This window comes from Saccostrea cucullata, unplaced genomic scaffold (assembly GCF_032062105.1).
Source record: "Saccostrea cucullata isolate Sc308-1 unplaced genomic scaffold, CSIRO_AGI_Scuc_v1 ctg9374, whole genome shotgun sequence".
Lineage (NCBI taxonomy): Eukaryota > Metazoa > Mollusca > Bivalvia > Ostreida > Ostreidae > Saccostrea > Saccostrea cuccullata.
In genome coordinates this window covers 17,207-89,295 of record NW_026919223.1, presented here as the reverse complement: position 1 = coordinate 89,295, position 72,089 = coordinate 17,207, and the positions used below count along the sequence as shown (strand labels likewise).

Genomic DNA, 72,089 nt, shown 5'->3' with positions numbered 1-72,089 from the left:
TGGGTCATTATTAGGATAACAGGATATTGTAAGATTGATGTTATAAACATTTTTTGTTGGACTTTTTATTAGTTATAGATAAATAGACATATATTTAAAAGGTATAAAAAAAATTTTGATTGTAGACCTTTACTTACAAGTTACTCAGAATTTTGTTTTAAAAATCACCATTTTCTGAATATACCTCCTTGTGAAAATTAAATGATCCATTAAAGCCTCACACGTCCTAAATGGGCTTCCGTATCACTTTGAGAAACTATATTTAAAATTTTACTCAAGCGTTCATTCTCCACCTGTTTAAATATTCTACCTTATAAGAGTTAATACTGTATAGGACACTCAATGATAGCTGATCCATGGATGAACATAAGGACAGGGTGTTTCTTATCACAGGTGAGTAATTCTAGTATTAAAATCAATGTATTAAAATACTTCTTATGACAAATATACATATATCATAATATTAACGTGCCACAAGACAGAAATCAATGTATGAAATATTCGAATACTTCTCATTACGGAGGTGCATTTATCATAATATTAACGTGCTGTAGGTTCCAGCTCCGGTATTGGGGAAGGCATTGCTGTCCATCTCGCCAAGACCGGAGCAAGGTTGTCCTTGACCGGAAGAAATAATGGTAATCTAGAGGCGGTGAAAGAGAAATGTGTGAAGGAGGGTTTATCGCCTGACAAGGTTAGTTGCTGAATATTCATAAGATTCTCACCAATGATCTAGGGTAACTTTTTTTAATGAATAAAATGTATGTTTTTTTGATTTAGAATGGTAAGCGGAACTTCACATGTACATTAAATGCAAAATCCACGACAAAACAACATGAATTCTTTCATGTTTTACGGTTAAGTTTACATGAAAGGTTTGATTGAAGCTTTTTTAATCTATTCGTAGAATACTTTCGAAAATACAGATATTTTGCCAATATATGCCAAACTTACTAAAAGTGTTTCAGTGACCATTGTTAACAAGCATTTTAAAATTAATGTGTGATTCACACCTAACTTGGTAAGTGGAGTTATTTCACTGTGCCTTCTTGTGCAATCCATTGCGATTACTTTACAATATCTTGACTTTTTTAGCGAGGCAGCTTTTTAAAAATGTTAATGTTTTCTAAGGAATTCTTAGCGATTTTATATTTTACTGCTTATTATACCAAACAGTCTGCTTTACCATGCAAGGCGAAATAAAACTCGCCCATTAAACCAAAAGGTTGAAATTAAAATTCCGCTTTTATGCTCTACTTACCTATTTTACTCAGGTTCTCCTCTGCGCGGGTGACTTAACTTCCAGAGATTTTAGAAAGTCGCTCGTGGAACAAACAATTGGACATTTTGGAAGATTGGATGTTCTTGTAAGTAATTCATTAAATATTTCTTAGACTGTAACAATTTGAATGTTAAAACAATCACTGCGTTGTAAACGCGAAATTAAATAGATCTTAAAAACTGCCGCAAACATACATATTTGTATGTTTTTTTGGCAATAGACGATAAGAACCAAAAATCTAGTGTTTTGGAGATCGAATCAATTTCTGTCCCCTGCTTTCACAAAATGGGGAATATTAATTTCTGTCCGTCCGTCCGTTTGTATTTCTGTCTGTCTGAAACTCTTTCGTATCCAAACGATATATGTTTTTTGTAATGATACACCATTTGGCCTAAAAAGGCACCTCGATCTATTTTCAGAGAAAAACATGCAAAATGTGGGAGGGTACAAAACGTTTCATTTTATCATAGATTTTTAAGGTCTATATATATGTGCCACGTGTTTCTATTTTTAGTTTTTTATATTTAGCAAAAATTTGCATAAAATAGTAGGTGCAAATATGAAAGTTTGAGACCTTGCAAAATCAATTGAAAAATTTTTGCAATGCAGATATTTATTACATCATCAACACATATATGTCACAGATGAAAAATATTTATTATTCACAATGATTGCATCTATATGTATTCTATGATCGAGCCACGAGTAAGGCTAAATTTAGAACTTTAGATTTATTATCCTTGTTTAGTGCAATGGTACAGCTTAAATGGAGAAAATAATTTGATCTAATAATGTGCTTTATAATAATTTATTTATGTTCTATCAAATATAAAAAATTCACTGATGGCTTTTAGGACATATAACAAATAATTGGTGGAAATGATGACCTTGCGATGTTAGGCAAGCTCTCCATTTGTATCTTAAAATTGTTCAAATGTAATGAATATTTCTTCAATTGACGATTAATAATTTTATTTTAGTGTAAATAAATGCTGAGAAAGACAATCAAAATTAAAACCTTCATGAAAGTTTAAAATATTCACCAAAATTGATAAAGAAAGATAATAACATGAGTGTTATTTGTGTGTTGAAGAGTTATCTCCCGAGAACTCTCCATTAATTATTTGGCAGGGGCAGAAGAACAATGTGATTTCAGCAATTTTTCAAACATTTCAAGCAGTGATGGCCCAATAAATTTATTTATAAGAATATACTAAGGATCTTTCAAACAATTTGCGTTTACTCAAATCTCTGAACATACCCTAGCTGGGTTGTATGGAAAATTTATGAACCAGAGGCGATCGTTTTGCTGCATTCTGTAGGCCTAAAGAAATGGTATTCCATTGACACTACTAGCACATTAAAATTATAAGTATGTCAAAGACAATTAAGGATTAAAATGGCAAAAAAGTAAGTCAAAGTGCTGCCGTCCTGATCAAATGGAAGAAAGCAAAAGCAGACCTATGGGCTACCCCTACCTTTTGTAAAGAATACTGGTTGAAAATGATACCAGTTGGATCAGGATACAAAGAATTTTCAGTTGGAAGTTAAAATAATAAATGTATGAGTTTGGACCAAGTATTTTTTAGAAGAGGAAATAGGTATTTTTTAATACATGCAAGGACAATTTTTCAAATTTAGTTGTTCACACAAATATTTCATCACCATAATTACATAAAGATTTATACAAAATTAAACTGAGTGCCTATAGATTCTTCAAATTGATGATATTTTGAAAATCAAGAACATTGATAAAAAATCATAAAAATATACTGCCACTCATAAAGTTTATACTGAAAATTTTAGCATGTACTAGACAGTATATGATTGCTAGTACACCTGATAGAGGTTTTAATCATCTCCCATATATTTTATAATTCCTCTCTTGAATTATACATTATTTACAATTGATTAAAATTCTTTCTTATAGCAACAGTTGTCCATGTGCTGCAGTATTTATTGGATCCAACCAAATCAGAAGAGAAACAGAAAACCCTGAAGCAAATTCATATGGTAAAGTGTAGGGCTAGAAAATTAATAATTATATTTTTCACTTGTCACTTAGGCTATCACCTTGATTTTTTAATAACTCAATACTCTTGTTATCCCACTGGGCCAGTTGATTTTAAAAGAACTGGCCAAAATGCATAACTATAATTTATAGTACATGTAATACCTGTTTATATTATGATACTTTGTAATAGTGCAACATACATGTAACAAAACAAACCAAAAATCTCTGTTGAGACTGTAGCTCTTTTGGTTTGTACTTATAACAAACAAAGGAAGAAAAAAGTAGCAGCTGGGTCTTGAAACTTTACAAGTGCAATAAATAGAATAATGAATCTTGATAAAGCCTCTTTTTGTGGCAAGATTGCAATAAAACCACACCTGTAGGAGCTGCTTTTATAAAATTTTACAAAATTTTCAATTTTAGTTACTGTGACAAAATCATTCATCAATATAAAAAAACAAAAACAACAATTATGTTTCTCTGTGTAGTCTATTTGCATGCCACATTATATTATAATCAGACTAAAACTGTATTTAGAATAGCCTTTTGAAAGTATTTCACAGAAATTTCTATTTTTTATTAACCATGGCAACACTGTTCATAAAAATTAAAAAAAACCCATACATTATCTTCTAATTTGTAATTTGACCATTTACAAAAGTCACATGTCATGACATATGATATATTTGGATTGTGGTAGGTAAACATGGTTAAGTCAAAGTAAAGTTTTTTTTTTCAAAAGAGGTCAGTTATCAAATTATTCTAAAAGCACTGGGGCACTTTTTTCATGATGCAGTACAAGATCAATGAAGTACTTAAAGTGGTTTGTTTTCTAACAACATATTTATTCATCCTATCATTATGATTGATTGAATGTATATATTGTTTATCGTCTTTCTCGAGAATTTTTCTCTCATATGGAGACATCACCGTTAGCCGGTGAAGGGCTTCAAATTTAGACCTATACTCGGCACTCAGGGCCATTGAGCAGTGAGGGTTCTTTATCGTGCCAGTGCCTACCGTGACACGGGACCTACGTTTTTAAGGTCATATCCGAAAGACCCATGACTTTCACTTCTGATGCCGAGCGCTTGGTGAAGGAACAGTCACTACCTATTTTTACGTCTTAGGTTTGACGTGGTGCCGGGAACGAGAATCGAACCCGGACCTCCCGATCACGAAGGGAACGCTCTACCACTAGGCTACCGTAAACGGTCCTATTATGAAAAGTACACTTTTTTCTTTGAATAAATCACCAAAAGTAAATTGCTTATGTTTTTTTGATATTATAGGTAATACAGGGTTTTCTAAGAGAGGATGATCACAGGAAACTGTTTCACATTGTACATATAAATTTACAAAATACACGAGATTAATACAAAACAACATGAATTCTTTTTCAAAATGTTTTACGGTTAAGTTTACATGAAAGCAGCAAATTTATATGCTACAAAATGTGAAAGCATTAGAGAGTCTCAAAATTTATTGATACAAGCAGTCAAATCAGGTAGAGTTGATGATGGAGTCCAGAGAGAGCCAACCGGAGAAAGCATGGGTTTGGCACTGGAGAGCAGAAGAAAGCAATACATTCTCCAAACTTGTGCATGATATGCGAAGAATGTGACAAAGTGTTTTGGCAGTGACCTGATAAAAATGTTTTTTAACAAATGCATTTTAAAATTATATGTGTGTCATTCACACCTAAAAAATCAATTGTTGTCTGAAAGGTGTTTTAAAGATGTTATTTCACTGTGCCTTCTTGTATGCAGATCCATTGAATGATGTGTTTACATCTGTAAATATTCAGTAAGTTTATAACGATAATAAATTTTGAACTTGACTTCAGAAAAAAAATATTGATATGTGGGGACCTTTTATTTTGCAGTTGTTGAAGTGTTGAGTAGTAATTAAGCATATAAATTTTATATTTCATGATAGAAATAAATTTGTGGGTTTCTCCATGCCCCAAATACATTGAATTCCCCCCCCCCCCCACCACAAAAATTAGAACATTGGAAATTAAAGGTTATATTTTATTTTGACATGCTTATTATGACCAAAAGTTTCATGTTCATTAAATGCTTTGTTACAGTATTTTCAGTTTGATGGGATATCAAAATAAGTTGTTTTTATTTATACATCACAATATGACTTCTATCAAAGAGTGTATGAATCATTATAAAAGTAATTAGTTCCAAAAGTGTAACATGTTTTGGAATCATTAAAATTCCATGAATTCATTTTAAGTGTGTTTACTGTAAACAACATTATTATATGAAGTTCATGTATTACATACCATATATTGTAGAATAAGAGATCACAATGCTAATTTTGACCTTTATGCACTTGTTTGCTGAATTCTATTTTAGGAGAGCTATATTCAAAAGATGTTGAAAAATAATCAAACTTATTAATTTTTACAGAAGTTTGGTTTTGTTGACTTAAAACATTTTCAATATTGTTTTACTTACATTTTAAGTTTAAGAGATAAAGGGGATTCATTAAATATTTTCCAATGGATTATTTTGATTTATAGAGGTGTTATCTATTTGTAATGTTAATTTTTAAAATACAATCACTGTTACGTTTTTTTTAATGTTTTGAAAAGTTTTGAAGTATTTTATGTATAACACTTTAAAAACTTGCCGTGAAAAATACATATTTGTATGTTTTTTTTGCCATCAGCAATTTTTTCATATTATGTTCACATAATCATCCTTAACAATAAGCAGTAAAATTTACTAGATTAAAATTTCCATTTTTGCAGTGTTATTTCAATTTATTAGAAAATTGACATTTTTTCAAAAATTTGGAACATTGCCAATTTTATGACCTTTTTGCACAAACAAAATGGATGTCAGTGATTTTTACTATGCACTTAAGAAGTACTAACCTGTGTTGTTTTATTTCAAAATTAAATATTTTGATAATAATGAGAGTCTGAGTTTTAATTCTTCTCCAAATATGACAAAAAGTATAAATGGTTTTCATTGCAAGCCTTTTAGTAACAGGTCATATAAGGTATACTGTATGATTGGCACAATAAAAATTTGTCCAATTTCCATTTGGCTTGCAAAATTTGAAAATTGGAGAACCTTGCTACTGGACCATTTTGCATGTTTTTCTCTGATCTATCTTAAGTTGAAATTGTCAAACTTCAAGTTGTAAATCCATAAATTCTGTGAGTGTATATACCTTTCATTTTCTGGAGATATCTCAAGAAGTTTATGCAATAAATTTTATACTATTATTCCATATGGCCCCTTTTAACCTTATAAACAGATATTTATCAAACAATAGAAGATGAGTTAGGTGTCATGGAGGAAAAAGCATCTCTTGTCGATCAGTCACTTCCACCTTGAGCTTTTGTCAGCATCTGATAAACGGAAAAATCTACAGACAATTCAATATGTAAAGGATGGCCCGACAATGAGCATGAAAAAAACTTTTCATTTTCTTTGAAGTTAAAAGATATAATTATTTAAATTAAATTTATGGAGATCATGAACAGTATTTAAGCTTTAAAGTCCATGAAACAATATACACTTTGGATTAGAACAAACATGGACCTCCTAAACATGAAACATATGGAGATAACGAACAATATTATATAAGATGATATTTTCGTAGTTTTCATTGGCTGAAAGTACGTCACATGATATTCCTCCTTTTGTGATATTGATGCGAAAGCGCGTTCGCGGAAAATGATATGGCACGACACGCCGTTTGGTTGCACTAAAGTAAAAGATACAATATAGTACGTGACGTCATAATATAAGAAGCGTGAATTTGACCATTGTGACGTAATGACAGCGAAGTCCGTTCAGTTAGGGCTGTGTCAGTGCAATAAATTTGAGTGATTATATAATATAACCATTATGGACTTCAGTGAACCTCGCAGGCTCGGTCAATATCAATTGCCATGAGTCCTTATAATCACATATCGACCTACACTGAAGTCCATAATTGTATATCATTCAAGATCAAAAGTCCATTAAATATGCAAAACAGGAGCAGAGCAAACACGGACCTCCAAAATATCAGAGGTGGGATCAGGTGCCATGGAAGAGTGAGGACCCCTGCCGACCGGTCACATCCACCGTGTGCTCCTTGCCATGATCGGAAAATAACGGAAAAATCCGTCGTCAAATCAGTGTATAAATAATGGACTAACAATTAATATGAAAAAGGTCAGTCAGCATTTGACTCAATGATAAACTGTATTTGACGACAAGTTCATTGTATCGACCATAGAACTTACGAAATGATGATTTGAAAGAGACTGTTGATATTCTTGTTTCATCAACTTGTTTGTCAATAATTTACCTCGTTTTAGAAATTGTTCATATGTAGAGCATGCTCTTGCGTATAAAATTAACCGAGATACATAAACTCCGTATGCTGGTGATGAAGGTATAACATCTCAGGGGTGGGATCATGGAAGTTTGAGCATCTTCTGCCGCTTACACTCGTCGTGTGCTCCTTGTCATGATCGGAATTGACAGAAGAAAATCTATGGACAATTCAGTGTTTAAATAATGAACTTAACAATAATTATGATGTATTTAGTCAAAATTGAAAAGTTCAAGTCATCAAGTTTATCAAAAAAAAAGCTTGATTGTTAGATTGCTATTAACGTGTTTTAAAATTTCTAATAAAATATCCAAATACGAAACATATGTATCAGACTTTGTGATAACATTTATTTATACAAGGTAAATAATGCTGGTATGGGGAAACATATGCCAATTTCAACGGAAACAGAGGAAAACTTTGACGAAACCATGAACGTCAACATCAAAGTCAGCGTATTTTCTCACACAGCTGGTGATACCATATCTCAAGGCAACGAAAGGTGTGTATTGTGTTCATGAAATATATACAGATAACGAACGGTATTCAAGCTCAAAATTCCATTTAAAATACAAATCTTGAAGCAGAGCAACCTTTTTATCAAGAATCAATGGAACAGGAAGGATAAAATTGATGTGGAATCATTGTCAGATAGAGTAGATTAAAATTGGTTCAAAGCATGACCCCCAGGGGTAGGGCGGGACCACAAAGTTTTACATTACATAGGAATATGTAAGAAAACCTTTAACAATCTTCTTTTCACGAAAGAAAAGCTATGATGTGTCATATATATTTATATGGAAATATCCTCAAATAGTGTAGATTCAAGTTTGTTCAAATCATGCCTCAGTAGTAGGGTGTGGCCAAAATGAACGTTAATATTTTAAGGAAATATGCACATTTAGTAAAAAAAAATAGGTAAGCATCCTTATTTAGTTAGTATAGGTTTAACTTCGTTCAAATCCTACCCCTTTCCCCGTTAGGGGTACGTCGGGACCACTTATGCATTTAAGTTTTTTTTATACTAAACTGTTTTGTGCCTATATCCTAGCCACAGTGCTCTTTTTTCACTCATTTTAACTAGACAAACTAGACTGTCTTCATCTACTCTGAACGAGTCACTTCATGCGTGATGTGCCATTGCTGAAAGATATTCCATTTTTTTCATTCTTTTCAGGTTGCATCATCAGTATATCAAGTACACTGTCTACTTGCACATTGAAGGAATTCTTAAAGTCAACGATTTTTTTAATGGACAAAACGTTTATATTCATAATAAAGCATGCACTTTTTTCTGAGGACCCTTTTCTTTCATGTACTTTTAGATCCCTGGAAATTGTTCTTATTCCATGTCCAAAGCAGCCATGGATGCCTTCACTAGAGGATTAGCACTGGGTATGAATTAACTCATCTCTTCACTTTTGGAGCCGTTACGGTGTTTAGAGTGTGATGTTTTGGTATCAAGCAAAGCAAAACTGCTTGAAATTATTCATACTTATCCTTGAAATCAATCTACAATTTTGACTATGCTAATCTTATGTATGGGTAAACGAGTTGTTGCACTCGCTAATATCAATACAAAGTAGTTCAATTACATAACAATATTAACAGCACAAGTGACACTTTTACTCTCCTGTTTCAGAGTTAGCGCCCTTTGGAGTTCGAGCAAACACCGTAAGGTATTGTTTAAACAAATGAACATATTCCAGTAAGAAAATTTGAAACCTCTTTTATGTGAAATGAGGTAACAAACAAATTGAACTATGCTTTTCTTAAGAATTTATTTGCTCTGTCTATTCAGTTTTTCTTTTTAATTATCATCAACAGGCCTGGACCGATTCGAAGCAATTTTCATAGACGTGATAATTTTCCTGGTTTGGGGGATGAAGAATCGTACAGTAAGGTTATATAATGAGACGAATCATGTATCTCAAAATCTTTAATTTTAAAATGTCATTATCAATTGGAATTATGACTTTAAATCGTAATAAAAATAAGAAAAAAATATGGAGATAACAAACAGTAATCAGGTTCAAAATTCAATTGACATAGTACAAATCGAGAGCAGAGCAAACTGCTAAAATATTAGAGGTGGGATCAGGTGCCATACAGGAGAAAGCATCCTGTGTCGACCAGGCACACCCTCCTTTGTCATGATCGGTCAAACAGAATTCATTTTCTCTTTTAAAGTTAACAATGCCTTCTTTCACCCTGCTATTCCGGATATAATAAACCTTATTTAAAAATATGTTACTGTAAAGAAAATAAAATTAATGAAATGATTGAATACATCGATCATATACATTAAAAATTTTACAGATCAGTGCTTTTGCAGTTATCATAAATATAAAAGTATAAAATTATATTTTAAGAAAGATTCATTAATTTGAAATTTCTAAATACGAGTTATAGGAAATGCCAACATTATAAAAATTAATACACATTCCTCATGATGAAGAAAGTATTTGGTAAGATATTAATATGAATTATTTTTATATTATACAATTATATCAATTTGTTTTACTGAGGACTAACACTGAAATACATGGAATACTTTACTGCATGCATTTTCAAATATCCTGTGTTCCAGTTTCTTGATATGAATACAAAATCCCTCTGGTCGGGTAGGTGAGCAGGAAGACGTAGCCACGGTGGTCTCTTTCCTGGCCTCTGATAAAGCAACGTACATTAATGGAGGAGATATAGTCGTGGATGGTGGACGTTATGTCCAATACTAGAAAGGACTGTCACTGCAGCATGCAAAAAACTTTGTAGAAGTCAATATCATTGTCATGATGATATTCTTTTGGAATTGAGACAAACAGAATACACAGGAACAAAATGTACATTTAAACTATTCTGATGTAATGTAAAATAAATGTATGTTCGTTACAAGTTTTTTTAATGAAACCAGAAGAACTCTTTTAAACAGTTAGAGATAAAATTTATCGCAAGTTGTGCCCTGTTAATCAGTTTATCTATCGGATCGATGACACCTGTAATCGATAAGAACATACGAAGTTTACCAGTATGTAATGTGTTAATCGAATAAATAGAATATTTGTAAATTTGAATACTCAAACACACTTTTTAAAATGAACCATCTGTATTAAAGTTAGCGTTTTCGAATATCTATTCAAGCTGATTTGGAGGTAGAAAATGGTTTCCTGATTGATATAGCGGAATTATTGGTCAGTTTGTGAAGTGTTTTAAAATTACTGATATATCATATTGTTACTCAATTGTCTTCAATGATACATGTACAAAATAAGTTGCCCTTGGGCGCTGTGAATCATTGTCTATCGTTTGTAGTTATCTATCACATTATATCATTAAACATTGTTATTCAACTTTGAAAGTATATCGAAAGAAATTTAAACTAAAAAAACGATGCTTATGTGTTTAGTGAAGGGACAAAACAAGTTAAATAATGGAAACATAATTTATCAGAATGTCATTGTTATACTATTATTTGATACTCATGTCAGAAAGGTAGTTATGTTACTTGGGTTGTCCAAAAAGGCATAGACAATGTTTTTAATCTTGTAAACATTCAACTAATACATTGTGCTTACCAAATTTTGTATAACCATAATTGATTCAAATCTCTCCCTTAAAATTGCTAATTCTAAAAAAAAAAATCTGTCATAGTAATGTTGATAATATCTTGACGATTTTTAGGAAGGCCAAGATGGTCTGTCGGCTCACGAACAAGATCCGGAGCAAATTACAAACACTGTACGTAACTATTCCTATTGCATTTATTTCTCTGGTAATATGTAAACCACCAAAAACAAATTTTTATTAGTGAAACAAAAATCTAATTTACATATAAATAGTGTTACATTATGTATAGACAGAAAATTGGTATAATATTTTTCTCAGTGTTTTTGTGATAGAATTTGCTTTTCTACTCCTCAACTTCAAGCTGTCAAACAGTTGGCAAGATTTTAATATGCATTGAGCCCTGTACCAAAAATTTTGAACTTCATGACCCAGGGTCAGGGGTTCTAGAGTTAAGGAAGGACTTTAATGAAAATAAAGTGAAAATGAATAATTTTTTGAAAAAAAATTTCTTTTCCCAGTATGTAATTTAATTTTGCTTGTAACTGGTCATTTGATGGGATAAAAAATTAGTTTATGTCGTATAGCCTGGAAGGCATACGTCACATTAATTTACGTCAAAATCGTTTCATTCTGTTTCACGTTATATTTAAAATATGTTCAAAATGAAGTGGCATTTTTGAAGAAGAAAATGACTTATTTTCTAAAATGGCGGTTCGCACCAATGATGAGCACGCGTCTATACAGAACATCGAGAAACAGGGTGAGCAGAAAGATACGAGAAGCCAAATAAGAATTTCTTGAAGAAGCTATTTACAATGCTGAAAACAAGCACAATGACATGTGGGATAAACGTCAGCAATTTTTACCATCTAAGAAAACTAGCACAACATGTACATTTCTTAAAGACAAACATTTCTTAAAGATTCAAAGGACATTGCTGAATGTTTTAATATTTTTTTCGTAACATTCGTTTGGAAAACATTTTGATAACACTATAATTTTAAGAAGGATTCGATATTTCATGTCAGATGATGAATTAATTGCTAATGATTTTTAATTCTATGAATTTTCCATACTTTATATATTGTTGTACTATAAGAATTTTTCAAACATTATACTCTGTCATGTTTACTAAACTTAAATTGATGTCTCTCTAAGATTATTTTATCTATAGAAAAGTCATTTTAGTGTAGTATTGCCTGGATTAATCTCAGATTACTTTTTAAAAATGCTTTTAATTAAGGAATAACTGTCTTATTTTTCGATTTCATGATGTGATCAATCGATTTGCTTGCGTGATAATTTGCATAAACGTCTTATGCATAAAATTATCACGCAAGCCAGTCGATTGATCATCGTCATGAAATTGAAAAATAAACAGTTATTCCTTATATTTACATGACATTGATTATGCCAATCCAGATGTTACAAGCCCCGCTTCTTGTCTCTATTTGTCCCGCTCTGCACGTGATTTTTTTAACCGCGAATATCGATGAAAAGTGCATTCATGAAGAAATAAAGTACATTGACTATTTGTAATTTTATCTCGAACGAAGACATTGGAAATGTAAATATATATGAATCAAGCATGATATTTTGGATCATTACTTTTTGATTTGTAAAATTTTGCGTCGAGATAAAGCAAAGGACAAGTACGCAAAATAACACACTTTTTGATTAGTCAGGCTGAGAATGATTTTTAGTTGAGTTCTGGATGAAGTTAAGAAACGGAAAGAATGGAAGAAGAATGGAAGAGTGCGCATGCCCAACATGTAGGACGTAAGTTTTTATGGAGAGCAAAGTCCAAAAACCTGGAAATTTATGATTTTTAGATCTTGAAAAATGAATTGCTGATATTCAATGTGTTTTAAAGAGTGTTGAAGTGTGTTTTGATAAATTTTTACTTTATTACTCAACACAGAGAAGAGTCTGTATACATAATTTCAATTTAAATATAGTGCAAAGTATGACATTTTGAGATAGATAAATTTGTGTTGTAATTACGTTCCAGATATATTTCTTTAATAGAAAAAAAAACAAATATGGTAACTACAACAAACTGTATATAGAAAAAAAAGGAACTGAATAGAATAGAAATTGAATCAGGGTTCTCCATCATTTGAAATTTTTCTGTGTTGCCGAGTTTACTCGAAGCACTAAAATTTCGCCGTATTTTCGCGATCAAATTCACAACTGAATCACTATTCATTATAATTCCTAAAGGATACATGCACACACTTATTAAAAAATCGTTAATTCGTTACACAAATGGTATGGTCGTACATACACATTCTGAAAAGCCAAGGAAATTCTGACCGAAACATTCTTAACATTTTCGAAAGTAAATTTGCCATGATTACTTATCAGTTTTCTTGATCGAGTTATTGCATTACAAAAAAACCCTTCAGAACAGTAAAAATAGTTTTATGATTTCCTTGAGCATGTTGAAAATTTTAAGCAGTTTATTTACATCAATGAAATGACTTCGGTACGATGTTATGTTTGACTTACAGTGCTTACATAATTCTAGAGCCGAAAAAGACATATTTAACTATTTTTTTAATAATACAATGCTTTTTTATTGCGACTACTAATAAACCGTTAGATGGAGGTGTGAAAACAAATTATTTGTCTTTGTTCCGACATGCGTAAAGTCCAGGCGAGGGTCTACATGTTCTAGGAGATAATTGATTATGCAAGGTGAAGCCCTAGCAATTAAGTGCTTTTAGAAATGAAAGACGGTAGAATTGTTTGATTAAAGTTTCAGTTTGTTTAGATTTTCTAATTATCACAGATCTTACTGTGTCGGCAAAATTTTTACTGTGTCGCATGCATAAAATTTGAATTGTTACTGTGTCGGAGAAAATTTTACTGTGTCGGGAGCAACACAGTAAAACAGCTCATGGAGAACCCTGATTGAATATATAGAGTTCCTCTCAACTGAAACTTATTTTCTATAGTTTTCTCTCTCTCTCTCTGGATTGTTTCTGCATGCCCATAGAAATACAATCATGATTACCCCACATCATCCTTGCGTCTCCTCGCCTGATACACATACACACACACCCTCTCTCGCCGTCACACACACACACACACACACCGATACACTTCTAAATTGTTATTCAATGTACGTCGTACATGCATATCAAGCTCTTTTAAAATAATGAACCCATGGTCAATCTCTAGTATTTAAGATTGTCATTGATTGGATGTTTAATATAACTATATAGACTTATTTATAAACAGACATAACAGTCAATGTTAAGTTTATAAGTATCTAATAAAAATATCAGAAAGAGAGTAAGGAAAAAGATACATTAGGATTAATGTAATGTCCATTAAAGACGTAACGTCATGGTTCCGTCAGTCTATTGTGTATTTCCCAATGGTTTTATGTTAAATCAATTTTGGGATATTTTGCCTTGATCACAATCCATAGAATAACGCAAAATGTTATAAAAAACATATATATATATATATATATATATATATATATATATATATATATATATATATATATATATATATATATATATATATATATATATATATTATTTTTTTTTTTATAACATTTTGCGTTGTACTAAACTCAAAAATTAAATTACGCAAAACGGAATATATGGAGATAAAGAACAGTATTCAAACTCAAATCGATTACATGATTAAAAAAATAGGAACAGAGCAAGCACAGACCTCCAAAATATCAAAGGTGGGATCAGATGACATGGAGGAGTGAGCATTCCCATGCCTTCCAGCCACATCCGCTATGTGTTCCTTGTCATAATCGGAATTTAGTGGAAAAATTCTTTAACAATTCAGTGTGTATAAAATGCTTTAAAAATTAATATGAAAATTATCAGTCAGCATTTGACTTGCATTTGTAAATTGTATTTGTTGATAAGGTCAAAGTATTGACCAAAGAACATACGATATGATGAATTTAAACGAGACTGTTGATATTTTTTAGTAACTTACCTCGTTTGAATTGTTCTTACGTAGAGCATACTCTTGCGTATCGAAACAGCTGTGAGATATAAACCCTGAATATAAGTAATGAAAGTATTCTGCTGCTTACGTAAGGGGAGTTGACGATTGGAAAGTTAAAGTCATCTCTTTTGGCATAAAGCTTTGTTGTTAGATTACTATTTACGTCTTTTTCAAGGAAAGTGAATTATTACATTTAGCCTGAATCACAACGCAAAATTTAATATATGTCACTAAATTTCTAATGGTACTGCAAGTCAAAGACTTAGCACATGTACATGTATGTTGTTATCGTGTATTTTTGAAACGTTAACAATACAAGTAGATCAAAACATAATTTTATGACTTTTAACTGTTTAGAATTTTGTATCCACAACTTTGAAGAACCCTCAGTCTTTATACAAATTATTGTTCATATATATTGTAGATGTAAGCGTGATTTAGTGAGCTACATGTGTCAGAATTCCCTCTGTGCTTTAATGAACACTGTAGATGTATTATCTATCTTTCGAAATCAAATCTATTTTTAATCAATCAGTGTTAAATGCTTTAAACGTGTTACTTCTGGTACTATCTCGTTTTCATATTCATATGGTAAAATTTGTAAATGTATTGGGGTGGGTTCATAGTGTATATATAATTTGGAAACATCCTTACTTTTGTTTTACACTGTGCTTAACCGATATTGATTAATTGTTTTTAGTATTAAATTTTATAAACAATTTGTAAAATAAGAAATATGGAAATACCGTACATATTCAAGATCAAAATTCAATTAGACAATGCAAATCAGGAATAAGCATTAAAATGAGGGTTTTTTTTATAGCATTATAAAAAATTTTCGAGAAAACCACACATATATAAATTTCTTAAAGTTTAATGACGAATAATGGCCATGGCAGCACTACAATTTTCAGGAAATTACATTTAGTTACTGGTTACAATCGTAACCAAGGTTACCGACCCAAATACATTGGGCGATTTTGGCAACCCAAATGGCAAATGGCAAATACATGTAAATGAAAATCATCATGAAATAGGCAAATATAGAATGAAAATCATCATGAAATATATAGAAATAGAAATAGCAAATATACAAATGAAGCTGTTAAGCAACCTACTGGCAAATAATACATTGCAAATGTTTCATCCAGTCTGACACAAATAAGCAAATTGAAATTTCACACATATTGAAAATAATTATGTACAGTTGTAGCGAGCCCTGGGAACAGATGCTCACTAAATATAACCCTATTTAAGTTCAGCTAAAGATTGCATAGTCTTATTCCATCCGTTATACATACAAATCGGGAATCGTATGAAAATCAGTCACATGTAAGACAATAGTGAGTGGGGCAAGATACTCACTACACATATAAATCAGTATTCAAGTCCACCGACAGATTGTGGAACGCATCTAGAGAATTGTAACTTCATTGATGCGGGTACAGTAACAGTTGGTTACATCAACAGCCATCGGAGGTTACAGCCATGCAGTGCGCCATGACGAAGTAAGGTGTTGAACTAAGAGATGTACAACGTACACTTACAAATCACTATTCAAGTCCAACGACAGATTGTGGAACGCATCTAGAGAGTTGTAACTTCATTGGTGCGGGTACAATAACGGTTACATCAACAGCCAACGGAGGTTACAGCCATGCAGTGCGCCATGACGTAGTTAGGTGTTGAACTAAGAGATGTACAAGGCTGAAAATAGAAAATATCAAGCAGCAGAAAATTGACACCAAACAGACAATTTATCTTATATATTCAAACATTACATACAGGGTGTTGGTGGGTGGGAATTTTTTAACACAATATGAAATAAATAAACAAATTTTTATCTTGAGATGCAGGATATGTCTGCTCCCCTTCATTCTCTAACGGAAAAGGAAGTCCTAAGGATTCGACTAAAATACCAAAAGTTGAAAGAACGGGGAAATACTAATGACCCGATAACCCCGAATATGGGCCTCTCTAATAACGCGATTTAATTTTCAGCAATTAAATCGAATTATTAGAGAAAACCACACATATATAAATTTCTTAAAGTTTAATGGCGAATAATGGCCATGGCAGCACTACAATTTTCAGGAAATTACATTTAGTTACTGGTTACAATCGTAACCAAGGTTACCGACCCAAATACATTGGGCGATTTTGGCAACCCAAATGGCAAATGGCAAATACATGTAAATGAAAATCATCATGAAATGGGCAAATACATTGGGCGATTTTGACAACCCAAATGGCAAATGGCAAATACATGTAAATGAAAATCATCATGAAATAGGCAAATATAGAAATGAATATGAAATAGGCAAATATACAAATGAAGCTGTTAAGCAACCTACTGGCAAATAATACATTGCAAATGTTTCATCCAGTCTGACACAAATAAGCAAATTGAAATTTCACACATATTGAAAATAATTATGTACAGTTGTAGCGAGCCCTGGGAACAGATGCTCACTAAATATAACCCTATTTAAGTTCAGCTAAAGATTGCGCCAATGGACACTATGTGTCCACCGCCACAATGGCGGTAGCTGAACGCTTATGATTAACCCCCCCCCCCCCAAAACCCCCAACCCCCTCCTTTTTAAAGAAAGGCAAAGCAAATAAATTAACATTGCATACCAAGACAAATGAGTATAAAACAATTGCATTAGCTACATCTATTGTGTGTCTATTTTAGTGTGCTCTACATTATTTAGTCAGTGAAATAGAGTGCCATGGCCATTAAAGCCCACCCTTGACATTATAAAATTATGCAATGCTTTCCTCAAAGTTTCAACAAATATCTCATTGCCTTGCTCTGACAAGTGCACCCCATCCTCTTAAAGTAGAGTATGATCAACTAATGTGAACTCTGGGCAACAAATATATCCCCCTTGATGTGCCAGAAGTTTCATTGCAACAAAGCTATAAACTTGAAACCCGACTTAAGTAAGAGCATGGTTGTCCCTAGCATTATGCCAAATCAATCTAGGTAATATCTGAGACCAAATAACTTTCAATAATTGGTGTTTGGTAATAGAACTAAAATTGAATCAAAAGAATTATCTATGCTATAATGCAAAACACATGATGGAATTTGACCAATGTCGTTGCCATCGCAATGTAGAACCAGATTATAATTGTGGGGTATCTTCATACCTCAACATTTATTTGATTTTTTGGGAGGAGATGTCACCATCTCATGCCGCCTTTCCCTGCCACCAGATATTAGCTTTCAATGTGGATAGCCCAAAATTTTACCCCCCATTTTGTCTAGCATAACCAAAACCAGAAGTCTCTGTTGAGACTGTAGCTCTACTGGTTTATACTTAAAACAAAGGAAGAGAAAAGTAGCAGTTGGGACTTGAAACTTTAAAACTGCAATAATGCCGCTCGTCAGAATAAAAACCGATGCACAGAATTATGTATCTTAGTATAGTCTACTTGTGTGCCAAGTTATACTGAAATTGAACCAAAACTGTAGGAGGAGTAGCATTTTGAAAGAATTTCACAGAAATTTCTGTTCTTAGTAACCATGGCAGCACCATTCATCGAAATCCCAAAATCATGCCATAATATTGACGATCCAAAGATACATTCTTACATCCTCTGAAATATTTGTAAACAAAAATGATCATAATTAAAATAAGATTTTGCATATAGGTATTAGAAAACCTATCAAACTATATTGCTTGAGGTGCTTAAGAAGTAATTAACAACCAATTGAGTCTTTAGCCATCAATAAATTTGAGGTTGGTATTCTTATTTATCTCTTGTAAGCTTTTGATCCCCAACGACCTAATTCTTGATATAATTGGCAATCTAGCATCTACAGAACTTTGCAGTCTTGACATGCCTACCACCATCTTTTTCATAACAAAGTCTCAAGTACCATCAAGTTTACATTTAAAGCTTGTACCTGACAGATATGTTCTTACCGTAGCAGATGACAGATACTTTAATGAACAACTAGCCATAAAATCTATTATCTATTTTTCAATGGGATGCCAAATCGGATGTGACTCACAAGATAATAAGACAGGCCTTGAACTGTATATTGTTTAAACTGGAACAAGCTAAAAAAAATGTGATGTCCCTTTTTACTTCAGTACCAACCCATTCACTTGGCCTCTTAAAAAACAACCAATGATTCTTAAAGAAAGCACCACAACCTTATTCTGAATTCCATGCACTATCAGTAAATAATTGGAGTTGATCATCATCTACTCAGCCAATTTGTGGAAAGTAACAGCAGCCATTGAACAAATCTAAAAAAAAAAAAGCCACACTTCCAAGTCCTCCTTAACCACCACAGAAACCCTGATAAAGTGATGTGGTTTACAGAACCCTTGCATGATGTCATAAATTATGCCTAGTGAATGCCCGGGGTGACAGAGTGACACACAAACAAAAATTCAACAAACCTGCAAGAGCCTTAAATTCCTTTAGAGTAGCCTTCTTTCTTGACATAAAACTGTTGATCAAATCCTTTAAACTATTCTACTTATCAACTGGGATTCTTAACATCATTTCAACCGAATCTAACTCAAAACCCAAAAAGGTCAGGAAAGTGGAAGGCCACACTGTTTTATCATCACTATTGAGGGGACACCTAACTGCTCGCATGGCCCCACAAAGAATGACATGAGTTCATCACATGTATTCGTACCTGCCCTACCAGGAAACAAAAAATCATCTGAGTAATGCACAATAGATTTCTGTCCAGACTTTTGCTTCAATATCCATTCCAAATGTGGTGAAAATTCCTCAAAAAGACTACAAGACACCACAAAATATTTATTAAAACCTAAAAGCTCAAAGATCTGCAGGGTGAACAGGAAGCAACCTAAATGCAGACTTGAGGTCCATTTTACCCATCAAGGCCCCCTTACCTAACAAACTTAGTAACCTAACCGCATCATCTTATGAGGAGTAATTGACTGAGGAGAAAGATGGCTCAATAAAGGAATTGACAAATAACACTCGAGTTTTCCAGTTGAGATAAATGATGAATCAACTTAAATGATCAATCTTTTTTCGGTACTAAACCTACAGGTGAATTAAAGCCCAAGCCTGGAAAGGGTCTTGAATGGAATGAGCCAGTAACTCTTCCAGCATTAATTTTTTTAGAATTCCAAGCTCATTATCTCTAGCTGACTTTAAATCAAAACAATTAGTAGCTACCCTTTGGACCATTGTAATTTAGAAATCTTCATAAAACCCCTTTGGCAAAATTCCTGAACTCTTCCTATTATAATCAGAGTTTTGTAAATAAGCTGCAAGAACTTCTACTTTAACTGGGGAATAACCTAGGTCCTGCAGATTGTGGTGCACTGGGGAATCATGCTCAAGGCTGGGGTGGTCTTGATGAAGGTCCCTGGTTCCTGTATTATAATGGGTATCTTTGACCTGAAAAATCTCTAGAAGCATATTGATATTTAGCAGACGGGGCTTTTACATGGATGAGGCCCACTACAGTTCACACTTTTATATAATTCATGGCACTGCTGTTTTACACAAACCTGAGAATTGTTATAGTCATAGCATTTAACACCCCCCACCCCCCCACCCCCCTGAAGGTTTTCGTACCGGACCAATAAACGATGGTACCATGTACAGTAGCTAAAGCTCCTGATCAACTATTCTTCATGAAACACTTGAATTCCTTGCCATTCTCATTTGAAATTACTCATTATAAAACTTCCACCTTATATATGACAGCCTACCTGCTAGCCTTTAGACAAACAGTGTGGATGTATTTAAACAAGCCAAAAAAGAAATTCTGTAGGGTGTACTGTGGTATATACTGAAGAGAAAATCAAAAATTCATCAGTCCGCTGCTGTACATTTGTAATTTTAACTGTAACCCATTTCGGTTCAATTACTACTTGACCGTTAGAGACTGTTAGTGTTTGCTTATCAACCATCGGGACCGGATTGGATAGAAGCTGACCTAAATCAATGTATTCGCCCTTAACATTTTTGTTTGATTTATTCTGTAGCATTTCCCCAAAACTACCGCATATACCATCGTTCTCATTACCTGTTGTATCAACATGATTGGCAGTCTGTACATTGACATCAGATTCATTGCTGGAACTAGTGGAAAAAGTAACCACACTTGTAGTAACCATGGTAACAATAATGTCTGTACAGGGTATGTTTTCCTCTGACGAAATTTCTGTAGATTCGACTGATCCCACTTTTTGGTTTAGGCCCACTCGTAGGTGCTGATTTTCGCTTCGCCGGCTTGGCAGCGGGTTTAACTCTAGGCGTTTTCTGAAACTACCGACTTTGGAATAAGAAATACAATATAGAAATAGACCTAATAATAAAGTTATTATTAATATTATTTTTAATATTGACTCATCGTTACGACTTAGACGATTTTGTTAATAAAATCATTATTATTATATTTTGCTCAAATATTGACTAAGCGTTACGACTTCTCTGTTTTATATTACGCATGTGGTTTTTCAAAATCGAAAAACATCCAAAAAGTCATGTACATAATGATGCAAATACACACGAAAATAAAAATTGCTAGAAACATTCTCCTTAAATTTCATGCATAACATGAATCTTTTAACACAATATAAAATAAATAAACAAATTTTTATCTTGAGATGCAGGATATGTCTGCTCCCCTTCATTCTCTAACGGAAAAGGGAGTCCTAAGGATTTGACTAAAATACCAAAAGTTGAAAGAACGGGGAAATACTAACGACCCGATAACCCCGAATATGGGCCTCTCTAATAACGCGATTTAATTTTCAGCAATTAAATCGAAATATTTCGGGTGGCGCAAGGAAATGCTTTTAAGCCTTTCCTTTTTTGGCCTAATTTGGAGGCCACCTATTTCGCAATTCATATATGTTATGTAATAGTCACATACTGGGAGGCCAATTTGTCATTGCATTATTGTTTAATATTTTTTCTCAGTAATTGTGTTTTAATGTTACATTGTCTCCCAGTCTTTTTTTTATTCAAGTTTATGTATTGTATTATATGTTGTCATTTCATAATAAATCACATTTTTTGGAACAAATATGTCTTGTGTTATTAGCAAAAAACAAACTCAATGTTTTCAGAGGAGTGTTTAAATCAAGAAATGATAGTGTTTTGTTTGTTTTGAACATATTTTATTGACAACATGTCAAAGGGATTAGACTTAAGTTCCAAAAACTTAGATAGTTCTCTTCCATTTTATTGTGTATAATATAGGTGTATCTGTAGAACGACTATGTCTATCCATGGCTGACGCGTGTGTTTCCATAGGACGCCTGTGGTAGGAGCAATCTTTTTCGATCGAGAAATGAGAGTTAATTATTTTTTAAAAAGTAGCCCAGTTCAAATTTAATTAAAAAGCTTATACGGATTAGTGCTGTCATGAGAGGTCGTGACTTATATATTAACTTTATAGACCTTTAGTTGAATTAGGTTAAACAATTTCCTTTCCTTACATAAGACATTTTAAGTCTTTTGACGTCCACCCGTCAATATTATGTTTGTTACACTAGGGATATGGAACGGGCTAGGAGGTAAAATAATTCAATATCTTAATTAATTTTTTAAAACTTTTTCTTTAACATCTAGTATACATGTATAAGTCAGAGGACCCGATTGGAAATAACCTCCTGGCTTTCATGGGTTATCCTTACATATAACTTAATATTATCTGGTCAAAGTTTTATTGTAACAACGCATATAGTATTTATTTTTTTAAAAAGCGGTAAAAAAAAAGGACTGATAAAGTCAGCCGTCATAATGACAAAAATTAATGTATGACGTCAGTGAGGAAGTTGAAGATAACGAGCAGTGATCAATCTCAAAAAATATATACAAAATAAAAATATGTGAAGAGGACACAAAACAAGGATCTTTATAAATTTCAGAGGCGGATCAAGTGTCTAGATGCCTCCACTGTTGACCGGTGTCAGATACCTATGTATTAATCAGGTGGACGGAACTCTCCGTAGTCAAATTCAGTTTTAAAACAATGATGGAAAAGCTGGAAATTTCGAACAGAAGTCCATAACAAGTGTGTTCCTCTTCTTATGTAGAATGTCTTGAATAAATTCTGTTTCATAGGAATATAAAAATAGGCCAGTAAATAAAGGCAAGCAAATAGTGAGCATCGGATCTCCAACAGTTTGTTGGAAAACATGGCCTACAAAAGCTTCATAAATGAGAAATGAGAAACTCCAGCTTTTTTTACTGCTTGTCAATTTCAGAGTACTTTTGTGAACAATGAGAGTTGGTTCATGTAGAAATCATGATGACCAATCACTAGATGTTTCAGTTTTCTAGTTCCCTACTTTTGTTCTTTATTTTTATCTTTGAAGAAACAGTTGTGTATGATATCAAAAATCTATAGCTAGATTTTAATTTATCGAAATTTTGTAAACAGTATAGAAAAGTCGTTTTGATGTAATATACTTTTGAAACATTTTGTGATTTGAAGTTTCCAAAAATTCCATAGAGTTTAAGAGGATCCACATATGATTTACACCATTTCAAGAATATCCTGTAGCACATTACGTATGAAGTTTCTACTGAAGTAGTTAAATTAATACATTTGTAGGGAGTAAAGAAAAGAGCTAACGGAAGATTTGCTTGATCCATTTATTTCAGGAATCACTGTCTAGTTAGTGTAGTATGCCAGGGCATCAACGATAGTGGGAAACATGGGATAATTTGCATAACGGGCGAAGCCCGTTATGCATAAATTATCCCATGTTTCCCACTATCGTTGATGTCCCTGGCATACTACACTAACTAGACAGTGATTCCTTATATTTCCATTTCATTGTGAAATAAAATTGTAGATTTAGACTTTAAAAATGTAGACTAATAGATTTAAATAACACGAGGACTTCCATGCCAATCTCAATCGTCCTCGCCCACTGACGTCAAACAGAAAGGCAGCTGCACGAGATTTACATGCATATTTGGTCTCCTTAGCTTCAGACACAGAGACAGATGCGCACGAGATTTGCAAGCGTATTAGGCCTCCTTTGCTCCTGACCTATCGACCTGCCTAATTTACATTCCGGCAGAATTATCAAGAAATAAACTCCCCAAACTTTCAAAGAGTTATCACAGAGAAAAAAATTAGAAATGAATATATATATAATATTATATCAACGACGTATTGTCAGTTAGAAATGATTATTTCTATTCTAATACAGAAATGATTATTTCTATTCTAATACCGATACGATATATCCCAATGAGCTTGAAATAAAAGATTAAACTGAGTCTGAACATCTGTTTCATATTTGGATCGCTTACTAAAAAGACGTTAATGGTAATCAAACAACAAACGTTCATAATCAACGTATTAACTTTAACTTTTCAATCGTCAACTTTCCTTAAGGTGGGATTCTTCTCATATTTCTAATATTTAAAAATTAATGAAATTTTCACAGAATCAAGAAGACAATATCAGTAAGTGATAGTATCAGTGAAATTAAATTTGACCGTTTTATATTAGAGGCAAGGTCAGGTCAAGGTCATTATCTTTTTCCTTGACATTAAGAATAAAAAAAAATACTGTTGCCAATCATGTGATACCTAATTCTATTTCAAAAGTTTAAAATTTGTTCTTTTTGCATAAAAACATATTACTATATCGGGTCTATAGCATGATATCACCAAATTTACAAAAATAATTTAACTTAACTGGATATTGGCTAATCCGAATTTTCTCTGTTTTTCTTAATTTTTCAGGATATATTAGTTATTTTCATATGCTTCCTATATTTAACTTTTTCTTATTTTCACATATAATAAAGTAGTCTTATGAATGTACAAAATGATACAAAAACAAAAAGTTTTGATCGTTCACTAAGAGAGAAAAAAATATTTTTTATAATTTTTTGGCTCAAATCTGCACTTTGATAGGAAGCGTTTAAAAGCTAACAAAGTTCTAGTTTGTTTGGAAAATCATATTTATTTGATTTATTTTGAAAGTTTAGTCCCTCATTATTAATTCAACTTACATTTGAAAATTTCTCCAAGTCTTCGATTGTGTAAAAATTATAACTAAATTCATTGTTCTAGTATAATTTTGAGAGGCAGAAAAGAAGATATTTTCATATGCCACCATTCCGCCAAAAATATAGTCCCTACTAGTTTTCAAACGCAGTTTACCATTTCTATTTAAAGTTGTACAGTTGTGATGAGGAAAGAAAAATATGGTCTTTTAAATTCCTTACACCTCAATATATAAGACATATAAGCAAATATACTTTGAATGTTTCATCTAGTCAGACACCAGAGAAGAATCCTACCTTAATTATCCAGCTAAGTACTTTTTCACCTGCATACGAAATTAACATTTTTCAGTTGATTCTATGCGCTGGAGCATGCTCTACGTATGGACAATTTCTAAAACGAGGTCATTATTGATAAACAAGCTGGTGAAGCAAGAATATCAGCAGTCTTGTTTATAGTAACAATTTCGTTAGTTCTATGGTCGATACAAAGACCTTATCATCGAATACAGTCTATCATTAAGCCAAATGGTGACAGAGGATTTTCATACTAAGTCTTAATTATTGTTAAGTCATTCTCTACATATTGAATTGTCTACGAATTTTCCCGTTTATTCCCAATTATGACAATAATAATGGTTAGGGAATGCTAATTTCCTCATTACACCTGATCCCATCTTAGATGTTTTAGAAGTCTGTGTTTGCACTGTTCTAATTTTTTTTATTGTTTCATGGAATTTTGAGCTTGGATATTGTTCGTTATCTCCATATATTTCATGTAGCCATGTATCAAACATTGTAACATTCTATCTGTTTCATTTGTGTTGTATAATCTTTCCATTTGCATTGTACAATTTTTTATTATATGATATTAACTTTTCTGTTTTTTTTAAAATTTTTTATTCTGTTTTAGTTATATATTCTAAAATTATCTATTGTTTTGTAAAAATTAATTATTTGAAATTACAATATGTACATTTACATTTTTATTTTATTCTATAATTTTATGCGCATTTTACTAACTCTTATTTGTACTTAACAATTTTTTATTTGTTTGCGACGATTTCTTATTTTTTATTGTATTTGAGAAAGTTAAGTTGTTTTAAAAGAAATGATTTTGTTGATGAGGTCAGGATTAAGTCTGCATAATCGTGTAAAAAACGAACGAAATGTTCTTAAAGATTGAAAAAAATAGATAATCGAGATGTTTTAACCAGGGATTTTATATGTATAAGTCAAAAAAGATTTCATTTAAATACAGTGTATAGGGACAACAATTTGGTTACAATATTGATAACACATAGTGCATATTAGAATACAAAAAGGGAAAGGATTTTAAAAATGAAAAGGGGGTTCCATTCTCCATTTGCAGGCGCTTGTGATCAAAATGTGTAATTACGGTGTTTTTTCACCATAGAATTAGTCGTAATGTGCTTTCATAACACGATTTCTTATGATTACTCTTGACCCTTGGTTCATTTAAACTTCAGAGTCTTAAGTATGAATATGGTTACACAACCTCGTTATGTCTACAAAAAAAAAATCTTATTTTGTAAACCAAAATACCCTATATTATCGTACCTATAACACTGGAAAAAGGAACTGATCACTGTGGGATAAAATAGTTCTCAAAGCGAAGGACCAAAGGTACTGGATATTTGTTTTAAAAAACTTTATTGTTTTCTCTTACATTTTTATGCAATGATTTTTAAAAATCATTTTATTCGTAAAAAATTTATAAAAGCTTGAAAGAAAAAGATTAAACAAAACAGAATTTCAATTTGACAAGTATATTTAAAAGAAATAAGATATCAATGCCATTCGGCGTTATCGCATGTATCAGAGTATCATTGAACCTTAATTGGACATTTTAAAGTACAATGATATGCGATACTTTTAATGACTTTAAAGGTTTTCAATTTTACTTTTTATCATCAAATTCAGAGAAGTGTAAAAATGAAAGTATACTTAATAAAACAGCCTCTGCGTTTCTATCAAGTCTTTGATACTAGCATTTTAAAGTTCTTTGAAACTGTGTTCTTGTATAACAATTCTGGTCTTTTTTCATTCAGAAATATTTGCCATTAGTAGAGAAAATCCGGAATAAACACAAAGTAGGCTGCATTTTGACCAGCCTTTGTATATGGGGGTAGTGGGAGACATTGAACTCCGCTTTTTGTTAGCGCCCTTGTCTGTCAAACAGTAAAAAAAGTCCTACTGAGATTTATAATTGAAGCATTCACGCGTGTACTTGCTAGGTGAAAGGATATTGGGTTTAGGGAAGCGTCAACCAAACCAATTAAAGGTGTCCTTTGGATCTTTGGGGGAGATTGTAACGCTATCCTCATAATACCGTGCAAATCTGTTTCTCAAGGGTGAAAACTGTGCCCACCAAAGGTATGTAAAATTTTGTTAAACATTGATAATAGCAAATAACACTAAGTCAAACGTACCGAACTCTACAGTACATATGTTATGAAATATTATTTTGTTGATAACAGTAAACCCTCGTTTTGCAATTTCTCTTCACAAATCTTTAATAATAATGCCTCCTATGGTCTGGTTATGCATTTTTGAATAGAAATAGTCGAAGCACAAAAAACTTAGAATTTTTGAAAAACTTTGACAGAAGGCAATTTTGGATTTTGCAAGATTACGTTTTCTTTTTAACTTGCACATTTTCATTATTTCACTATTTCAATGTATACTAATACTTACTGATATTTTATTGAAAAGATGAAATTAAAACAAAATAACCTATCGTTTTTTTCTCACTTAGAACACTGGATAATGTTTTCTCCGTAATCATTTTCTGTTTCAATGCATACGATCTAATACGCAAACTAAAATCTGTCCATAACCTGACAAACAGTGCATGTACATGTACATCCGTATTTCACCAGATTACATAAAAACGAATGATGAAATTCTAACATTAATCCAGCTGCGTTTAGTTTATTTAGTCGAGTTTACTATATATATGAAAATATATCAGACAGGTTTGGCATAACTCATGAGTGTCAAAATTTTCATTCCACATGCTCAATATACAAACTTATTTATACAGATATAGAGATCTAAAGAACACACAGTGCCCATGTTTTATCTATGTCAAAACATGTCAGACCAACAAAATGTATTCCATTTTTGATCAGTTTCATAAAAAAAAAATATTAAATTAAAAAAAGGGTCGTTGTTTGTTTCATAAGAAGATAGATCTCATTCTTTAGAACTCATGGAGAGGTACCGGGATAAGTCAGTTTAACTATCCGTTTATTATATAGTTTCTTGGCACTTCATTTCTCATTCCTTGTAAATCTGATGGACCTGAGAGGCTGACATGTGTTGGGGAGTGGAGATGTTACCCAACCTGTATAAAATGCAACCAAGACATTCAAGATTCAGCTTTCCACTCTTTATTAAAGTAAACAATCCATGTTAATATCTATAATTACAATGAAAAAGTTTACAAAAGATACTAAACATTATTATAAATATAACTACTAATAATATAAAAAGTTGAACCCATAAATAAAAACGCACGCATGTTTACAAAATAATCTTACCTGTATAAATGCAACCAAAGAGAGACAACTGAACTGTCTTCTGTCTACTGACCTTCAGTCCTTTTTAAATTTCTGATGCACTTTTAAAATAATTACCAATCTTCTGCATAATCTTTAAACATTTTCTGTAGATAATTTATACAAACACCTGAACTCTGATCACCCCAATATCCTTGGTTGCTTCTTCCTCCTAACCAAATACATCTTTCGATAAACAAGTAATCAACCGCATTCTAATGAATCGTATATTCTGGGAATGGGTCAGGTTAAAAGGTCACCCTAGTGGCCAGCATCTATGTTTATTTTTGTTTATTTTTAGCCCGCTGACTAGTTATTATGATATCAGTGTTGATAAAAATACGTACGGGTTGGTTAAATTAATATTCCTTTGGGAAATACCGGTAATAGTGGAAACTGGTTGATTTCATGGTACAATAATATTCTAAAATAAAGACTATTTGTAATCGACAGTCTTAAGATCACTGGAATGGAGTCGCTCAATCTTGCTTTGGAGGATATAATCACAGAATGTGGTGGCTTTGGTCGGTTCCAATACATTGTCATCGGCGTTGCCTTCCTCGTGAAAGTGTCATGTGCGTGGAGCGTCCTCATGATGCAATTTGCTGGCGCGTCACCAGAATGGTGGTGTACGTGGAACACAAATACGTCATATGGCTACACCGGAAACGATAGTAAAGAGACACTCGAAGTATGCAAGGCGCCCAATAATGAATCTCTATATGGAAGATGTTCCTCTTTTCGTTTTTCATCGGAAATAAACACAATCGTGAATGAGGTAAGAACATGTTAAATCTACTGTCAGATATAAACTTATTCCCGGACACAAAACATACGATGCCGGGTTACATTTTTCTTAACGTAAAGAATTATTGAACAATTATTAAAATCATATATCTTGATTTGTAAGTTGTTTTAAAATGATATTTATAAAACATTTTCCATAGAAAATATAAAGAACGGAAAATCTAAAAATTTAACAAAGTTCTTTAACCCGGGCGATCAGTTCAATCTTACTTGAATAATAAGAAAATGTTTTTGTACAATTCTTTAAATTTAAGAGCATTGCAAAATACAATTAAATAATTATATAATACTGAGGTAAAGAATGTTGATTGTGGTTGCTTTTAGTGGTATTTCGATATTCTGCATGGTATATCTATGCGAGCACTTTTAACTCTTGTCCCTGTCTCTGTAGTGGGAACTCATCTGCGATATGGACTGGGTATCGTCTACAATAACCACAATACAGATGGCCGGTATGTTGGTGGCTGGTCTATTGTCTGGGCACCTGTCAGATACATTCGGACGAAAACTGAACTTCTTTCTGTCCCTTGCCTTCATGATGGTAGGGAATTTCCTCGCTGCTGTTTCCGTGTCGTGGCAGATGTTTGCTGTCATGAGATTTGTGCTCGGGTTCGGTGCTGGACAGTTCCTAGCCACCTTGTACATCTTCATGATTGAGTTCATACCCAAGAGACATCGATCAATGATCGCAGCTCTTCCTACCTTTCCCATCTTCGCTGCACTGTTAGCCCTGGTCTCATACCTGCTGAAAGACTGGAGACACCTTCATTACCTAACAGCTGCTATAACATTACCATCATTTCTGGGTATTTTGTAAGTTTTTAGCTCACCTGAGCCGAAGGCTCAAGTGAGCTTTTCTGATCACATTTTGTCCGTCGTCCGTCTGTCCGTCTGTCTGTCTGTCTGTCTTTCCGTCTGTAAACTTTTCACATTTTCGACTTCTTCTCAAGAACCACTGGACCAATTTCAACCAAACTTGCCACAAAGTATCCTTGGCTGAAGGGGATTTAGGTTTGTTCAAATGAAGGGCCAGTCCCCATTCCAAGGGGAGATAATTTAAAATAATTACTGAAAAATCAATGGCAATTTTCAAAGATCTTCTTCTCAAGAACCACTTTGCCAGGAAAGATGAAACTTATGTGAAAACTTCCTCAGGTAGTGTAGATTCAAGTTTGTTCAAATCATGACCCCCGGGGGTAGGGCGGGGCCACAATGGCCGATCAAAGTTTTACATAGAAAATATGTAGGAAAAAATATTTAAAATCTTCTTCTTGAGAACAGCAAAGCCATGACTGGTCATATTTACTTGGAAGTATCCTCAAGTTGTGTAGATTCAAATTTGTTCAAATCATTACCCCCGGGGGCAGGGTGGGGCCACAATGGCCGATCCAAGTTTTACATAGGAATATATAGGAAAAATCTTTAAAAATTTTCTCCTCCCGACAACAGGAAAGCCATGATTGGTCATAATTATATGGAAGCATCCTCAGGTAGTGAAGATTTTTGTTCAAATCATGACCCCTGGGGGTAGGGCGGGGCCACAATGGCCGATAAAAGTTTCGCATAGGGGTATATGGGAAAAATCTTCTCAAGAACAGCAAAGTCATGACTGGTCATGTTTATATCCTCAGGTAGTTTAGATACAGATTTGTTAAAATCATAACCCCCAGGTTTGGGTGGGACCACAATAAAAGTTCAAACTTATAGGGGAGAAAGACACAGTTAGTCAAAAAACTATGTAAGGATCCTTATTGAGTGTAGATTCAAGTTTGCATAGATAGAAGTTTGTTCAAATCATTCCCCCTTTATTAGGATCGGGACCACTTAGGTATTCCTTGAATTGAGTTTTTGTTCCTGGCCACTGTGCTCAGGTGAGCGATGTGGCCCATGGGTCTCTTGTTTAAAGGATTTAATCTAGCAGAATTAAGAGTTCAAAACCCCTTAGAAAGGACATAGTTTCAGATTTATAGAAAATATATACGAGTCGTTTTATGGTAGTACATGAATGAATAATTCAGTTGGTCCAAATGTTTTTTAAATGCCAGTAGATAAACGGTGTGAATTTAAGGTAGTCCGATCCTCAGGTTTATAAAATTAGCAGTTAAAGATTAACTCTTTACAACTTACTGAACTGTTATGCAACATACACTTAATGTTCACGTCATAGAAATAGAAATTTACCATTTCCCCGCAAGCACCTTATAGCGTGGTACACATTTCTCTAAAAATTTACGTATATAATTTTATGACGTTATATTTTAATAGAAAAATAACTTTTCTTATTTAATGACATTTTTTCAAGTATAAAATAGAAGGAATTTGGCATTAAATTAAACATTAAACGAACTTTTCAAAGTGCGTGAAAATGCGTGATTGCGGGGAAACGGTATATGCGTGATTTTGCGTTAAAATAGGAAATGGTATTCGCGTTAAAATGCATGACTGCGGGGAAGGGGGTTAAAGTTAATCATATTATAAAGGGAAAATTGCCAAATCTCCAATATTTTTGCAGAAAAAGCGATTTGGAATATCTGCAGTGTATTTTCTAATTGCAAATTGATCAACAAATATATTTTAGGTTTAAAAACGTTAGGTATCCAGGCATTCAGAGAAATTGTCATGATTTTTATACTTATTTGGTATTTTTTGTCTTCTATTTCCGTCATATATTCTATAGTAAATAGTGTAAAAGGCTTTTGCTATCATTGCAAGACACCACAAATCACTTCGTATTTCATATCATGCTAATAAGCATTGGTATCTAAGCCTGGATTCAAGAAAATCTTATTTCTCTAAAACTGTATTAATTTTTTTTCCTTTTATAGGGTACAAATATCAACTTTCATAAGTCCTTTTCTAAGATTTCCAAAACCCTTGAATCTTATAAAGATTAATAAAATGAAAATTTTTGCATGAAAAAATTACATTTTCAAGCTTCATTTTGATGCATTTCAAATTAATTATTAATTTTTGGAGTTATCCTTCCTGGCTGAGGATCGGATATCCTTAATCAATCAATAAATCTTTTTATTTCAAATGCTAGTGGTACCCAAGTGTTCAACTGAGTTCAGATTACATGTACATCCGGATGTTTTTGGGTATGTTTCTTCCTTTCAATAAATCTTGTAGCTGAACCCCCAAAATGATATACATATAATTCTTTTTCAAGTGTAATCCCAGAAAGTTTTCGATGGCTGGCCTCCCGCTTCAAGATTAAAGAAGCTGAAAATGTCATTAAAAAGATCGCAGATATAAACGGCCGTCCCTGTCCAGATATGGACAGAGTTAGACTGGCTCTGAGCAGCAAAAACAGACTAAAAGAACGGAAATATTCCATCATTGATATATTTAGAGAAAAATATCTACTTAAAAGGACATTGTTACTTTGGTTTTGTTGGTGAGTACGTATTTTTTCCTTGCCATCTTCTTTAATAATCTAGAATTAAGGATGCTTATATAAGGTGCTATTCTATATGATGTTTTAAATGATTTTCTTTTATTTCAAGGATAACCAGTTCGGTGTTTCTTTCTGACTTATGAACCTCACTTTTCTTTCCAAAAGTTTTTCTGTATATTTTTTAACTTCACAATTATCTTATTCTTTGACCTTTACTCTGGCATTTATATCTAATTGTAAAATATCCAAATTGTTGTTTAAGTCTGCATTCGTTTTTTCGATGTTTATTAAATCCTCTTGGTTGCCTGAACTTTCGCAAAATGGAACCCTTTTGCTTTTATTTTTAGGATGTACCTTGGGATGCTTTTTTTTAAACTGAGGGCTATCATTTTTTTAATTGTAGGTTAGCCTGCGGATTTTCCTACTATGGCCTCGCTTTCGGTGTTGGACAACTTTCTGGGAGTTTGTATATTAACATGTTTTTCTTATCTGCAGTGGAGGTACCTGGTACCTTCAGCACTTGGTGTCTTACCAACCAGTGAGTATTCTGAGGAGACCTATGTTTCGTATTCAAATGAGGTCGAATTCTAAAAACCTACTGAAGAAGAAAAAAATAACATACATGTATATTTGTCATGTCTTTTGTTGTAAAGAGTTTTTTCTTTACTTTCTTAGTGTAAAACCCTCAGTCTAAAATTCAACCGCAAGATTTTTATTCTTTTTAGATGATGTCATATACCTTTAAAAGAAGAATCATTTTATGGTTGACTGGGTTTTTTGTACCAATTCTAGATTTGGTCGTCGATGGACAGCTTTAGTACTGCTTTTGTTATCAGGAGTAGCTGGAATAGCAACTGCAACCTTTCAGAATCTTGGCAAGTATAAGTGATTGATTTTTTTTTTTTCTTTTCTTTTTTTTTTTTTTTTTTTTGCAAATAAAAATATTGTGTGGTGTTAACTGCACAAACGTTGAAAACCAAAAGAGTAGGATTCATTTGTTTTTCTTGTAATGTAACCGCTCTCCTTGTGAAAGTAATCGATTGTAAATATTTTTCTTTAAAATATCTTGATTTTTAAACGTTCATCACTGTGGTATATTGAATGAAGTCTCTCATTTACAAAACATTTTTTTGAAATAGAAGTACAAATATTTTCATTATTTCTTCCTTTTTGATGTTGAATACAAACTACAGCAGTTTTAATATATTTTTTTTATTTTATGTATTTGTAAATTTTATACCATCTTATTTAGATATCAATTAAGATAGATAAAAGGAATTTTATGATAATAAACAAACAAATAATTTCCTTTCTTTCTTTTTCAACTATTAACATACATTTTATGCATTTTTGATTTCTTTCCATGACATCATTAGATCCAGAGTCAGTGCCTAGCCATGCCACGGTTGTTACTGTTCTCGCCATCACAGCTAAACTGGCGATCTCGGCTGCGTGGACATCAGTCATAACCATCACAACTGAGTTATACCCAACTGTAATCAGGTAATACAGTCATAACCATCACAACTGAGTTATACCCCACTGGTATCAGGTAATCCAGTTATAACCATGACAACGGAGTTATACCCCACTGGTATCAGGTAATCCAGATAAAAACATCACACCTACCTATTTTAATCGGTCTTTAATCAGGCTCCTATTATTTAATAAAGACCACAATTGAGCCATCCCTTATCACTTTTAAAAGCCTTAAGTAGTTCAGTACTGGAGTTTTATGAAGAGACTTACTTTTACAATCGACGACTGACTTCTAAAATTTAAACAAAGAACAACTCCAATTACCAAAATGTAAAAGTAAGCCTCTTCATAAAACTCCACTAGTATATTGTACCTTCAAAAAAAGTTCATAATCAACAAAGACAGTGTATTAAATGGAAGAATTTTATTTGAGGATTTTATCTTTCACTTAGTGTCTTATAAAATCTTTTAGGGCTTAACAAGAAATGGAGAAATTGCAAGTCATACTACCTCTCAGCCTTCATATTTAGCACTCTGATTTCTGTTTTTAATAGTTTTTCTGATGCAAGTTTCCATTAATTTGTTAACTTTAATTTTAGGAATATTTCATACGGATTTTTTAGTGCTGTATCAAGAGTTGGTGCGATGGTGGCTCCTCAAATTATCTTCCTTGTAAGTCACCAATTCGTTGAATTCGTTCTTCAAGGAATTCGTAAATATATTTTATTTCATCACATTTCAAATAAAAGAATGTAAAAATTCAAATATTGATATCCACTTACGAATCCATTTTGTAAGTGATCAAGTCTTTGAATTTGTATTTCTTTAAGAAATTCCTATGCATTTCATCAGATCAAATAAAAGAAGTTTTGATTCAAATATTAAAATCAATTCATGATTTTGATTATTTTATCCCTGTTAACCTTCAGGTTGAATACTTGTATGTTTATACAAAATTTTCTTTTATAAGAATGAAGTAATCCTAAATTTCATTGAAGAGCAAAACTGTTCCTGGCCTGCTTTACTTTGTGATCGGGGGAACTCTGCTACTGTCCGGCTTCTGTGTCTTCTTGCTGCCAGAAACCAAGGGACGTGCTCTGGAGGACCATGTTATGGTCGAAGATTCTGCCGAGCAAATGAACCTTGTGAAAAACGATCCCGAGGAATAGAAAGCATAACTCATCTTACACAATTTAATACCTTTCAAAATATGTTTGTATTTTATTTACCTGACTTGTCTATCGTTTTCTGTAAGTATTGGAGATCTAGAAATTAAATGCAGACCGTTTAGTAATTTAAGTTGTTTCTTGAATTGAATTGTTTACATGTTTTCTTTTCTGCATAATACATATTAGATTCAATGCAAAACTTTATACATATCATTTTCTACGCATAATTTTGTTCGTATTATCCTTGACTTATTTAAGAAATTGTCATGCATGTTAAATCAATTTAATATTAGTTTCTGCTCGAGTTTTAAGAAAAATTTTAATTTACATCACTTAAAGATGCACTTATGAACTCGTGCAATGGAGAATTCAACTTGAAATATCTGGAATGTTAGATTTGGAGGTTAAGTATGTGATCACATGAAACCCAATTGAAGAAGAGCTTTTTCGTTTATTTGAGCCTTGCTCCTCTGAACCTATGATAAATTGTTTCCGGGTAAATTTTAAAATGAATTATTCGACACACATTGACTTAAGTGTTCTTTCAAATAGTGTTACTCTTCATGTGCATAAGTCAAGGGTCCTTTAAAATAAATGATCGGTGATTAACCGAAAGTACTCAAAAATATAAGTTAATAAATTGAATTACTATAAAAAGTAATAAACTCCAAGCAACCATATGATGATTGTCGTGTAAAGAAGGTAAGACGTTGAAAAAAATTAAACCTTTCAGTGATAATTACAAACTGTAAAACATTTTTTACAATCCTCGTGCATTTAGAGAAAGTACTATATTATAAATATATATTACAAGCTATTCAGAAGTCATTGAGATAATATACATTTATTTTTTCTAATAAAAATATAACGGTCAAGACAGAGTACATTGTTGAGATAAATTAACATTTTTTTCTCAGAAAGATGGAGTCATTGTCCATCCATCTCTTCATTCTGATAGCAATTGCTTGCAGTACAGGAAAACCAAATTTTTGTCCAGACACTGTTTGCCACTGTTCGAACATTTACACTGCAGATTGTTCGAACAGAAATCTTGAAGAAATTCCAAAAGGTTTACCAAAGGAGATCAGTACTCTTGTCTTGTCAAGAAATAAGCTTACGTATATTCGGAATGACACAATGGAACCTGTTGTGTCTTTGAATATCACAAATCTACTACTGGATAATTGTCAAATAAAAAGCATTTCAAAACGTTTTTTCGAAAGTTTTCCAAATTTGCGTTATCTTGATTTAGCTTATAATGAAATAAACTTGAGCAATGTTTATGACAGAATAAAGGATCTGGGACATTCAAATGTGCAAGTGCTAAACATATCCGGAATTTTCTTCGAAGGAAAACTTTTACCCCTCAGTGTGAAAAATATATTTTACACATCGTGGTTAAGTGCGTTGCAAGAGATTGTCGTCCGCAGTTGTAGTATCAGATTCTTTTCATTTAATACTTTTAAGCAATTACAAAACATAAGAAAAATAGATTTTGGGAGCAACCTTATAACAAACTTTGTATAAACTAAATTTCCGTTTCGCACATTACAAGAGTTGAATCTCGCAGACAATAATTTTAGGAGAGTTCCCAAATTTTGTTTGAATAACACAAGACCAGCTTTTCCAAACCTAAAAAAATTATATTTGGGAGCAAACGCTCTAATGGACACAGAAAATTTCATAAGTCAAGGCTTTTGCCTCAAACATGTTACATTTTTGAATATTTCCAAAAACTTATTCAAAGAAATTGCAGTAGTGTCGTTTGACAGGATGAGCAACTTACAAACGCTAATCGCTGACAATTTGCGTGGAGCAGCCGTGGACAAGTGGTCCCTATCATCACATTCTCTCCAAAGGCTTTCTATTGGGCCCTTGATTAAAACAAGAGTCAAGGATTTCACACAAATGTTCGAAAATTGTCCAAATATTAAAGAATTGAAAATAATGAAAACCGATTTATCAACAACTAATGTAACACGAATGCTTACACCTCTGAAAGGGTTATCATCATTAACTATCCTTAATGGCGAACTGAAGGAAATTATTTATCTGAATGCTTTTACGAAGTTAGATTACATCGATTTCGGTTTCAACAAAATTAAGGAAACTCAAGCAATACAGTTTCAAAATTTAACTAATTTGAAAACATTGGTTCTCAGTAACAATCGTTTGAATTCCATGAATAAGTCATTTTTGCCTAGTTTTCTTTGGGAGAGAAAAGACTTCATGCTTGACGTGTGTTTGAATCCATTGGACTGTGGATGTCAGCTAGAGTGGTTTAGAATCTGGATAGAAAACAATGTTAATAGAGCCATAGGATACCCAGAGAGATATATCTGCGATTCCCCATCGGAATTAAACGGCAAAAGCTTATCAAACTTTGACCCAGCCTCGGACTGTCATATGATAAGCCCTTATATAATTCTAACTTGTGTTTCACTAGCACTTTTTTCCTTCGTCATTTTGTCTATATATCTTTTGAGAAAATTTCGATGGGATATCAAATATTACGTTTACATTTGTAAAAACAGAAAACCTTTCGGCTACAAAAGGTTCACCGATGATGAAGCATTCCTGTACGATGCTTTTGTTGCTTATAACACTAAAGATAGATACTGGATTATGTCTGAACTTGTTGAAATGGTAGAAAGAAATGACAAACACAAACTCTGTTTGCATGAGAGGGACATCATTCCAGGCGGTGTGTACGTAGATGACATTCTAGAGAGCATTGATACCAGCAGGAAATTCATTCTAGTGCTTTCGAACAATTTTATGGACGACCAATGGTGCATGTACGAAGCTGCTCTTGCTAATCATACACTGGCGGATGGCGATGGTCACAAACTGTTACTGATTCTGCTAGAGGATATTCGTTCTGAACACATTAATAAATCTTTGAAAGTACTCCTTAAATCAACCTCTTATGTGGAATGGACAAAAAATAAAAATGGCCTAAAGATATTCTGGCAGACTATCAAACAGTTTATGAAAAAGTGATGTGAAATCCAAAGAAAGACGTAACATGATATATTATATAAATAATAAGCATTTAAAAATGAGAATAATTCATAACAGATATGGCAAATGTATTAATACCAACAAAAATGTTTTCTTAACTTTATAATCTGACAATTTTACATCCTGAACATTGCTTTTTTATAGCATTACGGTACAGGAAACAATAACACTATTTAATTTTTATTTAATTATATGATAAACGTAACTTGTCTCAAACAAAACAAGTAAAAGTAAGATGTTTTTGCCAGGTTACATATTAGTTCTTAGTACATTAGATTAATATATCACATGTCTTTTATATGATATTTATCATATTAGACACCTGAGGAATGACAAGAAGACACTGATATTGATTCTAAAAAAGTTTTTTTTTTTTTGTTTTGCTTTGTTTTTTTTTTTGTTTTTTTTTTTGTTTTTTTTTTTTTTTTTTTTTTTTTTTTTTTGGCATTTATAAATAATTCTTAAAGCTGTATATAATAAATAAATCAAATCTGTGAAGTGGACAAAAACAATCTATAAATGACGATATCTGTGTTTGTGATTAATCTTAATTCATCAAAAATAATTTTTGGAATACCGAGATTTTTTTTAACTCTTTCTGAATTATTTGTAGCAAAAAAGGAATGAATAAACAAATCATTAGACTTTTTTGCATTATTATTATTTCAGCAAGTCGATTAGTCAGGACAGAATGACATCATTCTTTTCCTTCTACATGTACAGTACATGTAGGTAGTGCAGTATTACATGTAGGTAGTGCAGTATTACATGTAGGTAGTGCAGTATTACATGTAGGTAGTGCAGTGTTGCATGTATTTTATTACCCTTTTACTGTCACACTTAAGCGATTTTTGCAGTGAAAAAATATAGGTAAGTTAAAAAAATTCATAAAACTTGATTAAACAAAAAGGCACTCCACCGTCATTTGCTGAATTCGTGGATGTTTCATTAAGCATCGCTTTACACAAAATGATGTTGGTGTTGAATGTTTCAAAAATAAGTTTTAATGTATTCAGAGTAACTTAGAAGATTCTCTGGCAAATATTATGTCGTCAATATCCAATACCTATCAAACGTATTAGAGGAATGTTTATTTATTTGTGTTGAAATATGAGAAATATGAACAAGTTATCAAGCTGAAAAGTCCATTGTAACAAAAAAATCAGGAGCCCGTTTTACAAAAGGACTTACGACTTAAGGCCAGATTTTATTCTTCGTATAACTTTATAATAAACATTATTTCGAAAATTATTTTAAACTTTTTAAAAGGAATATGGTATGATATGAATACACAAACAATTTCAAAGAGAAATTATAATTTTTGCAAAATATTACATCAATCTGAAGTTTTGGGTCTTAGTCGTAAGTTCTTTTGTAAAACGGGCCCCAGAGCAGTGCAAACATGAACCTACAAAAATCAAAGATAGGATTAGATGGCATGTACGGAACTCTTCTATCAATCTCAAAATCAGATATGGAGTGTCTTAAGAGGTCAATTTCATCAGAAAGTTATAGACTGTAAAACTTACTTCCGAATCTCCAATATTAAAAAATATTGCATTGATAATGAGACTCTTTAAAATTACATATGATCATAGAAAAACTATATATGAATGTACGATCAAGTAAGGAACAGCAATCTAGTTCAAAAGTCCATTAAAACAGTATAAATACGAGGGTTGTTCGAAAAGTTCGTAGACGATGTCAATCTTCGTTATACTACTTTCAGGAAATTTAAAATAAGCACAATATCATGTGTAAAAATATTTGTTTGTGTAAAGTTACATTTCATTCGATTTAAAAGAAATCAATTTACTTCATTTTAAGATCAGCATGTTTTGTAACCGCGGAGCATACTTGACGGTAATGTAACATCAAAATTATAGCGTCAAGAATTTCTTTAAAATACTATCCCTATACATTTCACACAGTATAATAATTACTTATTAAAAACCCTTTTTAGCACCTAACATTTATTTTTCTAACAATTGTTCTCGGGAACATACTAAAGACCTGATATACTAAAGACCTGATATTTGACCTGATGAAAAAATATTTCATATAACTTATCAATTTAAACATTTCATTTCATATTTCTGGGGGGAGAATATTAATGATAACTAATAATGATATATTAAAATTCACTTTTAGTGGATAATAAGTAGATTTTTTGGCTATGTATTAAGGTATATTCACAAAACATGATGACTTGATATTTTGAATGACCTGATATTTTTACTTTACAGACCTGATATTTTTAAATGAAATGGAATTGCTGCAAATATTCAAATTTTATCAAGTTTAACATTGAAATCTGCTTCATTTTCCTAAAAATATACTATAAGAATAAATCAGGTCATTTAAACCCATCACATCATTTAAAAATATCAGGTCATTAAAAAAACATCATGCAGGTCTTCAGTATGAAATCATCAGGTCAATTTTTTCTTTAATTCTGGCAAAAAGATGTCACAAAACCATTTAAAGTGTTTAATTTTTCTAAAAGAATTTTTTTAAAAAAATATTCAAAACCTTCCATTGAAAGTCATTTATAAAAAATATCAGGTCTTCACTAGAAATATCAGGTTATTCAACATATCAGGTCAACAATTTTTATCAGGTCATTCAACATATCAGGTCAACAATTTTTTTGTAAGAACACCTTGATACAAAGAAAAAAATCTCAGTGTTATCTACTAAAAGTGTATTTTAGTATAGTATCATCAATAATTTTCGCCACGTCAAACCTAAGACGTAAACATAGGTTAGTGACTTTCCTTCGCCAAGCACTGGGCATTAGAAGTTAAAGTCACGGGTCTTTCGAATATGATCTTAAAAACGTAGGCCCCGTGTCACGGTAGGCGTTGGCACGATAAAGAACCTTCACTGCTCAATGGCGCTGAGTGCCAAGTATAGGTCTGAATTTGAAGCCCTTCGTCGGCATACGGTGATGTCTCTATATGAGTGAAAAATTCTCGAATGGGACGTTAAACAATATATACAATCAGTTAATCAAAGACATTTTCAGCAAATACAACCTATCATTTAGTAAAATGCTGACTGATTTTTAATACCATTATTTACATACTGAATTTCTACGGATTTTCCCATTTCCCGGTCATGAAAAGGAGCACACAGCCGATGTTTCCTTTCACAAGTGTTGATTACTCCTTGGCTCCTCAGTGCAGAGTACCTTATATCACACCTTTAATGTTTTAGGGGTCTATGTCTGCTCTGCTCCGTACCTTTTTTAGTTTCAATGAACTTTGGAGCTTAATTACTGTATGTTTATCCACATTTCAAATAATCTTTTCAACGATCACTTTAAATGAGACAAAAGGATTCTGGTAACAACTTGATAATAAACTTTATCACGTTTCGTACCCAATGAAAACTAAGTTTCAAAAATGTATATTTTGAGATGCAAAAATTGCATATTTCATACATGTATATGTTGTTGCAGGAATGAGCAAAGCAGATTTTATGTCAGGGTTTTCTGCCTCAAAAACATATGCTTAGGTTTCTTAATGCTTGTTTAACAGATGGGGCGATGAAAAACGCTAATCCGCTGTCAATTTTTGGTGCTGTTTAAGACAAATGACGTCATATCATTCTCTTCAAAGCCTCTCTAAAGGTCGCATGGTAAAAATAAGAGACAATGATTCCACACAAATCTTTGGCAATTGTTCCAATTGTATTAGTACCAGGAATAGTTTTATCAGGAATTGTTGTAACAAAAATGAAGAGCTCCAGAGAGGTTTTTCCTCACTTGCCGTTTTAACAGTGGAGTAAAAGAAACTATAAAACTGAAGAATTTTCATAAACTTACTTTTATCGACTAGCACAGTACAACAGCAAACAGCACAACTAAAGAGAACCAAGCGAGAAAGGTTCATTTACTTTAATTTGTAAAGATTGATTATGAGCTATTTTACTAAGTAAGTCTTTACAAGTGATTTTTTTTAAAGGAAGATATGTTATGCTTGATGTGTCTTCCAATCCACTGAATTGTTATTGTCAGCTAGAGTACTTTCAAAAGCGACTCAGAGAATTTAAAAAAAAATATCATTAAGGCATATAAAAATTCATCAACATGTGCTCTTCAAATGGCAATATTATGTATGTTTTTTAAAACTATACAATTACGCAAAATGATAACATGTTTTATTAAACCGGCCGATGAGAATCTTCTTGAGCCCTGCATGACACAGTGTCGCCCTGCTGTTTCTTCCTCATTCAACAATTATATGATCTCTCAAATAAAATCTAGTCAGGAGATTAGGTTGTTCAAATTATCTTTTTGTTTTCTGTCCTTTCTTTGCCAACTCTGTCCATTACAATGTAAGTGGCAATCTTTTACCAGCCATGTTTTTGTTGATGATAATTACGCATCCCTGAATAGCATAGAAGGTGCATGGAACCCACTGCAATTTATATTTTAATGGACCATAAATAATGATAAAGGGTGAAGATAATTTTTAATTTAAAAAAAATGCAATCATTACACACACGTGAACAAGGCAAAAACACGTTTACATGAAAATTCCAGAGGTATAACTATTAATTTCAATTGCAAAATTAGCACTATTTAAAAATGAAACAAACTTTAATCATTTATACATTTACACTATAGAGTTTATTCATTTACGAGTAGAAAATATCTAAATCTTATGTGTTTTTTGTAATAAGGAGGGGTTTTTATGAGATACCAGCGCACTGTATCTATAAGCAAAATGCTGTTTATATCAACACTCTTTGGTTTTGAAAACGCATTCATAACTCATGCATATGCTAGTTTGACCTTTAAACCCCGTATAATGAATTACAAAGGTTCAAGTCATGTTCTGAAAAAGAAATGAGTACATGTTCTAAGAACGCATTTTTGTGTACTAATATGTCCTCGCATTTCTCATCGAATCAAGTATTATGTTTCAGAACCGTTGGGAAGTGAATCATTTTAGTGTATTGTGTCAAAAGTTCTTCCTTTTAATTGTCAGTGATTTGAATTAAATCTCAATACACTGTAACTATGTGTTAAGTATATTTCATAGTGTCCCTCATAATAAAGTCATTTCCGTGAACCTCCAGTTTGCCAAGAACGCATAATTAAGCTATTAAACCTTTCAAAACGATACTCATTTCATGTATTTTAGTTCCCGTAAACTTACAAGTGGGTCTTTTTATCATTTTAGATTTATTTAAACTGTCCTTAGTTTTGAAAGAGCTTGCATTCAATCACATTTTTACCTCGTTGAAATTATTTGATTATATTAAATTCTTAAGAATTAGCTCAAAATGCTTTAAAATAAAAATACAAACACTGTAGTCTCTAACTTACTTCAGAATTCGTCTGATTGTTTTAAAAGATAAAAACAATATAAATATTTCATTTATTTATCTATTAATTAAGTATATACAAACAACTGTGTGACTGTGTGACACACATTTCTATCAACTATGAACCGGTCACGCTTCTTTATACTCCTTGACATGATCGGGGGAAAAGGCGTTGACCATTCATATTAAAATGGTCGAACAAGAGAAAAAAAATCACACAATGTACGTAGATTATAATTACAATGTCATTGACTCAAACATGTAATTTGAAAAAATGTTGACTTTACACGATACTGGCGATATTCTTGTTTCATTAACTTGTTTGTCAATAGCTTGCTTCGTTTCAGAAACTTTTTGTACCATTGTGTATTGAATCAAATGTTATTTTTGTACTATTGTGCATTCATTTGAATCAAATGGGAGTCATACACTCAATCTACAGCTAATATTAGTATATTAATAAAAAATAAATTAATATCTATAAAGCAAAATCCACATTATGAAGATAACAATAATTACCGGTACTTCTCTATGACATGCAAAAGAATATATATTTTGTATAAGTCAGCAGTTTTTATCTGATATTATACAAAACTCTTCAAATAATGTCACGCTTTTATATCAAATAATATATTAATAAGTCCATAATTCTATCACTTGTACTTCATGTTTCATCCATGAATTTAAGAACATTCTTCCAGAATAATTTCAGACCACTTTTGTTGGTTGTCCATTCAGCATGTGCAACAGAATTCAGAAGAGTCCGTAGTGACCTTGTGATGTATTGAGAGTTAATGTCTTCAAGCAAAATTAAAAATAAAGTGTCACCTTTCCCACTAGCTAGTGCATGGTTGGCTATCTCTGTTTCAAATAGGCACCACTGGTCATCCATAAAATTATTTGATAAAATAAGCAGGAACTTTCGACTGCAGTCTATACACTTTAGGATTTCATCCACATAAATTTCTCCTGGAATAATGTCTCTCTCGTGTAAGCAAAGTTTGTATTCATGCTTTCTCTCGATCTTTTCTATTAGTTCAGACATGATCCATTTTCTGTCCCGAGTATTGTATGAAACAAAACCGTCATAGAGAAACTCGGTCTGATTATTTCTTGGCGGCATTAATAACTTTTTATTTTTGCGATCATATATGTAACATTTGCTGTACCATCGAAGTCTTCTTACAATGATGATCGAGAAAATAAATAAAGAAATAAATCCAATTATTGTAAAAGACAAAATCAAGAACTGGCTTGGCATATGACATTCACGTGTATCCAAGTATAAAATGGATTGGTTATTCCACTCTTTTGGTGTATTGCATTTGTATAAGTGTCCAAAGGTTCTGTTTTTATTTCTCTTCATCCATTCCTTAAACCATTCCAAATGGCACCCACAATCAAATGGATTCGAGGAAAAATCAAATATAATTTCACTTGATTCCCATATGAAATTGGGGAAAGATGATTGTTCTAAAGATGTAATGCGATTGCTTTGAAAAGAGACTAACTTTACATTAGTTAGTCCTTGAAATGATCGAGAATCTAGTTTCTGTATGTAATTAAAGCTCAAATTCAAAACTGAAAGTAATGGAAACCCTAACAAAGGCGAAATATTTTCAACTTTGCAATGAACAATAGACAGTTCTGTCAGGTTTTCCAAGTTAAAAAGCATGCTTGTTAAATTTACATGTGATAGGTCAATATTTGTCAAATGGAGGACGAGCAATGTTGGATTAAACATTAAAATGGTCGTAAAGTTAAAACCTTCCATGTATCCCATCACATTATTCCCGAGATAAAGTTCTTTGAGGTTAAATGAAGCAAAAGCAAAGTCGTATAGCTCTATTGGACCTAGGAGATGATCCATACGTAGTATTTCCAAGTTTGTACAGTTAACAATTGCAAAATAAAACATCATTCTGATTGGATTGAAAGAAATATCTAATGTCGTTAGATTTTTCAAACAGCTACCAATTATATTGAGAGCTAATGTGAAGGAAATTCGGTTATTCTGAAGATGGAACACTTTTAATGCAGGGTAAAAATTAGTCTGAGAGAACATTTTCTTGCTACATGTATCTGGAAGGAGGACTAATTTATTGTTAGATAAATCAAGGATTTCCAAATAAGAAAAATTGTATGGTGAAATAGTTTCAATCCTATTACCGCTTAAATCGAGTTTTCGTAACTTTTCTATCCTAGATAAGGCGTGAAAATCACATTTCTTTATATCACCCCTTTGAATAATAATTTCTCTTAAATTTCGGAACCAGACATTCTTCCAAAAATTAAATTTATCACTCAACTCATAAATTGGATTGTCAGATATATTCAAAACCTTAATGTTAGATAAACCAAGTTCAGAGGTACTTTCAAATAAAACTGTATTGTACAACCAATTACGGGATAAATCGAGGAATTCTAAGCTACTCAAAGGCTTCAAGGCAAACTTTGAAATTTCAATTATTTTGCATTTGAACATCAACAAGTTTGAAAGATTCATTTTTGTTAAGGAAAAAAAGAAGTCATCATTGATAGCATTCACACTGTTTCCTGAAAAATCAAGTGTCTTAAGAGTCGACGGAAGACCACTTGGAATAGCATGAAGATTTCTGTATGAACAATTTGCTGTAAACATATCTTCACAGAAACAAGGTGTACTTGAACAAAATGATTCGATTCTGGATGTTTCCGTGTACTGAAAAAGGTGAAAAGAAGTGCACAGAAATATGAACTGCTCCATAGGGATCTGCAAATAAAAACACAGAAAGAGTAAAGCGTAAGATATATAAGTGTAAAATTCAATAACTTCGGGATGTTAGAATTTTGAGATATTTACATATGTACGGATTTCCCGTTTTTTTTCTTTCGAACAAGGAGGCACGGCGGGTTTGAATTGTCGACAGGGGGTGCTCACTCGTCCATGGCACCTGATCCCATCTCTGATGTTTTAGAGGTTTAATTTTTGCTCTGTTACTAAATTATAAGGTTTAATAAACTTTTGAACTCGAATGCTGTTCGATATTTCCACATATTTTATTACAAGATTTTAATCTCTCTATACTGTTAGTTAATCCAGTTAATTAACGAATATTAAGCACGTAAGAAATCCGTAACAAATAAGGGCAAAATGCCCTCATTTTAGCTTTCGTGATTTTTTAATGAAATTATACAGTCTAATTATGTTCCCTTATTATTTTGTCCCCAGTTGAAAGTGGGGATATTAATTTGGTGTATCTGTCCGTCCGTCCATTCGTTCAGCTGTCTGTATGTCCGTCCTCTGTTTGTATTTCTGTCTGTATCACTTTCGTTTCCACGCGCGATATTTTGAGAAGTCTTTTAGCTTTTGTATTGAAAGTTTACATGACAACTCCCTATGACCTAAGGTGATCATTCCATTGATTTTTAGGTCTGACCGTTTGTCCGACCAGTTGTATTTCAGTCTGTCTGTAACACTTTCGTTACCACGCCATATTTCAAGAAACCTTTGTTACAACGCGAAATGTAATAACAGCGCGAAATGTAATAAACCTGGTTTATTACATTTTGCGTTATTACATTTTTCGTTGATCTCGACGCAAAATGTAATAGCATGATTTTTAGATTATTGCATTTTGCGTTATTACATTTTGCGTCGAGGTCAACGCAAAATGTAATAACGTGCTTTTTCGTTATTACATTTTGCGTTATTTTATTTTTAACCTTGAACCTTTTACAATTAAAATTTAAATGACAACCCCATATGGCCTAAAGAAGACGCCTTGATTTTGAGATGAAAAAGTTTAATAGGGGCGAAACTTGACACACTCGATTTTGTGTAAAATTTTGACAACGCAGAATGTGATGTTAACATTTATAATTTATATATGACAATTGCATTAAATTCCTTGCACAGTCAAATTCCTTAATGGCAGAGTGGAAAGATTATAGCTTATCATGCGAGAGGCCCCCAGTTCAAATCACAGATATTTTTAGATTCTATTTTATTTACGAAATGAGAGAATTTAGCGTATGAAATTTTGATGAATGGTGTTTTCAAACTGCAATATGAATACCGTAGTAGTTATTTTATATTAAAAGAATCTTCATGTTCATATTTTAAAGAATAAACAGTCACATCTTGATATCCATATTGGCATTTTTTATTTGCTTTAATACACATATCTAATATCAAGGTAAGGGGGAGGGGATCGACCCCCCCCCCCCCATCTGAAAATTCTACTCTTCTTTCCTTAGTTTCCTTTGGCTTTAATTGTTCGCGCATCTATTGACTTCGCATGCAAGAAAACGGGAGCAACTATTTGTTGTGCAGTATTCCTTCAAAGTTTATTTCAAAAGTTCAGGAATAAAGAACAGTACATTATACAATCGAGCAGTACAAACACGTGTTTCAAACTGCAAAGATTCAAAATTAAAAAAAAGAAAACAGTTTCCTTGATCGTATCTTTTGTATGAAGAACTGATGGAGTTTTTAGTTTTCAAAATATAGATACAATCATGTATTTACTAATTTTTTCTTCAATATTGTTTTAGTCAATAGATTAATATCCTTGTGTCTGGAACACTTTTAAAGATAACTAATATTAAATGCAACTGTATAATTTAAGGACTGTTCTCCCCGAATACCGTAATAATAGAAATATTAATAACATTTTTTTAATTTTATCGAAAATCACCTACCATGACATTTCTTTCATTTTGTATCTTCTGCACCTTATATGTGCATTGTTAACGACTTGTGTCTATCTTACAGAGGACGTAAAATTACCCCCAAAAAAATAAATCATGGTAAAACATTTTATGTTCATGTCTGTATTTAATTGATTAACCTCATCAGAGAAAGAGTACGTTCTGATACAAACAAATGTAAAAGTATTCAAAGCAAAAAATTCAGTTTTCGACTTTTTGTCGTGTTAAAAAAAAACAAAAAACCTGGAGTCCATAAGTAATTTATAGTACAGGTAGTAAAAGTATGTTAAAGTTTTGATTTACAGATATGAATTGTTTCACATGAATACATATATATAACTCCTTGTGTAGAACCGATCTACTTGTTTAGGAAAAAGACAAAAAATAAGAGGAAACAAGGTTATTCCAAACTGAAATTGATAACCATAAAAACTGACTATTACGAGCTCGTATATTTACTAAATAATTAGACTCATATGAACTATTTTCATTTTAATTGTTAATACTGTTCTGTATTTTTTCAGTTAAGCTTTCGTTCTAATTATTCTGTATTAAATTTATTAAAAGTCGAGAAATCCTAATTGGAATAACCTTTAACTACATTCGAATAAATCTAACAAGAGGAAAATAAACAAAGTAACACAGTCAAGTATATTTTGGATGATTTTGATAATTCCATTTTCCCTTATGCGTGTATCAGGTATTGTTTTTATTTTGTTTGGATAACTTATTCTACATTTTTAAAGCCAATTTTAGTAATAATATTAATTTTTCAGTACAAAATCTTGTACTTCTAAGGTATTTGACAATTTTGTTAGTTTTCAGAAAAAAAAACAATATACGAACCATGTTTGCGTAGAATATGTTAATGAATTAAAAATCGGATGAGATAAAAATCACAGAAAGAATCCGTACAGTTCTCGTCACTACAATATTGCAAATAAAATCTCAACTGCGCTTATAAATTGTTCAGCATCGCATTTATGACAGTGTGATTGGTCGTAATGGTCGACGAATTACCTGACAAATCCCTCCAGATTAGGTCGATAAGACAGGCTATGTCTAGCAGACGTCTGGCAAGATGGAGGTCAGGGAGATCAATGTTAGTCGAGATAGGTCGTACACGGATGAGTCGGGCTGTGGTACCACACTCCTCCCCTCCTTGTAGAGCCAAGGGTATCCATTGGCGAATTTTATCAATCAGTAATTATATTTGAAAAATCCACCCCCAATATTGTACAAAATCATCTAAATGTCAACTTGTGCAAAAGTACGAAAAATATACATACAAATACTACCCAATCATGACTACTTTTCAACAAAATACCAGTGAGAGACATAATCCCTTCACATATACATGTTGTAAGAAAAATGTTGAGTAAACCGGAAACGATCATGAAAAATATACAATGCCACCTTTATACACTTGCATAACAAAAATTTTTTACTTTTTCTGAAGTAATTAAAATATACATATATAGAAAATACACTATATAAATTGATGAAATTATGATGAGAAAAAAAAAACTATAATCTGTAGAACTGCCTGGCATTGTTGTTGTACATGAAAAATATACTGTGTTTATACCAGGATAAATATACACATATAGAAACTATATAATTGGTGTGTTGCTGGATAGATAGCAACTGGTGTGTTGCGGATGCAGCAAGAGATGCTAGGTTCCAGGGGTGGTTCATCTTGCATCCAGGAGCTGGTAATAAATATGGAGCATCTGTCTCCAACAACAAGCGCTCAACTGGGATCCTGGCCACCAGATTTGGGTCCTGCGCTGATCTCATTGTGACGCCAAATTTCACTGCAGGCAATTCCATCTCCCACTGGCGTAGCTCCTCCACAGAACCTGTGAAGCAATGTCGATGGAAAGCATGGTGTGTCATGTCCATCATACGGATCATGGCCAAGGTGCGTTTGGCTGCCTCACCGGATCCATCATCCCTGCAGTGTAGAATTACAGGCTTACCGACATCTCTTGCCAAGTTAAGGGCATCTGCTAAAAAGTCCTGTTGTGTCTGCAGCAAACGCTCCCTACATGCCTCTGGCCTCGCACAGGGGTTACATCTGCAGTTGGTGGTGAGATCAATGCCAACCTCCCCAATGGCTACACAACGCTGGTGTGTTACTAAGTCCATGAGCCTGTCAAGGTACTGCTCTGCCAGGTCAGCAACATGTGGGTGGATACCAAAGGAGACTGATATGTTTTTGGCATCCAATATGTGTTCCTGCCAAGATTCCCATTGACGGGGAAAGACATAGTTAGCTACGGCATGTAGCACCTGAACCCTTCCACCGAACTGCTGCTCTAGTTCAAACCAGGTCTTGAAGTTGGTCCGGCGCAGAATTTGGTCGAGGTGGAAATGACTGTCAACAATCCTGGCCATGACGGGGTTCCCTGCTATAGTAAAGGGTCTATCAATGGTCATGCCATTCGCCAAGAGTCGCTGTTGATGCTGCCTGAACATTTCCTGCTGCTCCATACTCAAGCCCTTCAGTAGGGTACCAACAGCCTGCCAATGCAGAAAACATGCTACATGGTTCAATGGTTTAAGCTTAAACTGGGCGACTCGGTGTTCACTGTAATGGGTAGAGTAGAAAGTCATCAACTGCGTCTCCTGTGTATTAAATTCTCCCACTACACTGTCATACAGGTTTGACGATGCAAACTGGCGCGAACACTCCAAACTGTCCAGTCCGAGCCACTCTCTTAACATGTAAAGGGACCCATTAAAGAGCTGGCACCACTCATGGAGGTTCTCGTCATCAAACAACCTCTGTTGACCTTTGTGGGCAAGGGTGTGCTTGACTGCCAGACTAAGGGTTGATCCCTCTAATTGGCGGCATTCCCAGCAAGCAAGTGTCCCAACCCAAAACCATGGCAAATGAGTCCGCAATACATGTCGTTTTACATGTCCACTGAGCTTGGTACCACAGATAGGGCAGCTGTACTTCCCGGCTCGTGGACCAGTACTACCAGAGCATAAAGCCCCAAGCACTACTGTCCTGGTATCTTCTGTGGAAGATGCTGTAGGTGACTGCCCCTCTTTGTTCGCATCCTGTATACCGGTATCTCCAGGGATGCTAGTGTCAGACATCACCTCATCCAGGGTTATCCACTCCTCCGACTGGCTCTCAGATGAAGGGTCATAGTCAGGGACAAAATTTACATCCCACAAATCTTCCTCCATTATTCTTGCAGTCTACAAATATAATCGCTTATACAAATAACAATATCCTACACTGAATTTAAGGACCACTGGCTTTTCCAGAAAGAAAACTGAGAAAAAGAAATATAGAAAGAGATATATACATTGGCTTATGTACAAAATAATGACTCTACACAAAGTCTTTGTACTTGGACGGAGGATTAATATTCCTTCCATGTCTTGTTTGCACAGCAACCTTGGGTAGCACAAGAGGCTCGTTATCATCCGAAGCTCCATTGTGGTCCTGACTTTCTATTGATTCAGTGAGATCCTCGTCTGGATCCTGTCCCTTGAATTCCTGAACCATACTAAAATCTGGATCCTTAGAAATAGTGCTTGATGTATTATCCTGGAAATACTGGTGACGCAGCCTTCGTAACCACATGGGGATATCTCGGTCTTTGCACAGTTTTAACCGATCATGATGTAGCACATGCTCTTTTTTCTGATCCCTGAGAGTGTAAAGTGGCGCATCACATGAGACTACCAGATAGGGCCCTGTCCATGGAGGTCTGAGTTTGGATGATTGACCAATTTTAGTTGTCGAGTCCAACTTATACACAATATCTCCGGGACTATAGTGATTCTCACACAATCTAAGGTCATAGTCCCTTAGGGCCATTTGTATATTTTGACGTGCATGATGGTGGGCCTTGGAGATGCGAGCTGCAAGGTCAGTGCACCAATCACTTGGCTCCTGAGTGTCAAGACCATCTGGGATATTTCCAGTAAGCAAATGGACAGGTTGAATAACCTCTCGACCAAGCATAAGGCGGTTTGGGGTATAACCTGTCTGACGATGAATAGTGGAGTGAAGGGCCATTGCTAGGAGAGGGAGATCTCTATCCCAGTTTTTATTATTTTTCTCTATGTAACATCTTATCATCTGGAGAACAGTGGTGTTGTATCGTTCTATCTGCCCATTTGATGAGGGATGGTAGGGTGTAGTCCGTGTTTTGGCTATTTGTAGCGTCTCACACAAGGCCTTAAACAAATTGCTGTCAAAATTCTTTCCTTGATCAGTATGCACTTCTAAGGGACATCCGAATGTGACAACAAAATGCACTAAGAATTTCTGTGCTACAGAGAGTGCACACTGGTCAGGGAGGGCTGCCATCTCCACCCACTTGGTAAACTGATCAATCATCATCAGTACATAGTTATTACCATCCTCACTTGTATGAAATGGTCCCAGGATATCCAAATGAACACGCTCCATGGGAAAACCCGCATGATACTGACCTAAGGAAGCCTTCGGCCTCACATTAGGTTTTTTGTTTTGATTGCAAGTTTGGCAGGAGGCAACATAATCTATGCAGTCCCTGGACATGTTGTACCACATATAATTTTGCTTAAGACGCTCGAGAGTCTTCTGTTGACCTAAATGGCCAGAGGTCTTTATATCATGACAACCATGTAAAACTGAACGCTGTAGTCCTTGTGGCACAAGGAGGCAGAGACTTCTGTTTGCCTTTCCATCCCATCTGTAATATAAAACCCTGCCTATAAACTGCAAATTCTTTCTACTCATCCACAGTGTCCGAGTACCTGGGCTCTGTAAACGGAGCTCTGACTGCTTGGGCTCAATATCATTCTCCAGCCACTTAATGATTGGACTTAAATCTTTGTCTTCTTCCTGCATTGATCGTACTTCAGATGGCGAACTTCCAACTGCCCAGTTGCACACAGAGGAATCACCTTGCCCAGGCTGTTTATCTAGTTGCATTACTGTCCTCACTTTGAGCACGGGTCCTGGAGACAAAGATGATCGACTTGATAGAGGCACTACGTCATCTACATCCTCAATGAACCGTCCCCATTGTAAGTGTGCTCTCTGGCAATAATGGCAGCCACCGCAAGGAAGATCTTCAACGTTTGCTCCTGCATTATAACAGTCACACTCTGCAATATTGTCCTGCAATCGACTCATTCCATCTGCATTTGTATGCTTTTTGCCAGGTCTATGGACAATCTCCATGTTGTACTGTGCCAGTTCTTCTAGCCATCTAGCAAGTTGTCCCTCTATGTGCTTAAATCGCATAAGCCACACAAGACTGTTATGATCTGTGCGCAAGAGAAACCGACGCCCTAGTAGGTAGTGTCTAAAGTGCCTGCAGAACTTCACTACAGCCAAAAGTTCTTTTCTAGTCGTGCAGTACTTGCGTTGAGGCTTTAGGAGTACATGGCTTGCATAACAAATTACTTTTTCTTTGCCCTCCTGTACCTGTGATAGGACGGCACCAATGGTCCTATCGGAGGCATCTGTGTCCAAGATGAAGAGTCCTTTAGGGTCAGGGTACGACAAACATAGAGCCATCTTAGCCTTCTCAAACGCCTCTTGGTGCGCAGTGTCCCAGGTCCATTTTTCCCTCATATTTGCCAAGTCATAAAGGATTGCACAGATATCAGCGTAGTGCTGGATGTGATCTCTATGGTAATTTAGAAATCCCAACAAAGAGAGCAACTCAGTGGTACAAGTGGGTGTGGGCCAGTTCCTAACAGCTTCTGTTTTCGACGGCGCGATTGATACGCCTTTACTACTGACTACTTTCCCCAGAAATTCTACTTCCTTTTTAAACAATACACACTTTCTAGGCTTAAGCTTCAAATTATATTGCCTGAATCTGTCAAAGGCTTTCCTGAGATTTTGAAGACTGTCCTCAAAGTTGCGACCTAGTACTACTACATCATCTAGGTAGACCAAGACTTGAGTCCATGTTAAACCCCGAAGCACTAGTTGCATTGCCCTCTGGAAGGTGGCAGGAGCATTGCATAGCCCCATCCCCATACGGGTGTGTTCAAAGAGTCCATAACGAGTAATAAAAGCAGTCTTGTGCCTATCCTCCTCATCTATCATTATTTGGTAGTAACCAGAGGCCATATCAAGGGTAGCAAAATATTCAGTTCCTTGAAGTGTGTCTAAGCAGTCCTCAATAATTGGCAGTGGATAGCAATCTTTCACTGTTTTTTCATTAAGTGCCCGGTAGTCTACACACCACCTCATGGACCCATCTTTTTTTCTCACGAGCACTGGTGCTGACGCCCAATTCGAGCTGGAAGGTTGTATGACACCAGCATCTAGCATTTTGTCTAGTTGTGCCTTTTCTTGATCCTGGAAACCAAGTGGTGTTCTCCTCATCTTATGCTTGACAGGTGGATTATCTTTGGTGTCTATTCTGTGCGTAACTGAGGTTAGACAGCACAAATCCAAATCATGCTTTGAAAATATGTCCTGGTAATCCACTAGCAGCTGTTTGACATGATGATTCTCCTTGTCGCTAAGTCCAGAAGTTGAACTATCGTACAGATCTGTCAGATGTTCTGGTAATTTATCATCAGATTCATATTTCTGATTCCTCCTAATGAGAAGAGCATCACTCTCATTTGAGCATATTTCAGCATAAGCCTCAGCTTCCCCAACCACAGTACCCTCTTTGATCTTGACGGATGTATTTGAGTCGTTAATGAAGCTCATAGTTGTGGTAGAGCCGCTTCCAAGGGTATGAGATCCAAGAACATTACATTTTAGATGTAAAGGGGAAACAACATAGTCACTTGATAATGGTTTATCTAGTTGAACTGATACTTTGGCAATAGTGTTAGGCGGTACACATGCTGTCCTCCGTATCCGGACGTGAGAGCTTTGGTGCCCTTCAGGTGGGTCGGATATCAACTTTATAGGAAATTTCCTGCCCTCGAGGAAAAGCACTCCCTTCTTAATGTTGACGATCCCGTGGTTGGCTTCCAGAAAGTCTAGTCCCAGGATCATGTCATCATCCATTGATACCGCACAGCAGTCCCAAGTTACATGAAGATCACCAATATTGAGAGAAACGTTCTTGAGCAATCTACCATGCACTATTTCGGCACCTAGCCCCTTAAGCTTTATGAACTCAGATGTAGCTATCTGGCTGTCTGGCACTATTTTATCATTGACAAGGGTTATCATAGCAGCTGTGTCAACAATTGCATTAATAGGCTTTTCTCCTATGGTGACATTTAGTTTGATGCTTTTTCCTAAAGTCCTTCGATAGTAACAACGTTGTCTCCTAGGCCACTTTTATCAGGGGTCAAGTGTGGGCCTACTGGCTTGACCCTTTTCTGTTTAAATCGCCCTTCATTGGGCTTCTCGCTTCATCTGATGTATTGTTGGCTCTTTTGTTTGGAGACGAGAAGTGATGGCCCCTGGCTGGTGATTGACTAGGACTTCGAGATCTCTCTAGGAAACGCCCTTTTGGTAGTGGTGAACTACTCCTATTTCTGCCAAAGGATTGTTGAACTGTTGTGGTTAATTTCTCAACTAAAGTTGTGAGGTGTGAGATTTGCTTATCCAGAGAATTGTTGTTGTCTTCCTTAGAGAGCTTAGTATCAGCCCTACGAGGAGAAGGATTCCTTGGGGATCCCTCCCTGCTCGAGAATGAAACTTGTCGTTGAGAATAGGAGGCTACTTTGGTACTTCCTCTGGTCCCGTATAAAGCACGATGGTTCGCAATGGCTGTTTTCACATACTTTACTGCTTTCTGGAGTGTTGTTGGTTCCCTATCCATTGCTTTCATAGCAGCTTCTTTATCTCGACAGCCACGTAGGAAGGTTTCTATCGCTATTTCCTCAATCATGTTCCCTTCACAGCTCTCATAACCATCTAATGCTAGGAAGTAGACACGCTGAGAAAATTCTTCCACATTTTCATTTTCCAATTGCCTTGTAAAGGGGAGCTGGCGACGAGCTAGAATAGGTACTTCCTTTCTGCTGAATCTCTGTTTTAATTGCCGTTTCAGCTCTTTATAGTCACCATTCTTGTTCACTTTCCTGGCATATTCCAGAGCCACATCCCCTAAACAATCTAGAAGACGGAAAGCCTTCTTATGGGAGGACCATCCACGATGAGCTGCAACCCTTTCAAATTGGTAAATAAAGGATTCCCAATTTGGGCTTTCAGTGCCTTTAAATACGGGCATCTTTTGAACTTGTGGACTCTTGCTTCTGGATCTGCTCCTTGATGTACGAGTCCATTTTGACATGGTATCATCTGAGGAGGAACTGGACGATGGCGATCTATTTCGTTTACTCTTTTTGGTCTTCCTGCCCCTGCTTTGTTCCTTAGGAGTCAGAGACCCCATCACATTGGGTTTATCTTGGGAAGTAATAGGAGCAGAAGCAGATGTTGATATGTATTTTTCATTGCTCTTCTTTTCACCATTTCCTTTCTTCTTGGATGGGAAGTGAAGATCCTGTTCAAACTTAGAGCTCAGCTGAATTGGTGTTAGATCTTGGAAATCAGCACTCTCTAACTTTCCATTCAGGGGTGTGCTTGTTTTTTGTTTGGCCCCTTTGAAAGGATCTGAAATGTATCCTGAAGGGGGAATGACAGATGTCAATTTGTCTATAATTAGCTTCTGTTCCTTCCCTGTTTCTGACGGCTTGGCTGGGGTTTGAACTGTGTCAGCTGTAAGAGTAAGTGACTTGTCGATGCTTTTCTCTATATCAAATTGATTGGTCAGTACAGGTGGTGTGTTGTACAATTGGCCCATGGAATCAACATCCGACTTCAGGACAACTTGCGACCGTAAGGAGTTGACTTCATCACAAAGCATTTGAATGCTTTTGTTCATCTCCAGTAAGGTGAGATGCAGTTGCGCAGCACTTGAATCCTCTGCTTTGTGTACCAGTTGGTTTGCTGAAGTCTCTGGCTGAACCTTCTGGACGGTAACAACACCTGCCTCACTCCATTCTGTCCATTGAGAGAGTGCAATCTGGGTCACATCAGCCACATCATTAAAGTCGAACTCTTCTTTTGTTTCCCTAAGCTGTAGAATTCTTTTAGCTTTAGCTTGTCCGATACCCTCCAATGATTTCAGGTCTGTCTCTGAGGCATTGTACAGATTGATTGGTTTACTAGCAGCCATTATCAGTTATGAATATTTTATTTTCAAAATGTTTATAAAATAGGAAATAGAATGATAGATTAGAGCAAAAGCAGAGCCAGTGGCCCCAATACCTACACAGTGTATATTGGGGCTATAATTAATCAAGAAAATACTCAAGGAATAATATTAATTTGAAAAGCAATGAATATTATATGGCACGAAATGCGCGCCGTATTGTCAAGTAGGTCGTGATTTTGTTTTCCTAAAATTTGGGTGGAATTTATAAAATATGAAAATTAATCAACTTTACTGTGACAAATTAATGTTTTGACTATAATTAATCCTTAACAAGAGGCCCACGGGCCTTATAGGTCACCTGAGTATTGTGTATCAACTTTCAAACAATTAAATTTGGTTCGTGTTTTAAACCAGAGGCCATGAAATTCACAATTCACAATTTTGGAATACAATCTCAGTGATAATCACTCTATTTTTTCCAATTGAATTTGAAATAATTAATCAAGAAAATACTCAAGTAATAATATTAATTTCAAAAGCAATGAAAATTATATGGCACGAAATGCGCGCCGTATATACCAAAAGCGAGGCCTAGGGAAAGTAGGTCACGTGACTTTTGTTTTCCTAATATTTGGGTGGAATTTATCGTAAAATATGAAAATTAATCAACTTTACTGTAACAATTTAATGTTTTGACTATATTTAATCCTTAAAAATGGGGTTATAATAAGTAAAAACTTGTATTTATTCGTTACAAATCAAGTTGTGAAACATCAACATTAGCAAACACGTGGTTCGTGAGATGCTCGGTGATTTCACAAAAAATTATGTTGTTGCAAGTTGGTAACCAAGAAAAGCGTAATTTCGCAGATTCCTCAGCTACCGGCGACGCCAATGTCGTAATGGTCGACGAATTACCTGACAAATCCCTCCAGATTAGGTCGATAAGACAGGCTATGTCTAGCAGACGTCTGGCAAGATGGAGGTCAGGGAGATCAATGTTAGTTGAGATAGGTCGTATAGGTCGTACGGATGAGTCGGGCTGTGGTACCGCGGATGTCATCAGTCAATCGGGGATGCTTACTCCTGCTGGACTCCTAACGTTAGACACCTGATTCCAGCTCTTGTATTTCTAGGGGTCTGTGTTTATGCCCTGTTCACGAATTTTTATTGTTTGGTGCTTTTGAGAGATCGGTCACTGTTCGTTATTTTTGCACTTTTTTATTTAGAATTGTTAAAATAATTAATGTTTCATAATATTTTCTTTAAAGATAATTCTATTTATTTACCTGAGACAAAAGGTTGGACCAGTTTGGAATCAATTTCAGCTCACCTCGGGAAATATTCGGACTTTCTATCGCCTAAATCCGACTTACAAAAAAGAATTGGGTCAGTTTTGGAATCAATTTAACCACATCGCGAGAAAGGTACAAAATTTTGAAATGGACTTTGGTAGAAGTGTGAAATGTTAAAAGAAAGAATAGAAAATAATATTTAGATCATTTGATTCTAAGCTTTTCACTAGCGAAGGTAGATAATCTTGTACACTGAACCAAACTTCTAAGTGTTCACCTATAACATTTTTTACGTTATAAAGAACAAATGCATACAATAGATATTTTTTTAATGCATGGTTAATAATGCATCTTTCAGTTCGATGTTGTGAAGATTTCCAGGAAATATCTCGTCAGACTTGAAAGCAAAGTGTCAAGGACATGATGTACCCTCAAAATGAAAATTCACATGAAATAATCGCTATTGAATGAGACCTCTACTAGCTCTAATAACTGCAAGGCACCTTTTTCTCATGGATACCATGCACCCTTTTAAAAGGAGGTTGACCTATCTGCTGTTACACCTAGTGCATGGATCTTTCTAAACCGTTGAAATTGTATGAAAGGGGGGGGGGGTTGATATTCCTTTTAAAAGTCCCATATGTTCAACGGGATTCAGATATGGGGATTTGACAGGCCAGTGCATCAAACAATTGCTTTTTGGTCAACATTTAGACCCTTCTTTGGTGTCGGTCACTTAAGTGTACCTCTCTATGGATGGTTCAGACTACTTGAGATGATACTTGACTGCCATGAACACCAATTGATGCCATTTCACACCACTGAAGGTGCTGATTGATATGTTTCTGAAGTGGTTTAGGATCATGTATAACAATCTTTTAAGCTGGATTTGACGCGAGCATCAAACGAACATTTAAATTACTTCCGGTTTGATTAAATTTTGTCCAAAACTTTCATATTGTGAAAATTTGACGATACAGAATAAAAAAAACTTATAGAAAAATGTATTTAAATGGATTTTTATACCTGTTGTTTATTTTTAAAAGTAATATATTTCATGGAGAAATAAACACTAAAATAAAAGTGAATAACACGTGTCGTAAGGATGATCTAGATATCAACATTGCAATGTTTTTAACACTCCAATGTATGTAAGTCAAATAAAGAGACATGGGGGTTACTGCCATTTTAAAGCGTTTTTTGTCTTTACACAACTAAGAGATTTCAATATTGAATTTAAATGCTGAATGGCGTTCTTCGTGCTTGCTGTTGGGCTGTTGTTTGTACACTGAGTTGTCGAGGGTTTTTTTCCTTTTCTTCCCGGTCGTGACAGAGAGCGCACGGCGGGTGTGATCGGTAAGCATGGGATGCTCCCTCCTCCATGGCACCTGATCCCACCTCTCGTGTTTTGGAGGTCCGTGTTTGCTCTGTTCCTGTTTGGTATTGCTTGATGGACTTTTGAGCTTGAATGCTGTTCGTAATCACCATGAATTTCATTGTATTGTTTGAATGGACCTTTGAGCTAGAATATGTTCGTTATATCTTTCTTGTTGTATTTTAATCTTTAGGAAAAACTTCATGAGTTTTGTGTTGGCTTTCCTCACAATTTGTATTGTTTGAATGACTTTTTAGCCATATGTTATCTAGGTAAATCAAGGAAGGCAAAAAAAAAATCAAACGAACTTACACTTGATGAATTGAAAATAAAAATTAAACAATGAATAAACAAATACTTAGACTTTTTTCCGCATAATTATGATTATATCAGGCTGCTTAGTCAGGACAAATGTTCTCTACAGCGCTAACTAAATTTTAGATATGCTTGCTGTGCAACTCTGAATGTGATGCGTTCAAACGTCTTCATATGTGTTGCAAACATCTTTACGTGTCGTGCAATATTTATTGTGATGATATCGTTGATTGATTGATTGATTGATTGTATATTGTTCAACGTCCCTCTCGAGAATTTTTCACTCGTACGGAGACGTCATCATATGCCGATGAAGGGCTACAAATTTAGACCTATACTCGGCACTCAGGGCCATTGAGCAGTGAGGGTTCTTTATCGTGCCAGCGCCTACCGTGACACGGGAACTAGGTTTTAAGGTTATATCTGAAAGACCCGTGACTTTCACTTCTAGTGCCGAGCGCTTGGCGAAAGAACAGTCATTTCCTATGGCTTAGGTATGACGTGGCGCTGCGAAGGAGAATCGACTCCGGGCCTCAATCGGCAATCCTCGGCTGACTCCGCTACGCTCCATTCAAACCTCGGATGTGATAGGTGGAGGAATACGCAACAGATCGCTACATTTCTCCGCCGGAAACTGCCTTGTCACTCATTTCATATTTCGCACTGCCTAAAGTTCTTAGAAAACGGTTTTTTATTAGTGTAATTCCTAGTGTTTATTACAACCAAATGTTAGTATTCTTTGAAAGAAAGATCACCGTGTTGGACGTGCATCAAAGTAACTCGGATTTCAAAAGTACATGTATAATATTTGAATAAAATTCAAATAAGATCACATGACTGAATCAGCAAGATTGAAGATCACCATGCATTGACGTCCGAGGTTACTGTATACAGGGTTATTTTCGCCCCGTTTTATTTTCGCCCTTTTGCACTTGCAAACAATTTTGCCCCGATTTAAATTCGCCCAGTCATAGTTCTATTTAAGAAATTATACTGTGTAATTTGAATTTGCCCCGTTTTAAATTCGCCCAATCAAGAAGAGGGCGAAATGGGGCGAAAATAAAACGGGGGCGAAAATTTCCCTGTATACAGTATATGCGAGGTACGAGTCATCCGAGGAACTCCGATTGCCCGGGCCTCCCGTTCACGAAGGATAATGTTGACATCATTCTTTTCCTGCTGCATGTAAGACAATGGATAAATTAAAATTGTTACACATAGAAATATGTCTGGCTTGAAAACTTAAAAAAAAATCTGCACAAGAACAGCAAAGGCATGATAAGTAATGGTTGGCCACGATCAGTCGTATTATTATAGAAACATCCTAGGGCAGTGAAGATTCAAATTTGTAAAATTTCAAGTGGGTAGGGTGGGACCACAATGAGCGATCATTATTATACATAGCAATACTCAGGGGAAAAATTTTCTATTTTTTTCTGCTGAAGAACAGCAAAGTCATGATAAGTTGTTTTATTATCGAAATATCCTCATCATTTTATAGGAAATTTTGTACAGTGGACCTTCAGATATCCGGACCCCAGATATCCGGATGCTTCAGTATCCGGACGACTTTTCATCGGGACGGAATTTTTAAATGTTATATTGTCTTGTTTATTTGGTGATTTAGGTATCCGTACGCTTCACATATGCGGACAAATTAACTAGGAACCAAAGCGTCCGGATAAATGAGGCTCCACTGTACATTTGTCTAATTTGCTCTTGATAATATGTACGAATTTTCAAGAATTTATTCCCTTTTTGCAATAAAAGTAAATGTCACAATAATTTTCAAACATCCCTCGAATTCAGCTTTTAATCTCGAAATGTTAATTTTATTTTCTTTATTTCCTTTGTAAATGATAAAATAGTCTATAATCTAAATTCTTTGCTTGAGATGTGGTTATTATGCATCATATGATGGCGTGGGTATAATAAAAATATGCCGTTGATATACACAAGACAAACATAAGAAATCCAAGGGGCGCAGTTGCTGATATGAATCCCCGATGGCTGTTTCAAAACTTGATTTATAGAATATTTATTACAGTACATAAATAAAATAGCTCATAAAAAGTATACATTCCAGCGCAATAACTCGAACATTTACTAGTAGTACAGAGGAAATAATAGCAAAATAATGTACTAAATAGGTTAAAATTTTATTAATATAATAAATTATCTTATATGCAATGGAAATTCATAACAGCTTATTGCAGACTAGAATATTCGTAGGTCTACCTTTTATCAAATAACTCAGATCGAAGCATTCTTGTCCTTGAAGAAAGTGTACGAGGGGCGTTCAATAAATAATGTCATTAGCTCGATGACATACAACATAGTAGTCATATGACATAAAGCTTGACTTTCTCTCATTATTGAATCTTTAATGAATTTATAACAGTTTATGTGACCACTTTTCATCACATAGTTTTATCGTGAGAATCTGGGAAACAAGGGCTATTCGAGACACTGCATTATAAATGAATGGTAAAGAATCAGTAAACTAGAGTGAAAATAAAAGCTACATTAAAGCTGCTGTAAAACTTGTTAAAAATCCCAAAGAAATATTCACTGAAATATGTGACATTTACAGCAACCGATGCCTGTTTTATAGACAAATTAGCAGGTGGATTTCAAAGATAAAAAATTATATAATGGCAATCAAAAATGGGTACACTCCTTGCCAACAAAAATTAAAACAACTTATGTACTGTTTGCCAAATTTCAACAAATAATATTTGATGTTGTATGATTGACTTTAAAACACATAGCAAATTTGATAGACATCATATCGGGAGTAGTTTACACTGTTTTTAAGAAAAGTTTGACAGTAATTAAGCTTGGACTCTAAGGTCACCCTGTATTTTGAAAAATGAGTGAAAACGACAGCGTGTACAAAAGTCTTAACAATGATTTTAAAATATCAGTAATTGTAGTAATCCACGTTTGTTTTATATTCAAACAGATATTGGAACATGAATCTATTGCTTAAAACCATTAAAACTAAATTTACCATAAGATATACTTGATAAAAACGGCTAAGGTCTGTCAAGAGCGAAGGTATGCAACAGCACAAAAACAGATTTATATGCAATTTTCTTAAATATTAGTGGTATTATTGTTCAAATTCGTATTCGGGAAGACAGTTTCTGGAGGTGTCTAAAAAGCAGTTTTTTTTTGCAAAGAAATCGAAAGGTTTATCAGAGAAAGGACCCAGAATCAGGAATCTACTACATTGAATTTCTTCATGACAGCGTTTAAACCCGCATGCCCTAAAGAGTAAAGGTGTTTACGGGATAAACAGAAAGTTAATGTTTTTTCACATTAACAATATTTGCCAGATCTTTGACCTTTTGACTTGTTTCTATGTATTTCCAAACTTGAATAAAACACCTTTCAGAAGGAAAAAACAAGTCCAGGAAATCATTGGATCTGCCATTTTCCAGTATACTAAGGGTCATTGCCAAAAATGAGTTCTAAAAACAATCAGAAATTGGATAAAAAATGTTACGGACATGTGTTTGAATTAAAATAGATTAATAAGTAAAATCATGAAGACTAAATCATTGAAAAGCGTCGTTTGCTTCTTTCTGAGCCCCAATGACATTATTTATTGAACGCCCCTCGTATTTTATGCTGGTATAGTTCCGTTTGACTGTGTTTAGTTACAATGGGTTTCAACATTTGTTTTCTCTTTCGTGTCTTTTAATATAAATTCCAATGTAGTCCATTTTAAATAGAAATCTTATATAAATGAAATAAAGGAATAACGAAATTCAGTTCATTTTTGCATTTCCTTTTGAAGATTTGTCCAAAACAACTTTTTACCGCTTTCTCTTTCGGTCCATTCTTCATTTACGGTGGATTTTATCAGAGTCTTCAGAGAATTTGTCATGTATTGGGAACTTATTTCTCCTAGTAAAACAATAAGCACCTTGTCAGATCTCCCATCAACTACTGTGTGGTTTGCTATAGTTGTCTCATATCTACACCACTGATCACTCATAAAATTGTTGGACAGAACTAAGATGGATGTCATCTACGAAAATTCCTCCAGGAATGATATCTCTTTCGTGCAGACAAAGTTTGAAGTTATGTTTCTTTTCCATGTTTTCTACAAGTTCGGACATAATCCACTTTCTGTCATTTGTATTATAGGCAACAAACCCATCATAAAGGAATTCGTCATCTAACATGCGTTTATATCTTGACGGTTTCTTGTGTTTGCAAATATGAATGTAATATTTAATATCCCTACGAAGTTTTCTTAAAATTATTGCTGTAAAGCACATTATTGATAAGCACCCACCAATAGTAAATGAAAGTATTAAATACTGCTTTGGACGGTGGCATTCTGAAGCATAAAAATTGGCAAGAAGTAGACCACGCTTGTCACTAGGTGAAACACATTTGTATAAATCAGGAAATTTTTCTGCTCTTTCTTGACTTTGTTGTTTTTTAACCAGTTTACAAACCATATTACTTGACAACCACAATCAAAAGGGTTTGACGATAGATCAAGAAAAATGGCTTTGTTCTTCCAAACGAAAGAAGGGAACGACATATAATCTATTGCCGATAAGTAATTGTTATTTAATACAATTTTATGAATACTTTTCAGATTATCGAACACACTTGACTGAATGATCTATATATTGTTATGACTTAAATCAAGATTTAACAATCTTGAAAAATTTTGTAGAGGAGGAATAAAATTAATATCTTTGTAAGATATTCGAAGACTTTCAAGGTTTGCCAATGGCAGTAAAAGGTTTGTGAAATTAATTTCAGAAAATTCCGTGTTCAAAATAATTAATGATTTCAATTTAAGACAGTTGTTAAAAATGCCAGTACTGAAATATTTAATGTTACCAACAGAAATATTTTCCAGAGAATCAGAATCAAATGCATAAAAAAGAGAGTTCTTGAATTCGAATTATTGGATTATGAGATAAATCCAAGTTTACAAGTTCGGGCAAAGAGACCATACTATCCTTAAGTACATATGTTTTTGATAGTTTGTTCATTGTCATGTTCAATACCTTTAATTTAGGAAAACGAAAATCTGGCATATCTGTTATGCCATTGTGAGCCAAATTCAAAATGCGTAAATTAGAAAGATTGTATGATGTAATATAAAAGATTCTGTTGTAACGTAAATCCAAGCTCTCAAGTTTTTTCAGCATCGAAAATGATTCAAATTCGGGAAATTGTATGTACCCCCCAGTCATGACTACTTCTCGTAACTCTCGCAGCCAAACACACATGAACAAATCAATAGGAAGTCCGAGCGAAGCGTATAAAGCATTTCCTGAAATATTGAATATTTGAAGATGTGACTTTTGAAGAAATCGAATGGCAGTTTCAAGATCATTAAATGTTAAATTGTTGTAAGATAAGTCCAGAAAAATCAGATGATCAAGATTTTTAAAAGCTCGTGGGAAATGGACTTAATGTGACAATGGTCCATCGATAATCTTGTAATGTTTCGAGTACTTACATTAATAAACATATCATCCAATACACTTAAAAACTTGTTTCCTGTTAGAATTAGGATTTTAATACTGGAGGGGAGATGAAAGGAAATGGAACTAAGGTTTCTGTGTGAACAGTCAGCGGTTTCTGGATTCCAACACACACATGGCGTTTCTGGACAGAAGGATCCATTGTTCCTTTTATTATTTCCTGAGACCCAAACTGCCATGGAAATAATCAGAACCAGCACTCTGATCTGCTTGTTAAATACCTATTTGAAATAAAAGGAAGGAAAGATTTTACAAATACAATTCGGAAGATATAAACATGCTGAACCATTTACATGTATATAAGTTTAACTGATCAGGTATTTGATAAATAAGATGGTTTCATACTATGTTTGTTTTGTTGTTTTTCTCATCATTGATTCGAAATTGGTTATAATTGAACTATATCTTTAACCCACCACCCACTCCGAAAAAGAACGTAAAGTTTTTATGTCTTCTTTACTCAGTCTGAGCCATAACTTCTACTTTTGCGACATTACATCGATCAAAGAAAACCTAGGCTAACTGCATTGGCACAATAATAATTGTGTAGTTTTATGAATTTTATTGCCATCAGATTTGCTATCTTTATATATTTCCAATTCTAATTTTTTCCCTGTGATAACTCTTTGAAAGTTAGCGGAGTTAATTTCTTGATAATTCTTACAGAATGTAAATTAGGCAGGTCGAAAGGTCAGGAGCTAAGGAGTAAATGTATGCAAATCTCGGAACATGTATATGTGTCTGCCGCTAAGAAGGCAAAATATGCATGTAAATCTCGTGCGGCTGCCTTTGACGTCCATGGGAGAGGACTATTGAAATTGGCATCTGAGTCAATTTAAATCTATCTCTACATTTTTAGAATCTAAATCTACAATTTTATTTTACAATGAAATGAAAATATAAGAAATCACTGTCTAGTTAGTATAATATGCCAGGGAAATCAACGATAGTGGGTGATATCACTAAATGGCGATAAAAAATCAAAATAAAAACTCTTTTTTTCACTCGTACTCGATAAAAGCACAAAATAGATATCTATATTTTTAGAGAATAGTTTAACTGCATCATCCCCCCACTTCTGCAACTCGAAGACGTTTTGAGCTAGACCTCACCTGTTTGAGATCAACAGACACTACTATGAGAATTTATAAAGGAAAGGGACAATACCAACGCCTCTTGTGAAAATTCGATATTAACTTTTTTTTATGTGACCTTGTATTCTATAGAAGAAAATCAAAGATTTCCTCGTTTCATCTTACTTCAGTGCCGAACTTTGATATTTTTGATCTCGTAATTTAGGATGGGTAGAAGTTACTCAAGCAGGATACAAATAGAACATGACAGGGAAATAAAAATGTTTCTACAGCCAATATTACTAATACAAATTATCTACATTCAATTTCCTTGATAGTGTTTTTAAAATTTAAAATTACCTTTCTGGACATTTCCTCTTATTTATTCCGTTGTCCTGTGTATTTTCGTTGAACACTCCATAGTCCACAAAATTATGCAAACTAAAACAAACAAAAACACTCAAAAATTTTAACGTCACGGAAAATGACTTTTAGTATTGAACGTAGAAATTCATTTTAATTAATACGTTGTATTTAAAAATGAACAGTATATCAATCTGTCTACAACATGTAATCATTCTAGGAAATTTAAATGATTTCCTTAATTTAGTTGGTCCGCATATTGCATATTATTATTATTATCATATTATTATTATAAGTCTTAATTATTTGCAACATATTTGTCTCATATATAAATTTTGGAACCAAACATTCTCCCAAAAATTAAGGGGAAAAAGATATTTAAAATATTATGAATAATTCGCAGTATACATCTTCCGTGTACTGGAAAAGGTGAAATATATGACAAGCCCTTTTGCTATTTATTCGGAAAATAAATTTTATCTTAAAATTATAGAGATATCTCTCATTTTAGAGAGTTATCTCTCAACTTAAAGAGATAACTCTTATTTTTAAGAGATATCACTTTAAGAAAGAGATATCTCTTAAAGTTAGAGAGTTATCTCCTAAAGAGATATCTCTCTTTTAAAAAAAAGATATCTCTTTTGTTTAAAGAGATATCTCTCTAAAGTATAAAGATATCTCTATTAGTCAAAGAAATATCTCTATAAACTAAAGAGATATCTCTCTATGCTAGAGAGATATCTCTCATATTGAAAGAAAAAATTATTTTACGAATAAATAGTAAAACGGCTTGTCATAGAAATAATAAACTGCTCTATAATGATCTGCAAATAAAACATGGAAATAGTAAAAACAAATATATATAAGAAAAGATTTGTTTGCAATACACAATACCCCCGGAATGGCAGCTTATTTCGAGGGTTAAATTTTCTCAAATGCATGTCAAACTCCAACGGGCAAGGTCAAAGGTCGAAATTACTGTTACCCAAAGGAAGGTCATGTTACAATAAATACACCTGTGAAATATGATTTCTAACTGTTCAAATGTCATGGACAATGTTAAAGTCTTTAAAAAGTCGGTCAAATTCTTATGATGTCAAGGTAGAAAATATTTATACCTGATGAAAGGTCTGGTGAAAGGTCTTATTTAAGGTTTTGTAGGTCATTGAATGGGAGAAAAGAGCTCCAATTATTATTACGCTAATAAATTAACTTTCTCGGCTGTATATTTATTGCAATATTATCTGAAAGCAGACAAAAGTCGAAACCTGACTCAAGATGTACACTGTATATTACAAATGTTAAGATTTTTAAATGCTTTATTTTTTTAATCTTAACTGGCATCCACTTGTAAATTTGTTTTCTTAACCCTTGAAAATTTATACGGAAGATGATGAGGACTTCCACAATATGTATTGGTCCTTTTATAATTATATTAATTGTTTCCCTATATCAAACAAGAGACGATAATTTAATACTGAAGGGGACTTAAAGATTTTGGATATTTGTACGTGTATTTTATCTTTTATGATAGTAAAAATAATTTTCCTTAAACGGAAATTTAATAAATAATCTCACCTTGACTGGAGGTACCTACACCTGGGTGGGATCATTCAGAAACCTTTTCAAAAACCATTGTAGAAAGAGTATACTAAAATTTTATCATGAAAACGGGCCAATGATAAATTATGTTAAAGCCGCAGTCTCGCATTTCGCTTAGTTTGTTCAAATCATGGCCATCAGAGGAATTGAATATAAAACTAGAGGTACTGTGAGCAATGAGCTCACTAAATGACATCCCCCTCCCGCCTCCCATAATGTCCATGTGTTGCTATATGTTGTTTTACGGTACTGTGTAAAGGGAATTAACTAGTCTCATCAAATGTTATCCAGAAACTTGTATATGTGACGTCATAGGTAAACATATAATGGCAATGTCCATGTTTTGCTATGGGAAACCTAAATCACGTGTCGAATAAAAAAGTAAAATAGGAGGTGCACAATGGCAATATTAATAAAAATTATGTGAAAGTTTCGTTAAATTTCACTCAGTAGTATAAGAGGAGTTGCAGATAAGAGATAAAGCGTAACAGACGGACGGACAGACAGACAGACGGACGGACGCCGTCCGTCCGTTTGTTACGCTTTTGTGTACCCATCTCTTACCCGCAACTCCTCTCATACCACTGAAGGAAATTTAATGAAACTTTCACAGATTTTTAATTACATAATGCCATTGTGCACCCCTTATTTTACTTTTTGATCTGACATATATTTTTGATTTATCAGAGCAAAACATGGACACTTCCATTATATTCATATGGGAGGCAGGGGGTATCATTTAGTGAGCTCACTGCTCACAGTACCTGTAGTTTATATATAACCTCTTGCATCGCACAAAAGCCGTTCATTATTGATGTTTACTTCACTGGTAACTGTGAGAATATTAAACAATAGTATGATCAATTGTACAAAATTTTGTTTAACACAAACTACATATAGATAAAGATATGGGAATATGGACTATAAAAAAATATGAAAAAAAAATATTAAAAGTCACAATTTATCATACAACCATATATTTTTTAAAAATGATTATGTACTCTTTTTATTTTATTTTTTTCTTTGTGTATAGGAAATGTTAGTTTAAAATCGATTAATCCGAGTATTATAGAAGGAAGACTAATTGTTATTTATTTTTGAGCCCATTAGAGGACTTTCAGATCATTCACATGATGTAAATTATCTGAATTATCTGAAGGAAGACAAAAAATTTAGAGGTGTCCTTTTAGTCCTTTAATTGGATTTTTAATCTTGCACATGAATATTGATTAGTAAATTAAATCAATATGGATGTTCTTGAAATTTAAGGAAGCAGTGAATTGAGAAGGAAATAAGTTCATATATAAAATAAGTAGATATCATGAACTATAGGCATTGGTTAATGCAAGGTAAGTAATAAGATCATCAATTTTGCAATTTCTAAAATATCAAGTTGATTTACAAAGTTGTAGGTTATAAATACAGGGTATTGGGTTTTTCTCTCTAAAAGTGTATGTCCAATTTGTTTTAACTTAATCTATTTTGTCCTTAACTTCTTTCATATTCCAGATCAAGGAAGCGGTAGAAGGATAAATCAATTGACTGTGAAATCCATATTTTTTTAGCCATATGAGGTACGAATGCAATTCTAAGATACGGTATTCAGAATAAAGTTAAGACAACAAACAGTGATAATCACCTACGTAAAGATTTGTCCCACGGGCGCTTGACGTTTTAAATCTTTCTTTTTATAAATAAAAAAAAATCTCCAATAATATAATAATAACAATGTTATTATTATATCATAGGGGGATTTTTTATTTATATAAACACCCCTACTAATGTTATTGTGATTTAAATTCAAGACACGTGGTTTAGGTTGATCTATTCAAAGGTTATAGGGTAGAACATAAAATTGGCAGTAAACATGATATTGCTATAGCCTGTTTCTTTTGAAAACATGTCCTGCAATAAATGTTTCCAGACCTTTCTGAAAGACTTTCATGATTTTCAACAGAAAAAGGGTGGCTAAGAGAACTGTTAAAATAACAATATATTTTATACTTTTCGGCGAAAATTAGAGCTCACTAGTGACCGATTCGCTGGTAAAAAAAAAATGTGCATTATCATCTACACTGACAAACCTGTGTTTGCCTTATATGGCTAATGTTAAATGCACACTTACCACAAAGAACTGACCAATCGTTGAATATTTAGCAAGGTTTACGCCAAATACATGTTTACATTTTACTTCGAACACGTAGTTCAGGTCAATCTACGATCATGGTAATGGACTGCAAAATAAAAAAAAATGTTCTTACAAACAAAATACAAAGATAAAAAACTATGAAAGATGTAACGGGCGTTTTTAATTTGTTGTTAAATTGAAAAAAAAAGTTGAATAATATGTAGTTTGTGTCTAGTTCAGAACACCAGCGCTTCAAGGGTAAGGAAAATGAGCAAGATCTCTTATGCGTTGAAATGGACAAAACTTTTACGTTCGTGATCACGTGTTCGGCCAGGGAATTTACCTGGCAATTGTGTTCACCGATAGTACAACAAAGGAATTAATACAGACGCAAATCGCTTTTGCAGTATAACTTTCAGAAACCTAGACTTCCGCCGTTTATTTAACAAATGAATTGTTTGTCATTATGAGCATGAAAATAATATTTTTAAAAATGCTTTTCATTTACCGTAAGATTTTCCTTTTTTCCAGCGTAAAATTCCCGTAGTATTCGTAGTAACCCATAATGCAATACTCATTCAGCTGATTGGTCAGTTAAAATCATGCTGGTGCCTCA

At 33.8% G+C, this 72,089-nt stretch overlaps 5 protein-coding genes and 1 long non-coding RNA gene across 6 annotated transcripts; 4 read left to right on the top strand and 2 right to left on the bottom strand.

Annotated features, from left to right (window-relative positions):
• The first annotated feature begins 327 nt into the window (after nucleotides 1–327).
• LOC134282772 (3-oxoacyl-[acyl-carrier-protein] reductase FabG-like) lies at nucleotides 328–10,528 on the top strand. The gene is made up of 9 exons (XM_062765167.1): nucleotides 328–393; nucleotides 555–694; nucleotides 1,275–1,367; nucleotides 8,012–8,151; nucleotides 8,827–8,884; nucleotides 8,975–9,044; nucleotides 9,292–9,328; nucleotides 9,477–9,547; nucleotides 10,257–10,528. The coding sequence occupies exons 1-9, from the start codon at nucleotides 357–359 to the stop codon at nucleotides 10,385–10,387; spliced, it is 777 nt and encodes a 258-aa protein (XP_062621151.1). The 5' UTR covers nucleotides 328–356; the 3' UTR covers nucleotides 10,388–10,528.
• An 18,726-nt stretch (nucleotides 10,529–29,254) lies between these two features.
• Nucleotides 29,255–33,878, top strand: LOC134282761 (solute carrier family 22 member 4-like). The gene is made up of 5 exons (XM_062765159.1): nucleotides 29,255–29,563; nucleotides 29,984–30,405; nucleotides 32,762–32,989; nucleotides 33,393–33,527; nucleotides 33,782–33,878. Exons 1-5 carry the CDS (start codon nucleotides 29,255–29,257, stop codon nucleotides 33,876–33,878), a joined length of 1,191 nt encoding a protein of 396 aa, XP_062621143.1.
• Nucleotides 33,879–34,370: 492 nt separating this feature from the next.
• LOC134282673 (uncharacterized) lies at nucleotides 34,371–35,647 on the top strand. Its single transcript, XR_009995337.1, has 3 exons — nucleotides 34,371–34,492; nucleotides 35,068–35,140; nucleotides 35,467–35,647. It is a non-coding gene; the product is annotated as an uncharacterized LOC134282673 (long non-coding RNA).
• Nucleotides 35,648–37,302: 1,655 nt separating this feature from the next.
• On the top strand, nucleotides 37,303–38,664 carry LOC134282749 (toll-like receptor 2). The gene has a single exon (XM_062765149.1). It carries the CDS (start codon nucleotides 37,303–37,305, stop codon nucleotides 38,638–38,640), a length of 1,338 nt encoding a protein of 445 aa, XP_062621133.1. The 3' UTR covers nucleotides 38,641–38,664.
• Nucleotides 38,665–44,662: 5,998 nt separating this feature from the next.
• Nucleotides 44,663–46,504, bottom strand: LOC134282738 (toll-like receptor 13). The gene has a single exon (XM_062765143.1). The coding sequence runs from the start codon at nucleotides 46,502–46,504 to the stop codon at nucleotides 44,663–44,665; it is 1,842 nt and encodes a 613-aa protein (XP_062621127.1).
• Nucleotides 46,505–64,815: 18,311 nt separating this feature from the next.
• LOC134282717 (immunoglobulin superfamily containing leucine-rich repeat protein-like) lies at nucleotides 64,816–67,824 on the bottom strand. The gene is made up of 3 exons (XM_062765126.1): nucleotides 67,741–67,824; nucleotides 66,196–66,528; nucleotides 64,816–65,430 (listed from the first exon to the last, which is right to left on the bottom strand). The coding sequence occupies exons 1-3, from the start codon at nucleotides 67,750–67,752 to the stop codon at nucleotides 65,110–65,112; spliced, it is 666 nt and encodes a 221-aa protein (XP_062621110.1). The 5' UTR covers nucleotides 67,753–67,824; the 3' UTR covers nucleotides 64,816–65,109.
• Between the last annotated feature and the right edge of the window lie 4,265 nt (nucleotides 67,825–72,089).

Coding starts and splice junctions, on each gene's coding strand:
- LOC134282772 (XM_062765167.1), top strand. CDS start 357: ATGGATGAACATAAGGACAGGGTGTTTCTTATCACAG. Junction 394..554: donor CAGGGTGTTTCTTATCACAG/GTGAGTAATTCT, acceptor AACGTGCTGTAG/GTTCCAGCTCCGGTATTGGG. Junction 8,152..8,826: donor ATATCTCAAGGCAACGAAAG/GTGTGTATTGTG, acceptor CATTCTTTTCAG/GTTGCATCATCAGTATATCA.
- LOC134282749 (XM_062765149.1), top strand. CDS start 37,303: ATGGACACAGAAAATTTCATAAGTCAAGGCTTTTGCCTCAAACATGTT.
- LOC134282761 (XM_062765159.1), top strand. CDS start 29,255: ATGGAGTCGCTCAATCTTGCTTTGGAGGATATAATCACAGAATGTGGT. Junction 30,406..32,761: donor CCATCATTTCTGGGTATTTT/GTAAGTTTTTAG, acceptor TTCTTTTTCAAG/TGTAATCCCAGAAAGTTTTC. Junction 33,528..33,781: donor ACTTGGTGTCTTACCAACCA/GTGAGTATTCTG, acceptor TACCAATTCTAG/ATTTGGTCGTCGATGGACAG.
- LOC134282717 (XM_062765126.1), bottom strand. Junction 65,431..66,195: donor TTTTAAAAATCTTGATCATC/TGATTTTTCTGG, acceptor AACAATATATAG/ATCATTCAGTCAAGTGTGTT.
- LOC134282738 (XM_062765143.1), bottom strand. CDS start 46,504: ATGAATCTTTCAAACTTGTTGATGTTCAAATGCAAAATAATTGAAATT.